Consider the following 61,413-nt stretch of genomic DNA (forward strand, 5'->3'; position numbering starts at 1 on the left):
TCAAAGCATCTCTGAGTAGGTCTTAACAACATAATGCTAATGTATGAGGCTGGGTCCTCTCCCACCCTGAGAGCCCTCTGCTATGTATTAGACTGGGCTTTAAAGGGCAGGCACTTGTTGCAGCTCTTACACTGCATGGGTTCATTATCCAGCACTTTCTCTGCGCATCAAGCGTTAGTGTTCAAGTCCACTCCACAGTTACAGCTCCGTTTCAGAACTTGCATCTGCAATGAGATTAGCTCCTGCTAATTAAGTTGGCTTCAAATGATTTCCTTTTTTATGTTTTGGGAGGAGAAGTGACAGGAAAATGGCCAGAAGGTTTAATTTTCCAGCTAACGGGTGCTATTCCCTCTTCTGGTTTTGTAAGAGGCTGACACATGGATGCTCACTGGTGTCTTGGACGTGTTTCCTCTCCATCTTCTCCAAGGAGAAGGTGCACCTGGCCAGCAGGATTGCTCTTTTGCTCCTAATAGAGTCCCTTCCCCTTTGGCAGCCATCACGCAGCTCTGGGGTCCAGTGAAGCTGACCTCTGCAGCCTTACAGGGTGTTTCACTGTGTCCTGTGAAGTTTGTTTTCAGCTCTGCAAAGTGCTGAAAGGCCAAACCTCGGGTGACCTGCAAGTCAGTAAGTGTGACAGAAAGACCCAGCGCCACACGCTGGCATCTAAAGCAGGTAATGGTGTCGACTACTGTGATCCTGGTGCCGTTGGTGTCACCCTGGTAAGCAGGGAGCATGCACAGCAGTGAGGCATTTGGCAAGCCCTTAATGTACTGCTGAGCAGCTCAGCCAGGGACAGCGTTTCCAATCGAAATGCTCAGATGTCAGATACCTTACTTTTGGTTCATAGGGACACTTGGGGCTTTCTGGCTTGTTTTGAAATGAGGGGTCATAAAAGTTAACTTCTTTTGCACATCCAGAGCAGAAGACATAAGAGACATGTGGTTACACTGCAGTGTAACTGTACAGCAGTGTTGTACTGCTAAAAGTAAAAAAAAAAAAAAAAAAAAAAAAAAAAAAAATTATAAAAATCAATCTTAATTCCTCTGCTGGTTTTGCAGCTCAATGACGGACTGTTAGTCCCCCCCCTCTTTTTTTTCACAGACTACTCCTAGCCAGGGGCCCAAGAGCATAAAGATTACAGTTTCTTTACTCTTAACACATCATTCTTCTTGCAGCAAGAGAATGAAGCTATTCTGTGTCATGCCCCAGCTGCTCAGGTACCGGCCTGGGGAACGGTCAGACAAGCTTTTGTAAAATCACCTCAATTACGGTGTAATTTACTTCAAGTAACTTCTGAAATCCTTAAACAGCTAATAAATAAAACCAGCTGGCTACCAGGTAGCTGTCCCTCCTATGCTACAGGAACTCTTCTTAGAGCAGAGGGAGAGTTAAAATGATGAGCAAGCAGCAGTTGTACTACTAGGTGGCACTGCAGAGACTCCTACTTGTCTCTTGTGCCTTAGCAGCATTTTCCAGGATCTTCTTTTTCCACTCTTCATAGTCTTGCTCTGTTTCAGTCTTTAGCCATTTATGTGGCATCTCATCATTGTCTTCAGGTCCTGTGAGAGAAGAAGGAAGCCCATGACCGTGGCCAGTGGAGAGGCTCCATGCTGGATGGAGCAGGTGGAGACATAGAGAAGATCCTATGACCAGTATTGGATCAAGCCCCTGCCAGCACTTGCAGCCCATGAAGAGAAGCAGAAACACAGAGATGAGCGAGAGAGAGATTTGCTGGGGGGAGGCTGGTGACCCCACAGAGGACTGGAGAGACATTGGGGTTTATGACTGCCCGCCACAGCAGTGACCCATGGCGGGGCAGCTGATGAACAGATAAAGCCCTGTGGGGAAGGACTCACATTGGAGTAGTTCATGGAGGACTGTCTGCTGTGGGTGAGACCCTACAGTGCAGCAGGGGGAGGGTGTGGAATGAATGTCGTCCCCCCCCCCGGCCGAGAAGGAAACCAACTTGCAAGGAACTGACCAAAGCCCCCATCTCCCAGTCCCTGCCCCTCCCCATGCTATGATGTGGGGGGGGGGAAGAAGGGAGTGAAATCATGACTAGGGTGAAGTCTGCTAAGAAGGGAAGGGTGGGAGGGGAGGTAGAGGTGTTATAAGATCTGGAAAAGGAAAACAGCTCATGAAGAAGTGACCGAGAACCCCATTTTCCCAGTCCCTGCACCCCTGTACCCCCACTGGGGCGAAGAAGGGAGCAAAATCATGGCTAAAGGGAAGTCTGCTTAGAATGGCGGGGAGGGGGAAGGTGCTACCGAGAACCCCATCTTCCCCAGTCCCTGCCCTCCCCGTGCCACAACGGGAGGGAAGAAGGGAGCATAATCCTGACTAAAGTCTGCTAGGAAGGGAGTGGTGGGGGGGAAAGTGTTTTAAGATCTGCTCACGTTGCTTTAAGATCTGGTCACTCCCCACTCCAGTTTCGCTGTTTCTGTAGCGTAATAAATTAGAGTTTTCTGTCCTTCACTCTGTGCTGAGTGTGATTTGCCCATGTTGTTGTTGACAGGATGAACTCTCTGTCCTTACACTGATTCCTAAACCTCTCAATAGACATTTTCTCCCCTGTCCAACTACAAAGGGGGGTCATAGACCAACTTTGGTGGGCGTCTGGCCTCCAGCCAGGCCTAAACCACCACAGACATTCAAACCTCGACGGGGAGTCAAACAGGGAGCCTGCAAGCTGGAAGAGGACAGGAACAATGGGTCTCCCAAGGGCTCTGCTCATGCCCGGAGCTGTGCAGCCATGAGTCTAAACTGAGAAAAAATGTTTTTTACGATCTTATGAGAGGAGACAGTGAGAGAAGAGCAAATGGACCTGAAGTGCCGATGGAGAAACTGAGAGGTCAGGAACCCAAACAGCTTTCTGAGGGGGATGTGGGGAAAGAGTGATAGGAACAGGCCACTGCTTAAAAATGCAGATGAAAAGAATAAAGCCAACGATTAAATGGAAAGACCTGGATGAGCTGTCAGAGGTACACTGTGAAACAGTGAGAGACGCCTTCACTTAAATGTAGGGACCAATGACAGACCGTGCTTAAAGTAGCACTGATACTCTTCCAGTGCAATCTCTCCCTTTTTATCTGCTTTCTAATCACCGTGATTACGAGCATCCTACCTCTTATTCAGGCCCATAATTCCAATGTTACTGATGACTAAGGTATGATTAACCTTCTAGCAATGTCTTCAACAAGTCTAGCAGTTTCCTGTTGGGTAATACCTTTAACATACACCTTTTCCATTCTCTCATGTAGCCAGATATTTTTTGGTGGTGCTCATTGTCTGAAATCTCACAAAGTCCTTTACTTTGATCTTGACAAATGCTTCCTTGGCCTGTTTGTACCCCTTCAAAAAGTGCGGCATTTACCCAGTTTATCATTTTGTCTGGCTCTTGGATTTCCTCAGGGTTCCCTCATCCGTCTCCAATGAAAGTTTCTTTTAATTTCTTTTAATCTCCAAAAACCTGCGCAATCTTCTGTTTCATTTAATTCTTAGAGATTGACCAAAGGTGTTAGCTTGCATTGTGTTATGTTTTCAAGAGAATAGCTTATCATACTTACAAATATGGTAGGTTTGCTGTTTCTTTGCATTCCCCGATCCGTTAGGATCTGTCTGATCCATCTGTATCTTGTAAACATTATTTGATGGGTCTAGGATTTTTCTTCCATTTTTATGCATAGTGTTTAGTACTGGGCAGTGCTCATCTGTGTCTGAAGTTCTTAATCAGCATGTTACTATAATTATAATATCCATACGGTAAAACAGAGTATCATACAGTACCACGGTATAACAACATTGAGCTCACCGGCGTAACACCAAAGCAGGAAAACGAAAGCAGGAAGGGGAAAATCTGCAGGAGGAGCTGTCAGTGGTCAGAGGCACTCTGGAGATGGAGATTAAAAGAAATCTGAGATGAGGGAAGGAATCGAATTGTGTATGTGGGCATCCTGGTTTAAGGTGGATAAATAGAAGATGTTGCCTTTAGAGGTTCCCCACATACCAAACACCCTTTAGCAATAAAGGGTGTCATCTGCAAGATTTCGTTTTCTACATCAGATTTTAAGAGCTGAGGTAGCAGAATATATGGTAGAAGCCAGAACCTACTTGAAGACAGATTGTTCTCAGAATGTGCTAGCTTTTCTATAGTGCTCTTTTAGTAACACTTCTCTAATTTTGGTGCTTTCTTTTTGGCCTATAAATAGCACTATCTTTATGCCTCTGAAGGAAGCATGATGTGGACCAGATTACCTAGATTCATTAGTAGTTTTACAGCGGTTTGCAAGCAGATATTCTGCACTTATGACTCTAGATACATTAGTCCTGATGGATCTGAATGCATCTGATACCAGATGATGTTTTGAATCATGCTGTTTTCATAGAAGTCTCATCCTAAAATGCCAGTCTTGAACAAGCTAAGGAGTTTGATGATAACGCTGAATGTCCCCGAGCTGCCCAGTACCTAAAACAGAGCACCTCTGAATTTGCTTATTCTTTTAAAATAAATTTTTCTACACAGTCATATAAGATCATCTTCCCAGCCAAGTTCAGATACTGGACCAAATGAAAAGCTGGGAGTAAAACACTGTTCCATGTGCATGGATATGGGGGAATCTACAATGTTGTGAGCATGGAACATCCACTTTTATATCTATGACCAGAAATATTGAAACACTTTATACATTAGACTTCTAGTATTTCTTGTGAGGTATTGGGATTCTCATTCTGAAGACAGAAAAATTAAGAGATTGGCATGCCGAATAAGTGCATGTCTTAAGTAGACACAAGTCTGGGAGGGGTTCACTCTCTCATATAGGCAAATACATTTTGAGCCAACCCCACAGACAGTGTTCATGGACCCATACCCAATGTATCTCTAAAAGTTAGGCTGAGTTCACAAATCTCAGGGAAACGTTTGCAAATTTTATTCTAAGAACAGCTGGAATCTAGTATCTCTCTACAGCACCCTACCCCAAGGTTAATTCTCTGGCTCTAACTTGAGAGCTGTTATCCCACATCAAAAGAGGACAAAATGAAAGAAATAACCCAAGAGGTCAAATGTCTCAGTGCTCTTGTTATTACTGGAATGTGTGCATCAAGCCACCAGTGTATGTTCCTTTCCCTGACCTCATTCTGCATCACAACTCTACACATCTTTTCAAAACCTGTGGGGTTTTTTTTCTGTTTGGAAAACAGAAAAACCTGTGTGAAGAGGAATGTGAGGCGCTGTCTTCAGACGAGGTTTAAATTCATAGTTGGCCTAATTTTAGCTTATAAAAATCCTTTGAGAAACTAAAATTTAATACAGGAAGGTGTGTACAAGGTAACTATTACAAAGAAATTCAGACATTACTTCGATATCCTAGAAGACAGGTTTTGAATTAAGTGGAATGCATGCAATAAAAATGTTACCAAAATGATTAGCATAAGTAACTGAAAAAATCTGATTATAAGAAAGCAAAGTAGTTTAACACATGACCACATTCCTAAGTATGAAATATTATAATTCTATTGTCTATTCTTTCTGTGAAGAGTTAGCTCCTTCAGGAATGTCTTAATGAATACTAAAACTGACTTGATTTTCCCACTGCAGTCAACTTTGCTGTCAGGCTATTAATGATTCATAATGACTGTATGCTTAATAGTTTTATGCCAGATAAAAGCTGTCCAACAGAAGCAAGTAGCCAGTGTCACTTCTGCAACTGCTCTCTTGATATTTTCAGTAGTATTGGTAAAAACAATCTAAAAACGCAGAACAGCTGAGTTACAATGGTAAAATGGCTTTAAATCACTCAATAACATCAGTGCTGAAGTCATATAAAATTCTTTATTATATTGCCTCTGCTGTAGAAGAAAACACAGAGGACTAGATTGCATGCTGTTCGTAAAAAATGGCATATTTTCCTATTCATATCATTTCATATTCTTGGATATTTTATTTTCATAATGCAGTGATTTGGATAACACAACTAGCCAATGCTTAAATGAGAATACAATGTGTACTCTGAGAATAGCTGAGCAGAATAACACTCAAATCAGTTCTGCACAAGATGATAAACACCCAGACTGCTCTGAAGCTGTAGGAATTTATCTACTGTATATGTAAATGTTTTTCTTTGCTTTGAGGAAAGCCTTTGCAAGAACAATGTCCTTTAACAAAGGTCTAAAAATGCATGTGAAAGCCAAACATAATAACATTGTTATTCTGCCACTTATTAACAGAACAATGGGTCTTACAACAATTAGATATGAATATTGCAAACTGAATTTAATATTAAGCTGTCTTTGAAATGCCACTTTGCAGCAGGTTTTCAAATGCTTAAAGCACAGCAGGAGACTAACTCCATCTTCAAATATTAAATCAAAACCTTTTTTTAACCTGATAAATCTTTCTGAAACCAAGTTCTTCAATTCAAGAGAGAATTATTAAACTATCAGGCAAGAAAACTAAACCTCACAGCCTATTCTTGGCACATAGTATGTACCCACAATGATTAAAAACAATAATGAAAAGGATTAATAACATTTTAGAATCATATCTGAGAACATTCTTAACCAAACACAGGGTATAAACTGCTAATAAGTTCAGTGAATTGGAAGCAGCACATACTCAAACATGGTCCCACTCTCTCAGCTAGAAATCTCACGTTAAATACAAGTCAGTTGGAAATGTTGCGTTCGCTGATCCCTACAGCCAGTTACATGCCATTCAAAAGATCGAAGATCTCTAGGAAATGGTAAATGCAAGGGCACCTCACTGTAGAACATCATAGAAGAATGAGAGAGACACATTCTGTGCTTGAATACCTGCTCCTAATAACAGCAGGAACTGTATGCTGTCTTGATATATTTGGCCCATATTAGTGACAGAAACCACTTATTAAGCTATATAAAACAATACATCTCACAGAATTCTGTCCAATCCACATTTTAACATCCCAAGAGAAAAAAGCTTCCCTTGGAAGATAGCCTAATAGAGACAATTGGCAGGAAATAAAACCGGTTGTTTTCCCTGCATTTATCTTTTTTTTTTCTCCCCCTCTCTCAGCCTTAGCTCAGTTGCACCAGGATTTGTATCAGCCAATTCTTTTCCAACTCTGGCAGTTCCAGGACATTTTTAATGTGTTATGTTCTTCCTTTAAACATTGCTACCTAAGTCTCCAAATTTAGCTTACTAATTGCCACCCCTGCCACCCTGTGTCAACAATTTCTTGTTTCCTAATTACTTTGGCTTTTCCCAAACTGTAATTCTGGTAATGAGATACCCAGGAAGGAATGCAGTACTGTGGTTGGGATCACACCAGACTCCTAGCCAAAAGGAGTACACTCTTCATACTCTGTAGTGAGGTGGTTCTTTCCAAAATGAATGGCATTTTTTGGCTATCGCATCATATCATGGTTTGATATCACATTTAATGCCCGTCTTCGACCCACATAACATCCTTTTGGTTTCTGTCCTCTGTATGGTGTTGGTATTTCAGATTATTCTGCTTTTGTTAATTCACACCAGCTCAGCATGTAACTGATTTTGCTGTTTTCTACCCTAATCTCTCTGGGATGCCTTTTATTACTCTTCTGTCCTTGTCATTAATCCTCTCACTGAATTTACCGTCTCTTCCAAATTATTAATGTAGAGGTTAGATAGAAGGCTGAACCTAAAACACACCAATATTCTACGATATTTCTCCATATCTGAAAAAAATGACATAAATTAATTGTCACATGCATAATTTTCATGCAGCTTGTAATTCACATGATAATGGCCCTGGCTGAAAAACTTTTCTATGCTGTTTTTTGTATATGAAACCAAAATTTGCGTATGTTTCATCTACTGTTCTCTTTTCTTTCCTTTGGACTATTTCCATAGCACCACAATATATCTCTGTGATCACTCCGCATGTGTAACCTCAAGCAACCTACTACTGTTGTTTCCAGATTAGGATACACGTAGGCACATGTCTCAGAGTAAGGCAGCAGGCTCTGGATCTGCCTCTCAGCTGGTAGCTCCTACCTCCCAGGTGAGAATGGCTCCAGCCAAGATGTTTTTGTTTTGTTCCAGAGAAGATTTTTGGGCAGGGAGGCACAGTCTCAGTTGCATGGCTGTGCTTTTGGTGGCCACATACTAGCCGAGCCTGCTGTGCAGTTATGTGAGGGCTCCACGTCTGCTCACCTGCCTGATTTTATGTTGAAGCAGAGATGTTTGAGCAGCCAGCAGTGATCTCATCTGGGGGAAGTGGAAATAACAGCAGCATGTTTTATAATCCTATTCATACTAAATAAATACCAATATACAATTCAGCTCATTTTCACATGATAGAGATCTTTTGAATGTGGGGACCCAAGAGCACTCAGGATCCTAGGAAAGGAAGATTATTCCCAGGATTTAGGACTGTCCTTGTTGCTCATATACACAAATACAGACTTATGCAGTACCAGTGGCCTAACAATCTTCAGAATCTATAAACTTCTAGTGTCAGTGCTAACAGGAACAGCTGTTTGTACAAATATTTAATGTCATTTGGTTACAGTATTTTATGCTCACAAATCGGTCAGGATGCTTTTTGGATATAAGTATCTTCCCCTCAGGTATCCCCCTACAATATCTATAGTGTCTCTCTTTGTAATGTACTTTATAAACCCTTTTTATTGCCTGTGAAATTCCCTGACTTGTATGAACATACTGTGTTTATTTGTTTTCACCTCTCCTTTTTATGTTCTTCTAAGTGTCATGGACTGTCTCAAAGAGCTAAGCTAGCAGTTTTAAGTTCTTTGTCTCCTCCTGTGTGGTAGTCTGCAGTGAATAATTATCATTATTGTATTTATCCATTATTTGCAAATAACTTTATGAAAAACCCCTTGCTGTCACAGCAGTCTTCCTGTCTAAAACTGTGGCACTGGCACTTTGTTTTGACATATGATGTTACTCTGCAATATCATAGAATCATAGTCATGGAATGGTCTGGGTTGGAAGGGACCCCAAGGATCATGGAGTTCCAACCCCCCTTCCACAGCCTCCAGGCCTGGATCTACACAAGGCTGCCCAGGGCCCCATCCAACCTGGCCTTGAACACCTCCAGGGATGAGGCATCCACCACCTCTCTGGGCAGCCTGTTCCAGCACCTTACCACTTTCTCTGTAAAGAACTTCTCCCTAATATCTAAGATAAAGCTTCCCTCCCTTAGCTTTAAACCATTCCCCCTTGTCCTGCCATTGCCTACCCTTTTAAAAATTTGATTCCCCTCCTGTCTGTATGCTCCCTTCAGGTACTGAAAGGCTGCAATGAGGTCCCCCCGCAGCCTTTCCTTGTTCTCCAGGCTGAACAAGCCCATCTCCCTCAGCTTCTCTTTGTAGGGGAGATGCTCCAGACCTCTAATCATCTTTGTGGCCTCCTCTGAACCCTCTCCAACAGTTCCACAACTTTCTTGTATGGTGGGTCCCAGATCTGGACACAGTACTCCAGATGGGGCCTCACGAGGGCAGAGAGGGACAATGACTTCCCCGTCCCTGCTGGCCACCCCTCTTCTGCTGGAGCCCAGGATACCATTGGCCTTCTGAGCTGCAAGAGCACACTGCTGGCTCATGTTAAGTTTCTCACCCACCAGAACATCCAGGTCCTTCTCAGCAGGGCTAGTCTCAAGGACCTCTTCTCCCAGTCTGTATCTATGTCTGGGCTTCCTCTGGCCCAAGTGCAACACCTCACACTTTGCAGTGTTGAACCTCATTAGGTTCACCTGGGCCCACCTTTCAAGCCTGTCAAGGTCCATCTGGATGGCATCTTCTTTTTTCACCTCTACACTTGAAAGGACACCTTGGATTTTTATTTCACTTACAAGATTCACTCCAGTCTGTTTCATCTGTGCCAACCATTTCAGAATTAATAAATGCACTTCATTTGTCTCATCTGTTTCTTACAGAATTTATAAACATTTTACATGTTTCTGTGTAATTTCATCTTCCTCCATACTTTCTTTTGTGAGTCTTCTACTGGATGCAATATGATTCCCTGCAAATGTCAGATCTGATTTTAGGACTACTGCCCCACTTTATTCCTATATATATTTTAACCACACAAAAACAAACCAAATGAAACCAAACCAAAGAACATTATTAGAAACCTCAAACTAGCACCAGTTTCTTTTCTTATCATTTGCTTAAGTTGAAGCCTAAATAAAGCAAACAGTTTCTTACTCATCCATAGATTTGTTGCCTACTTTGTTCCGCGCTCCTCTCCCCCTTTTCTTACCAGCTCCTAATACTGGAAGGCAAGCTTGCAATCATTACTATTGGTCTATTCTCAGAGCTCTCCTTAAGGTCTTGAACTTATTCAGGTTATACTCCACATGTGTGTCTGAGTTGTTCTGGAAAGCCCCTGATATTATTTAGGAAACCTCATATTTTTATTATACCATCTTTAGTTGGGTATGTAGAGGTAGATTGTGCTACCCTTTTCTGTATGAACTCCAAATCAATTTATTTTCTAAAGGGCCAACAAAAGGATTAGATGTCTCTGTTCTCTTTCTGCATTTGGCCTTAAATTATTCTTTGGACTTCTATTGTCTCACAAGATTATGTCAGTATAATTACATTTTCAGTGACAAAATGCTTATTGGAGTTACCAATTTTAAAATGTTCTATATGTGATACCTTAATTTTCCCTTTTTTACATCTCTTTATTTCTTGACTCACTACCTGTGCCTCTTGGTCATCATCATGACGTTTGCCTGGTTTGGCTTCCTTTGTCTTTCCTTCATACTTCAACTGTCTTACAGGTCTGAATCACTCTACTCTCAAAGGAAACTGAACAACAGATAGAGGTGAGGTTAATATCCATGCCATTTAACTTCATCTCAGGAAAAAGTTAGATATTTAGCCTAACTAAACTGTCTTACCTACCTCTGTCATTAACACAAAGAGAATGACACTTCCAGCTTGTAATATAATCTACACAAGTTTCTAACCTAGGTAGAATAAATCAGTTTCTGAGGAGATTTTCTCTGGAGATCTTCAGCTCTTTCCTTTATTCTTGTGAGAGAATGGATACTGACTTTAACTAGATGCCTCCCATACAGATATCTGAATTTAGAAGAGGCAACACTTATGCTTCCCATTTTCCCTAAAATCTGACACTCAACAAAACTCACCCTATATAACAAGACACAAATACGTTCTTTCATGCATTTGAAATCTACTGCCTGTTGTTTGACAAAGGTTTTTAAAAAAGGTAGATGTTTGTGATGCCATCTGCCAGCTGAACATCACCATTCATTAATTCACCTTTGGAGTTCTCATTCTTTTGCTCACTTCCAACCTCCCTCACCTGTCTCTTGAAAACAGGGTATCTGGCAACAGAGTGCAAACATGAAATCTTGAAGAAGTCATGAAATAACATAGTGGGTGAACCAAAGTATGGAACAGAAAGGTACATAATAATCATTCTGCTTTCTTTTGTTAGGGATAAATCACAGTTACTGAGTTTTGCATCATTTGTGGTTATGGTAATATTATGTAGACTTGAAAAAACAACGGCTTTAGACAGCATGTGGAGCCACAGTTCCTGGCAGTTTGGGGTTTGATTGCTCTTAGATGCTAGCTGTGATGGATTAGATATGGACAGCAATGGTGTAATTTACCTGAGTGGGAGAAATGAGTTTCAGCATCTTGGAACAGAGAGGTCTTAAAGCACTCTACATTCTGAACAACTGTTTTAACAGTCTGCTTATATGTGGGTAACAGTTTTTAAATGAAAATTGCAATTCAGTTGTCCATAGGTGCTTTTCAATGTCTATAACCATCTGGGAGTTAGACCCTACCAGCAACCATGAACCACATAAAGGAAAAAACTCACAGTGATCAAGCGTCACAGACATGGGAAAGAAAGTCCTCACTTGTCATGATCACAGGCCTTACAGAGGTTACAGAATGAACAGCGCCAGATATGGACACAAATTCTTCGCTCTTTCTCTTTTACAGTGGATCTCCTCTAGAGCACTAAACATGGTGCCACTGGTGGAGCAATGCAGGTGTTTAAGAAAGGACTGCACGGTAATGCAGACATCTGTTTGGTTGGGTCTCATGAAGATCCATATAAGCTGCTTGGAACGCACAGCCAAGCCTTGAGCAAACATTACCCTGATGCAGGCAAGTGACATCTAGAGATTCAGTACATTGGACTGAGAAATATCCTTACCTCAGCAGCATTTGTTTATAACTCAGGCATAATGTATGATGCAGTTTCTGAGCCGTGTGATTTATCCAAACATCTAAAAGAAAGACATAACTTTGCCAGAAGCTTATTCTGGGGTGTCAAAGCAGATTCTTTTTTTTTTCATCAATGGCTGACAATTCTGGCTCCTTTGCTGAAGAGGCTGTCAGTGCTTTTCAGAACATGTGCTTAAAAAAAAAAATAATCTCTGCACTAGGGGAAATATCTTAAAAGCAGTTGTGGAGAATTGTCTCAGAGTGTTGAAAATAACATATATTGTGAAACACTGTTCACAAGGGCATTGAAAATCAGTGCTGCTCTGTATAGTGTTTCTTGCAGAAAATCACACAATGTGATTACATACCTCTTGATAGGAGGTGTCAGATCCTGTGTTACGGCCAAATTCTAACCTGGATAATTACCTTGTGCTTATCTAAATTCCCCTCACAATTTCAACTGAATAAGAGCTATTGTTTTAGTTCACACCCTAAAATGCTGAAGTGCAGCATTACTGTACTTCTAACCAGAGAGGGCTGCATTTTGGTCATTACTTTTGTAAGAATTTTCACTTTCAGAGAGTGTTGGGCAAATTGTCATTGCATAGAAACTTGTCCTAGAATTTTTTTCTAACATCAGAAATGGGAAGACTTGTGGCTAAAGGAAGCCACTATTAGGTAGAAAGCCTAAAAGGTTTGATGTCACTCAAGAAAAAAGAATTACATGCACACACACATCTAAGTCATAATTAATGTAATATATATCAGCATATATTCCGTACACACTCAGAATTGATCTTATTAAAAAAATCTTCTTTTCTGAAGCAGAGTAAAAAGTATGAAAGAAATGTCCATGATTTCTCCCTCTCTCCATATTTACAGTTTATGTTTGAATAATTTGCAAAGCCTTCAGAGCCTTCTGCTGCTATACAATTGGCTAAATCAGAGCTGAACAGACAAAACAGGCAAGACCTATGCTTCATCAGCAGTCACGTCAATTAAAGCTTATATACTGTTGGGCTTAATCTAGAACTTCCTAAACTCAGCAGACATTTATGTTTATTAACTTGAATGCCAAGGCTACTGAGACACGTTTGTTTTCCTTCACCTTTATTTTTTAAAGAGAAAATATACTTCACAGAAGCTCCATTTGTGGTCACCACTTCAGTAAATGTAAGCATAAATCCTTCAGGCAAATGAGAAAGTTGATTTCTGAATGCAATTATTTTACTCTCATTAGGAAAAAAAAAAGGAAAAATGAGAAACAAAATCAGATAGTAAGCAACCTTATTTTTTCTAGTCACATCATGTACCCCGTGTTACGTCTTTTTCAGTCGGCCTGGTCTTCTGATATCTGGCAATAAATTCCCATTTATACATACTTCTGTGCTTTATCCCCTATCTTACAAATTCACAGTTAGTTTTCCTGTTCCAGTTCAGAAAGACCAGAGGTTAACAGATGAAAAAGATGTAGGGTAAAAAAGGCCATCAATCATGTAAATGAAAATCCTTATGGAAAAGGGCGGGCTTAAGGATGCAGAAGTAGCCTTTGCCTTGGCATTTCAGTGCTCTACTTTGGTTTTAGCCACTGCTTTCACATATTTTTGAACTATTGCTGTCTAGAGTCCTAGCTCTTAACCATTTTAATACAACCAGCTATTGAACTGATTTTAGTATCAAGCACAACATTTAAAGCATAAGAACAGGTGGGACATAGCACCAAGAATGTTCTAGAGAGTACAGTTTTCAGCTCAACAACTCATGTAAATGAAAAAGGGGGGAAAAAAGCATAAAACCACCACCTAGGCTTTCATTTAAGGCAAGTAGTCCAGATCTAGGCACCAAAAATTCCAGAAATTAAAGTCATGTTCTATCTGCTAGAAGGTACTAATTATAAAACAGATAACTTTAGTCATTTTAACACAATAGGAACAACTCCCAGAATTATGAGCTTAACCTGTAAAAGGACTGCTTCAGAGTTCAAAACACATGAACTTTCATCCTCACATAAGTTGTGGACACCACTGTTCTGGGACAGAATTTATGTTATGTGAACTTCATTTAGCTTAACTACATTACCCAAATCAAATTAAGTCAAGTCCCCAAAGACAAATTTAAAATTTTACACATATTCCTCACTTGACTTTGTTACACAGTTGAGTTTGTTAGTAATTAAATGCTGACAGGAACATCCAATTGAAATGCAAAGGACCAGAGTGTAAGTAACTACTGAATATGCAAAAAGAGGAAAACAAAGGGGGGAAAATACTATTTGGATAAATTTTTATACATCAATGTAGTAACAAATGAGCTAATCTATGAAGGCCATAGCCCTTTGACTCTTGCATAAATTAATAAACCTTTAATGATGTTTTGTGATCTCATATCACAAGCCCCCTTGTTTCTACCGAAAAAAGCCACCTGCGAGTGGTAGGTTTAGTTTCCAGGACACTTCTCCCTGAGATCATAGAATCGTAGAATTGTAGGGGTTGGAAGGGACCTTGAGAGATCACCGGGTCCAACCCCCCTGCCAAAGCAGGTTCCCTATCTCATATCACTCAGATAGGCATCCAGACGAGACTTGAATACCTCCAGAGCAGGAGACTCCACCACCTCCCTGGGCAGCCTGTCCCAGGGCTCTGTCACCCTCACTGTGAAAAAGTTTTTCCGCATGTTGGTGCAGAACTTCCTGTGCTCCAATTTGCAGCCATTGCCCCTTGTCCTATCTCCACAGATGACATGGCAATGCAGCCATGGAAAGGAACTTCTTGTCTATATGTAGTTTATTCTTAAAGGCTAATACAGAAGAGAGAAAGCAAAATGTCTTTCCAAAATACATGCCTACTGAGATTGTTCACAATCTGAATTGACCTATTTGTTTTTCCAGTACTAAAGGTCTTTTGTACATTTTCTGACCAAAGTGTAAATTTCTACAACGGAGTTTTGTTCCTCAAATCCTTTAAAAATAACAAAAATAACCCTCCCTGCTAGTCCCAATATTCCTATCTGGTCATTGGTTAGGTTCCAGACTCTGACTTTTCCTTCACACACCTGACTGTGTGTAAAGAGACAAAGTTAACGATATTGCTACTAGGCCAAGTCAGGCGAATAATTTTATCTACATTCAGCTCGCCAGCTGTAACATATTTCTTTACCTTACTGGGAATATTATAAGGATAAATTAATTCAAAATCTGGAGATGCTGAGAATGCACAGCAATGAGTTCCAAAGAGAAAACAATTAAATAAAGCAGCTGAGTGTGTAAACCACCGCTGACCAGTGTTTCTTACACCACTCCACTACTGCCCCCGGACAGAAAATACAACTGGACAACAGGCAAAGAATTATATGTGCTATATACCCTTTGCTGCGCTTTACATTAAAACTCTTAAGCAAGTGTTCTCATTCCCACAGTCTCCATACGGTCAAAATGGTTTTGCACAATTCTTAATAACAGTTTCCTAACCAATGCAACCTGCTTGTCTATCCCAGAATGATGGGTGGGTTGTGATTTAGTAGTTATGGGTTTCAGCAGCACCTAAGTAAAAGACTGTTGGTTGTTTATAGTTACTTTTCTGTTAAATGGAAAATTACACTCTCCAAAAAAAGACTAAGTTATTGGCATTATTCCAACATGGTACTGACTGACAAATGCCAATTTACTTGTCATCATATTCAGCATGCCAGTATTAACATTTTCCTAACTGATTTAGAGTTTTTCTCACATACCAAATTTTAATAGCACCTCCTTAGGGTTATGAACATGTATTTACTATGTGATAGGTTGAAAAAATAAAAGAAAAATCCACGTTTATTCATTATCGTATATATAATTTACGTTGGGTAAACTGGAAAATGCTTTCAAGAATCAACTAACATGAAAAGCATATTTGATAAACATGAATCTTTTTTATAATTTATATTCTCTTTTTCCAGGTTTCTGCAATATGTTCTGACTTATATCAGGGTACATTATGATTTAAATATAAAGATTTTTTTAAAAATTAATCATAAATACTACACAAAGTGAGATCTAAAAGATCCTAAAAAGACAAGAGGACAATTAAATATATAACTGGAAAATGTGCAGAATCGTAGCTGTAAGCACAGAGAATCGAAAGCAGATATACTCTATTTCTGAGTTTCAGCAGTGGAAAAAAGGATTGTATGTGCACTCATATATTAACCTTTCTAACCTGTCAAAATCACACACTCAGTACACCAGAGCCAGCAAGCAGTTACAGCCAAAACCTAACTGCCAATTTCTTTTGATTTAAGAATAGAAATTTAGAGGTCTCTTTTTAAATTTTATTTTTTCTTTAATGTGGAGAAATACACAACAGGTTTTAAAACTGAGGAAACCATAAAAGCAAAGGAAGAACAAAAGGACTTGCAGAAAGTGTATGCACTTGCATATTATCATTCTCTTGAGTGCTTCATAACTTGCAGTGGCTGAAATACTGATATTTGATTCATGCCTGGGAAGGGAATGAACACTTTCTTGTGTTTAGCTGGGTTTAGCAGTAATAACACACTGAGGTCTGTGGGCTTTACTTCAGCTTAGTGGAACACTTTGAATTAGCCACTGTCAAAACCACTTGATTGGCTGCTCAGTGTACCCTCGTACACAGCAGTGTGCAACCAGCCAATCACAATGCCGAATATTAACAAGGTCATGGTAGTGTAAGACACTCCTATAACTCAGAGATTACAAAAGACATTAAAATTCTGATACCCCATTCATAAGGAAAAGATTGTAATGAGAACAGAGAATGGCACAACATTAATTCATTGTGTGACAAAGAAAATAATGAGAATGGGAAATAGTACAAACATAACTCATTCTTGTTACAGCTTTAAGATTGTAATGTCATGGTTCATATCACATACTTAGGAAGAAAGGTATGGCAGGAGAAGAGTTGCAATATTAAGCATAGTTAATCTGAATGCACTACACATTATTATATATGCAATATAATAAAAATTTGAAACATTAGTTAGAAATGGTTTGTTAAAATTGTTATAATTTCTCCATAAATTTTTGTTAACATTTTATTAATGCTGTTGATATGAAGGGTTGCAGTGTATATGTATACTTATTAACAGAACTGTCCTCACAATGTTTTTACTCATGTATATCTTTAGAAATCAATTACAATTAAAAATAAACATATTGAGGACAGTATCTGTGCCTTTCCTGATACACATTACGAATCTGCCAAGACAGAGGCAGTGATGTTTAGTCATTTTTTCTGCCACAGTGAAATGAAATAAAATCATGAAAAAGTGATGCCTTAACCTCCCGAAATTATGGAATAATTTTAGTTATTGCTCATCTACTACTCAGCAATGTGCAATATCCTACCTAATGTAATTGAAGCATTTAACTGATAAGACATTAAAAATCTTTGACCACCTCAGAGTCTGCCAAAGCCCAAAACAACCTCTTTTATTCATCAGGCTCTATGCAAGATCACCAAATCAATGCATTTTATTTTTGTTTTAAAGGTAAGTCATTAACTTTGTGGTCATTTCTGTTAAATAAAACCAGAACCATTCTCAAAGACACTCCCAGTGTATTAAATTTCAATAAAGCAATAGTATCAGATGTTATCTGCTTACTTGCTTTGACACTGTTGTCTGGTTCTATGTATTGTCTCTGACCTTTGACTGGGCACATCCAAGACCAGCAGCGAGGACTTCAGCACAACTTTTGTAAAGTTTGTTTGATCTAAATTGAGCTCCAAATGTTTGTAGGGTTTCAAAAGATCACTTTCAAAGATCCATACCTAGTGCAGGGAATGAAGAACAACCTGTAACTGCTGTATACTTTTGCAATGCACAGGCTGTATTGAGTACATTCAAGATTAAATAACAACAATAATATTAACAACAATATTTCTTGGTTAGCCTTATATAAAGGTTTCTCAGAAGAAACTAAAAGAAATACCTTCTAGGTTATAGAGTAGATACTGCACTTGGAGCATCAGTGGGAAATCACTGCCATCTGAAGGATCTTGGTATCATAACCAAACACATAACCTTAAAAGCATAGCAGAATTCCAGAAACTTTATCCAAGAGCATGCTTCATAAGAGACCTGACAAATCTTTAATAATCTAAGATCTCTTAAATTTTCCAACTCCACCCCTGTGTACAAGTGTGTTGCTCTTGCTTTGGTTCTGTATTGTCATGGAATATGTAACTCCTTGCATGTTTGCAGAGATTGCATTTTACCAATTCTTATTTGTCAGCATTCATACTCCAAACATCTTAGTTCTACATTGAAATACGGTTTTGGCCCCTTGACTATCCAATGGAAACTTCCATTCCACTTATTTACATATGAACGTATAATGTCAAGGGAAAGGTAGATGATTATTTGGTTTTATCACATAAATCAACTGCCAACAGGCAACTGAAAAGCAGATTTGTAACTTAAAGATGATATTTACATCGAAGGTCAGACAGGCAGCATTTTTAAGTGGTTCTAGAGGTGCTCTAGAACAGCTTCACCCTTCTTCCTTAACAGAGAAACTCCATTTCCCCACTGCTTCTATACATCGCAGAACCAAAGACAAACAGATGTTGGAAGACGAATGTAGAGGAAATATCAAAAATAATTTAATCTTGAATTAGAAAAAAAATACAATGAAAAGAACAGGTCTTAAATTGAAAGAAAATCTACATGTTTTCTGCTAAAAAGATTTTGAAATTAATCAACATCTAAATAGGATTGTTCATTGTTCATTCAATATTCATAATATTTCAATTAGATTTATTGTGATGAAAATAAAAGCCGCTTTCTTTTTTTCTGTCCTTCAATGTGAAAGCTATGATATTAACAATATTGTAAAATTATGGATTAGACTTAGACCATTGATTTGCCCAGAAGACAATTGTTTCTCAAGAATCATAGTTCTATTTTCAGAATATTGGTTAAAATGTAAAGGAAATTGCTTTTGCGTGGTTACTGCTTTTTCTAGTCTAGGTGGATTAATTTGATCCTATATTTGTATGAATAAGTACGTTCCAAAAAGTGGAAAATATGTTTTTATAGTGTTAGTTACATTTTAGTATCCGCATTACATCCGGGTGCGTTGTCAAAACGAGACAGGTGTAAAGACCATGAGCAAAGGAAAAAATGTGATTGTCTGAAGGATGTTATGACAGTTCTGTATGCATAATACATGCATCCCAGGAGGCAATTCTGCATCTGTTACATATATTTATGTATTTTTACTTGTACTTTTGGAGATATTTAAGATTTATGTTGATGGATTCTTTCCCCTTAAAGACAATAAAGGAAAACATGTAACAAGGGTACAATTTTGTTAGGCAGTGAAGAGAGCAGGGTGTGAAAGTTGTACACGTGGTAGGCTCTGTGAAGGTTAAGAAATTTTTATTCTCAACATTTAGTAGCCTTTCTGTAGTGGCTTTCAAAATGCTTTCAAAACAAGCCTCTAATATATTTGATCTTTGTGCAGCTAAAGTATGTTTCTGTTCATTAGAATGACTGAGGGTAAGAAAACAATTGCTAGATGTTAAAGACTAACACAGAAATGATGAAGACATTTGTGAGTGAAAAGAAAAATCCTGAAGTCTCAGGGAATGAAGAAAGTGATGGTAAATGAAAGCAACAACACAAGGGTAAAGAGACAGAAAAGATAAAATGGCTAAGGAGACAGTTTTATACAACTAACTGTTTGAAGAAACAACACACTACACACTGTGTTGCACTGTAATGACATCTCCTGACCATTGAATTTTGTATGAAGAGATAGATGAGCCTTCTACTAGCTTCCATTACACAGCAGGTATTTTTTAGTCTCTGATACACAGGAGATTTGAAAAACAACCTTCTTCAGAAAATTCTTAGATAAATTCAGAGGACAAAGGATATCTCTGCTGTTAAATTTTGACTCTTTGAAAGTAAGTTCTGTACAGCCTTCTTTCAATGTTAGAAGAGCATCTGCAGAAAGAAACAAATAGAAAGGTGTGCCTCAAGGCATAAACCAGAAAGAAGCTCCAACTTTCAGTTGTATGCAATTCTACAATTGTGTCTTATATGTTTTTTTGAAGTTTCTTTTAAAACATCTTCTATCAGTCACTGATGGAGAAAGGCTTTTACACCAGATGAACTGCTAATCTGCTATGTCAGTTATTACATATAAAGTTAAAAAAACCCTAACATGTTAAAGACAGAAGTATGAAGCAATACTTGACAGTGAAAACATAAATTTAATGGATAATATATTCTACTTCCATCCATTTCAAAGCGATTCTCATTTAAGAAGAGCAGAAGAAATGGAGATCCTTTGAGGAATTTAAGACACCCCACAAAAGTTGGTAAAAAAGTTATTGCTACTAACTAGGTGATAAAAGTATATTTTCATATATTATTGATAAAAAACCCTCTAACAATTCGTATTTCCTTTAGCTGGAAAGAATAAGTCAGAAAGTTACCAAATTGTACCCCTGTTGACTAAATACAGTTCATAAAAGAGATCTACAGTATAGCATAAATCATAAATAATGTTATGCTGTCCCCATGAGACGAACCTTTGGGGAAGATGACTGACCTGGATAAAGAGGGAGCTTTTGATGGAACTCAGGAAAAGAAAAGGAAAGAGCTGGCAAAACAAGAAGAATACAGGGATCTTGTTAGGTCATGCAGATAGAAAATTAGAAAAGCAAAGCCCAGCTAGAAATCAGTCTGTCCACTGTTGTAAGAGATAACACAAAGTGTTTTTATAATTACATTAGCAACAAAAAGTGAGCTAAAGAGAATCTCCGTCCCTTACAGGATGTGAAGGGGACCATGGCCACCAAGAATGAGGAAAAGGCTAAGGTACTTAATACCTTCTTTGCCTCAGTCTTTATTAGCCAGACCAGTTGTCCACAGGGCATTCAGCCCCCTAAGCTGAAAGACAGGGATGGAGAGCAGAATGAAACTACCATAATCCAGGAGGAAGCAGTCTACAGCCTACTATGCCACCGGGATACTCACAAATCCATGGGGATGGATGGGATACACCCGAGTACTGAGGGAGCTGGCGGAGGAACTTGCCAAGCTCTATCATTTATCAACAGTCCTGGTTAACAGGTGAAATCCCAGACAACTGGAGGTTTGCCAATGAGATGCCCATCTACAAGATGCACCTATTTATCAAATTTCTTTGCCCTTAGTAAAATCAGTTCTACTAGGATGCTCAGGCATGTTTTAGCACAAGACCCAGAAGCCAGAAAGCTGGGTATTCTTACACAAAGTATTTTCAGCTAGTTTCCTTTTTCATTGGAATAAGAGTTTAGGTCACCTTAAGGTAACTGACCAATAGAAAAAAATAGAGCTTTGTAACATTAAAGCTTTTCTGAACAGGTGGTTGGGTTTTGCTTTGGACATTCTACAGAAGAATAGTATTCTCTGAAGGTCCAACATATTTCATTGCAGGTAGGGCAAAAGATTAATTTTACCCAATTAAGTAGCTCCATAAGCAAATGCAAGTTACTTTGTGAATTCTGAAACTTTGATTTTTCTAGCATTCTTGCTAAAAATCTCTGTTCATCAGTAGAAGATAAATTAATGGGTTGCAGATGAAGACATCTATTTAAGATGTTTAAACCACACAATTAATTGGCATGTGAAAAGTTAAAGAGTGAGTCAACTATAGAACATAAAAATGTATAAGCACATAAACTATAGCACGCTTTTCCATGGCTTAAGAGGCATCATGCCATCCACTTCATTAATCAAGGGTATGCCCCAGGTTTCAACACTTGATGATTTACAGTCATTCTCCATACATGCTCAACTATAAGAAGATGAAGTTCTCTCTACGTTGGAGCGATCATAAGACACAGATCTCAAATTTGAAACGCCAATTTTAATAAGCCACCTTGCTTTTTTTAGTGGTTTCATGGATTCTAATTATCCTAATCAAGAATAGGGCTGGTACTGCTGACACAGTTCAAGCTGCAGTTGAGAAAGATAATTCTAGTACTCAGAACTTTCTTATCTGTATTGTGGCCAATAGTGTTGATTATGATGGTTCTTTATGAAGGAAGGCACCTATTTAGAAAATAGATTGACACCACACCTGATTAGTAATCACTGCAATGTCCAGGAGACAGTGAACAGAAATAAATGACTCTGGCTTCCTGGTTTGAAATCTACTAGTGCCTCAGGGGTAAAAGGCTGTTTGCAGGAAAAGCTGAACATAAGTAGAGAATTCTAGCAAGAAGGAGAGAAAAAGAACAGCAGAGAAGGGAAGAAGAAGGAAAAAGGATATAAAATCTTGCTCAAAAAAAAATGTTATTTTTTAATTAATGGGCCATGTATCACTTCCAAACTCTCACATTCATGTTTGCACTGTAATGTGTTCAGAATACTTGAGGGGCAAAGTAAAGAAGTATTATCATCCTCAGTGTCCATGGCAGGATAAGAACTGTGGCATACTATAATCAGGAGTAAGAGACCATGACATTGTGATACGCCATGGGTAGTTTCAATTTTGTTGTGTATAAAGTCCTACTGTGGTCTAGCTAACTCAGAGGCATAACATAATTCATCCATGACCTAAGCATATGCTTTATTTATCAGCCTATACACAATCCTGATAGTACTCTTTGTCTTCCTACAGAATCTGTGCTGTTTTCTTTTCAATCCACTGTCAAGAGAGAGAACTGACCCAGAGGGATAGAGATCTCTCCTCTGGAGTTCCCCACTCATTGCGGCTACCGAACTAAATAAGTCTATTTCCTTATGACCTGAGGCCATGTTAATGAAAAGTAACTCTTGTAATTAGAGACTCTGTGGTGGTCCAAACCACCATCGCTAACCAGCAGAGAGTATGAGCTACTGACCTTCAGATCCAAGTGGAGAATGTAATGCTGGTTCAAGTAGTGGACCTCGTGGTGCCCAGTGAGTGGAGGAGACTTGGCTGGGGCTTGTGCAAGCTGTGGCTGGTGGTGGACTACTTGGTGTGCACTGCCTCTGTCTTCAACATCGTTCTTATCAGCTTCAACCAGCTCATCTCTGTCACCAAAGCGGTAAGGGCTGGGCGAGTGAGGGTGCTGCAGGGGCTCCACAGCTGCCCTTTCAGGGAGGATGGGCTGCTTGGGGCACCTGGCTCTCGCACATCAATCAAACACCACAGGAGACAGGGGGACTGAGGCAGCTCCCCTGTGCCCTGGAAATATTGCTGGGGTGATTGGCTTTGGCAGACAAGACAATTGAATCTCACTTGAATATGGGAAGAGGTACTCTGGTTTAGAAACAGGTACAGTTTGTCCATGCTGCTGTTGCAGCTAGAAGGGAACAAAGGTGCGCTTATTTCCTCACCAGCCACACTTGGATAAGCTTAAGTAGTACTACCCAGCTGAAGCAGATCATGTCCCTCAGAACATAGCAGCACACCTGCTGGAAACTGATAACCCAAGCCAGCCTGGCTGCATCCTAGCACAAAGGGATTTCCTTGCAATGGGTATCAACCCCTCAGGGAAAGTTAGATGTATACAGCTGTGATGGTTCCAGAGAGGCACTGCTGAAATCAAATGAGCTTCATTTTCACCTGGACCATCCTACCTCAGAGTATTTTGGATGGAGAAGAAAAAAAAAATAAACCTGGTAATAGATTTTACTCTTCTACACACATTTTTTTGCTTGTTCTTCAGCCTCCTGTTCCACCCACATTTCCTTAAAACATGAATTCACCTTCATGGCTCAATTCCACTTGGAGGAAATGATAACGTTTTTGGCAAAGCCATTTTAGTGGCACCGTCCCAAATCTGACCCCAACTTCATCCCAGATTTCTGCAGGAGAAATATTGTGACTGTTTGTGGAAGGATCACTTTTAAAAGGCCAAAGAAAAATTTGCTGTAACTCTCCACTATCCCTTTTCTTCCCATGTTCCTTCACAATCTTGTTGATCACATTCATCCCCACAGTTCTCAGCCGCTCACCTTCCTCCTGCGAGAGGCACTGGGGTGCCGGTAGCGCTTCCTGTCAGCGTTCTGCCCTGAGTTCAGCTGAGCCGCGGCACCGGATCGCAGCGAGTCGTGTCAGTGCCCCGCACTGGGCGCCACTGGTGGCGTATTGAAAGGCCCGGACTGCGATCGCGGTGGATCGAAGACACCTTTAGTAACAACTGAGCAAGCTTTTATCCCCTCTCATGGCTGAGGCAGCAGCCTCCAGTCAGGTTTCTGGACTTTTCATTACTACAAGAACCACAACATTCCTATACAAAAGGTTGTCCCAGGGGCGTCCTTCTGTCTGCACCTTCCTTACCGTGACGCACAAATCACATCTCTACACGACCCTCTTTTCTACTTTTTCTCTTGCTTTTGCAGCTTCTCTCCAACGATGGGCATGGCTGCTGCCCTGACTGTGGTCCAGCAGGACCCTCATGTCCATTACCATGGTCAGGGCCAGGCATGGAGCAGTCTGGCCCCAAGAGCATTGCAAGAGAGGATGCCACTCCCAATTAGGTGCTCTCCAGTTAACGCCTGCCAGGGATTTATTGCACCCAGCGTGTGCCCGCGGGCAGGCTGGGCTCTGCAAGGGGCTCCCGGCACCATTGCTGGCCCAGGGCAGCCCCTGCTTCGGAGAGGCGAAGGGTGGGACAGGGACGTGGGTGGCACCCGGGGGCCCCTCATGCCCGGGCACCGTCCCCCTCCCCGGCTTGACAAGGTCACCCTGGGCAATGCCTGCGCCAGGGCCGTGCCGGTGCCCTGACAACGGCCCCTTCCCCCGGTGCCCTGGGAATGCCCCGTTCCCCTGGACCCTCCGCTGAAGAAGCAGCAGATGTCGCTGGGGAGCCAGGTTGGACCCACAGTCTCTGGACCTCCCCCCCAGTCTCCAGAACCAGCTCCCGCCGCCCCAGCCCCGCCCGGGACCCACCCCCCACCCCGGCCCCGGTGCGTCTCCGATTCCCAGGCAGCCTCCCCCCGCCCCCCTCCCACCGCTCACTTCTCCCCTCTCGAGCGCTGCCGCCTTCCTCTTCTCATAGAGCTTGTCATTCTGCGCCCGCACCACGCCAGGCGTCAGTGGCGCGGAGGTCGCTGCTGTCACCACCACACCCCAGCGTCTAATGAAAACAACTTTAATGAACCCGGGTCATTAGCGCGCCGCTCCCCCGGTGTCACAGTTTTGTGTAGCTGGGTGCTGGGAGAGACATGGGGCTGTAGAAAATGGTTGTTGTGAGGAGCTGCTGGAATTCTCTGTGGCCCCAAAGTGTAAATATTGGGCCAAAGCGCCTCTGTGAATCACATATAGGAGAAAAAAAAAAACAACCTGCTGGCAGCTGCATTTTGCCACCAGAGAAGGGAGTGAGGAGATGTAACGAGCTGTGCAGACACGCAGGCTGGGGAGGGTCGGGGAGGAGGCGCCCCAGGTGTTGGAGAGAGAAAGATCCCCCTGCAGCCTGTGGAGAAACCCACGGTGGAGAGGGTGTTTTCCCCCTCCACAGTCCATGGAAAAGGCCAAGACCCCACCTGTGGCCAGTGGAGAGGCTCCACGCTGGATGGAACAGGTGGAGACACAGAGAAGAAGATGCTGTGACCCTACGTTGGAGCAAGCCTCTGCCAGCACTTGCAGCCCACAGAGATGAGCGAGAGAGAGATTTGCTGGGGGGGGGCTGGTGACCCCATGGAGGACTGGAGAGACATTGGGATTTATTACTGCCCCCCATAGCAGTGACCCACGGCGGGGCAGCTGATGAACAGATAAAGCCTTGTGGGAAAGGACTCACATTGGAGAACTTTGTGGAGGACTGTCTGCTGTGGGTGGGACCCCACGGCATTTATTCCACACCCTCCCCCTGCTGCACTGTGGGGGTCCCACTGTGGAAAATGCTAGGAAATGTTGCTTTTGCAAATTGAAAAGGGTTATTGTATTCTCTGTAGAAGAATTTAGGCTATATAGAAACTCACAGTTGATTGAACAAAACTGAACTTTATTGGTGTACACAACTATAACAACAATAGAAACCAGCCACAATAAGAAAAATAATCAAAATAATAATAAGTCCGGACAACAGATAACATTCAATTTTAAAGCGCCGCTCCCAAATGTGCACATCATTTTCAGCAGAAGCCTGGGTTGTCTGCCTGGAATTAAAACAATTAACAGAAAAAGAAAATCTTGATTCTTTCTAAATTATCTGAGCTTGAAGAGACCTTTTAGTCTCAGTAACACCCACCTGTCTGGTTGTTCCGGTGGGTAAAGCCGCACTCGTTCGGAAGGCGATGACAACCTGAAAGTCTAATGGCAAGGGAACAATATACCACTCCAGCCATAGCAAGGACATTGCCCCTACTGCCTGGCTATAGTGCTGTAGAAGGGAAAATTTACCACTCGTGGAGTTGTAGACGCATCCCGTGATTCAGGCGGGGGGTTTGAGGTCTCGTCTTCTCTAACGCCGGCCATTTTGTACGGCTCTCCTGCTCAACTGCGTGTTCACCTAACTGTGTGCTTTGGGAAACACACAGGCGCAGTTTTCCCTCACCACCTCCCCACAGAAAGTACTAGAAAAGGAAGCTCACGCATGTGTAAATCCAGTGAACCCAGTATTTCTGCCATGATGATGGCGCATGACAAAAAAGAAGACTCCAGCCGGTTTTGACTAGGCCTGGAGACCCATCTAAAGCTTGCTAAGTAATGGGTGATGGGGTGGGAAAGCTGTGGGCTTATGTCTCAACATTGCTGAAATATTGCATTAAGATGCTTGTAAAGGGTTAAGGAAGGCTTGCTAACAGGATAGCTTGAAGTGCCACAGCGGTGACCTCCCATAAGCGATGCCTGGCTTGAACGACTCTGCCTCACTGATAAAGAAGAAACACCAATTGGGACATAAGTTTGAGTCTAACACCGTATTTTAAGTAAAATATACACTCAAGGACTATGTGTTCTGTGGATATAAAATGACTTCTTTGACAAGTTCCAGTACCCCCTCCTCCTTATCTGTTCGATGAATTCCTTGCCTGTCTAATTGGTCACAAATGCAGGCAAAGCATTTCATTGTAACTAGTTCAAGCTCCCCCTTGTCCTTGAAGGTATACAAAACCTGCCGAAACCAAACCTGTAGTTTGGGTCAGAGTCAAGGGGTAACTGAGTCTGCGCAAGACAGAAGGTTACTTGCAGTGAGGAAGAGGAGCCATCCAACTTCATCCCCACAACCCTCAACGACCACCACCAAACAGCAGTGCGCAGGCACAGTGGGGAGGAGTTGATGGAAGTAACTTCTTGGAACTCATTTTAATATGAAGCGGGACAGGTTATGAGTATGTATAGGTGTGTGAGGTAACCTAATGATTTTTGAATAAGGATATGGTATAAAAGTGCTACAAACTCTGACCAAAGGTGTGCCTACTTTGTTAGGTCACCCGTTCTTGCAAGAATGTTTAATAAATTACTGTTTCACTAGAGTGTCTGCCTCAAGTCCTGTTTTTAGGACCTTTGTCATTTCTAACACCACCCACGGCTATTCATGTGCAGCAGGGGCTGGGGCCCTGGCACGCTGGCTCTGAGGAACCAGGATGGTTCCTGGCATCAGGTGGAACTGGGTATCCCATGGATTTAAATGGACTGACAGGGGTTTCAGCTCGCCCTGGGGGAGTGCAGGTCCTTATGTGTGAGCTCAGGGGCTGCTTCTCCTCCTCCTTCAGGGTTACACTGCCCAGACAGTCCTGGCACTGCCACCGCGGGCAAACATCCGCTCTGTATCGCTCCATCAGAGGGGCGAGGAGCTCCCGACCGCTCGCAATCAGGGGTGTCATCTCCACTCGGCCTTTGGCCAGCAACGGGAACACCCCAGGACTGGGAGCCAGAGCTCTCGTGTCCACAAGCCACCAGTTTCCAAGTCCCAGTGGCCACGTTCAAACCACCTTTGGGAACGCTCCACCATTGAAGCGGATTCCCAGTTTGCCCGGAACGAGCCGGCACCGCAGGGACCACGGGCGGTGAACCACGACGGGCGACAGCCCCGCTAAGCCCGGGAACGGGCCTGGGCTGGGGCTGCTTGCTGGTACCAGTGATTCAGTGACATGGAATAATGCTGAGGGGATGGATATAGATAGAGTTTAACAGACAATTAATTAATAGAATGTCAACTGTTTGTCGTAAAACTTGCTGTCTGGCGTAAATCTTGGTGTTTGCTGTGGTGTGATGAGTGAGTGATTGTGAAATCAAGTTACTGTAAACTAAGGAAAGGGCACCAATTTGTAGTCCCGAATCCCTGTGAAGAGATTGGTTGGAACTTGTGGTAGATATTAGATGAAGGTTGAGATCAAAAACTTCATACAGATCTGGAAGAGCAATAAAACTAAGAGAAAGGAATATGTGGGAAATTAAATATTTCCACCGTGTCTAATCTAATTGATCCAAGACGTGGCGAATCGCATGCAAACAGTTCCTGTGAACCATATCCCTTCTTTGTCTCCTATAAAGTTATGAGTCATGTGGTGTAGCAACTTTCTCCCCCTGATGTCCAATAGAGATATAGATAGAAACTCTTGATTAACTGAACAAAAACTAAACTTTATTACTATGCACAACTATAACAACAATAAAAACCAGTAACAATAAAAAAAAATAATCAAAATAATAATAAGTGCTGACAATACAAAACATTCCATTTTAAAGCGTCGCTCCCACATATCCGCATCAGCTGGAGCAGAAGCCTGGGTCCTCTGCCTAGAATTAAAACAACAGAAAAGGAAAATTTTGATTCTTTCTAAATTATCTGAGCTTGAAGAGACCTTTTAGTCTCAGTAACACCCACCTGTCTGGTTGTTCCGGTGGGTAAAGCTGCACTCGTTCGGAAGGCGATGACAACCTGAAAGTCTAAGGGCAAGGGAACAATGTACCACTACAGCCATAGCAAGGACGTTGTCCCTACTGCCTGGCTATAGTGCTGTAGAAGGGAAAATTTACCACTCCTGGAGTGGTGGGCGCATCCTGTGATTCAGGCAAGGGAACTGGGGTCTCACCCTCACCAGCGCCGGCCACTTTGTACTGCTCTGCTGCTTGACTGCGTGTTCACCTAACTGTGTTTTTGGACACGCGCAGGCGCAGTTTTCCCCCTACGTCCCCACAGAAAGTACTAGAAAGGGAAGGTTCAAACTGTAACCGTCGCAGTCTAAGCCTAAAATGATGGGTAACAATCAAAGTGGAGCCTCTAAGAAGAATCCCCTAGGGTGTGTGCTAGCCCATTGGAAGGAATTGGTGGGATCAGGAGGCACTGAAAAGAAGAAAACACTTATGAAATATTGTAATCAGTGGTGGCCTTGGTATAAATTAGAAGATGGGGCTAAATGGCCACTAAACGGAACATTAGATTACAACACCTTATTACAATGGATGTTATTTCTAAGAAGAGAAGGAAAATGGGATGAAGTTACATATCTGGATATGTTTTACACCCTCCAAAACCATCCAGAGTGGCAAAGGGAGTGTGGATTAGTCCCACCACAAGATCCTATGGTACTAGCACTCGAGAGGGAGAATAAAAAACACAAAGGTAAACTGAGGGGGTGTTGCTCGACGTGCAGTATAGGGCAGAGGTGTACCAGACCCGATAAAATTTACCAGGTACCAGAACAGGATCTGAACGACATTTTTAAGCCTCCCCCTCAGCTGCAGGAACAGGATGAGGACTCGGATGCAGCTTATACTTCTCAGCAAGTTATAGAGTCTATTTTCCACACGTCAATCTCACCTCTTTCCGGGGTGTAAACCTGACTCGCACCTTGTAGCGCTGTCCTGGAGTCAGGGTCCTGGCCAAGGGCAGCACCTGGAAGACACAGCGCTTGTTCTTCCACTGCCTCAGCAGCTTTTGTTTAAGGTACAGTGGCAAATACTTGTCCACCTGGGCACAGGAAGGAACCTTGTGAGGTCTCTTTGGTCTGTGAGGACAGACCCTCAAGTGCCCACAGTGCTCTGAGACACCGTCACGGCGCCAAGAGCACCCACATCCAGACCAGATGTGGCCACTGCAGCCTAGAACTGGAGGGAAAACCTGTGGGCAGGGCAGGCAGACGGGCAGGCACCGTCCTTGGAGGAGGACGAATGGGTGAAGGTGGCAGAGAAGTGAAACATCAGCTGCTCAACAAGTCCAGGTGAACCAGCCTTGCTGCATACCCTCCAGTCTCCCTCCCACGAGCCGTCCCCACGCGGTGAGGCACCCACAGCGGCAGAAAAGGCACGAGAGGCACAGAAAACCCAACCGAGAAGTTACGTGTCCCGCGTCGTCTCTTCCTCCCCTTCACAACAGGCTCATTCATGGTGATGGAACAGGGGACCTGGAGTTGGTTGTGGGGCTTGATGGTTTCTTCCTGACACTGTCCACACTGGACAGCAGCAAACTCCAGTCTGTCCCTGGAGACGCAGATGGATGGCTCAGCCACACTGGCACGGAGGCGGATGGGAAATGTGGGGCCTTCTTCTGCCTAGTGAGGGGCAGAGCATCCAGCTGAAGGTCCAGGCAACATCTGCTGCTGTCCCCAACCTGACAGCTGCCTCAAAAGGCCGTGCTGGCACAGGGAGGTGAGGAAGGATACAGTACCTTGATGGGCAGGACAACATTCACTTCTCCCACCGGCAGGTTGGCACTCTGCGGGTCAAAGCGCACTTCAAAGGTCTCTGTCTCACAGAAGGGCAGGTTCTTCACGCAGCCCAGATCCACACTGAAACCTTGAAAGGGTGAAAATAAAGCAGCTGAGATACACCAGCATCGTGAAATTGGTCACAAGTATGTTCAGACCGTATGGGTGTCCACAGGACTGTCAGGCAGAAGGACCCTTTGTGTCTCCAGAGAAGACAGCCACTCCTTCTCTCTTGTCACCGCTCAAAGGGAAAGGAATTTCACAGCCTGAATTCAAGACCCGCAGGGTAAAACGGAAACCCATCAGCTGAGGAGCACCAGCAATTCCTTCACCAGGCCCCCAGGAAGGATGCGCAGATCTCTCCAAAGAACTTCCAGGGAAGATTCCCCTGTGCTGTGGTGCTGCTTGGAAGACAATTTAGAGGAGACACCTGACCACCCTTCACATGCAGCAAGTCACCATCTGATGGTCCTCAAGGACCTGTTTTGAAAGCCTGTTTTGACCTCAGAGGCTGTTGTCTCAAGAGAGGCTAAAGCAGCACTGTGCCATTACGAACTCTAAACAAAGCACTTCCAAAGCACCAAGGGTCCCGTCTGCTCCCAACACAAGCTCATGGAGCGCACAAAGACACTCAGGAGATGCTCCTGGTAGCCAAGAGCAGAAGATGCTGAGAGGTGACCAAGGTGATCAGCCCACGGAGCCCCCGCAATGAAGCGTCAGGGCAGCCCAGGTGGCTGCACACTGCGGGCCAGGAGAGTTCTGGCTGCAGAGCACCGAGCAGGGGGAGGAAGGAAGAGAAAACGATGCAAAAGAGCACTCAAAACCCTTCCCCGTGGCCCCAGCTCATCTGTCAGAGACAGGTCCTTCAAGCCCGCGGGAAGTCTCTCCAGCATGGGTTACCGGTGCCACACAGAGCCCGTCCGTCGGCGCAGAAGGACGCGGGGAGCTGCCCGGGGTTGGTGATCTTCACGACGTGCGTGTGGATGTCACCAAGAACGACGTGGCCAAAGTCCAGGATGTACTCGGGCAGCTCCACTCTGGAAGGAGAAGCAAGGACAGTCCTTAAGGTGGAGGAGGATGCAAACAAAGCAGGTGCTTCTGTAGTCACTGCTGGAGAAACTCCAGCCCATGAAGCCCAAGGTCTGATCTTCTGCTAAGAAGACTTTGGTACGTCACGGGGCACCCAGGTCCAAGCTTTTATCAGCTACTAACAGGTTCTTAGAATAAAATGAGTTTAAACAGACACTGGGCACAACTCCTCTGCTGTGAAAAGCCACTGGAAAAAAGTCCTCAGGCTGCTCACTGGTAGCACGTCCAAACTGTCAGGATCAACCTCCTTCTCAAGTCCCCAGCTATTCCCAGAGACAAGGAGCTCCCAGGAGCAGGGGCGCACCACTGTGCGCTACCATCAGAGCACAGGGGCCCTACTAACTTGAGAAGCCTCCGACGAGCACACTGGTCAAAGGCAGCGTCCTCCAGGGAACCGGAGGAGAGAGCTTTCTGCTGCTCCAGGGCGTGCTGCTCTATCAGCATGTTCTCCATCTCCATCTGCACCCCAACGTCCAGCTGAGGAAAACAAAGACAGTGGCTGGTTAGCAAAGGGAAGTTAATCCCACCCTGCTCTTGGTAAGAAGCAGGAACAAGTCCTTCACTCTGAGGGTGGTGAGACCCTGGCACAGCTTGCCCAAGGAGGTGGTGGAGGCTTCATGCCTGAAGACATTCAAGGATGAAGCTTTGAGCAACCTCATTTACTTAAAGGTGTCCCTACTCGCTGCAGGGGGTAGATGGCCTCTGGATGTCCTGGCCAATACAGTCTATGATGGGGTCCTTCTGTCCAGCTGCTCAGAATCTGCCAGGACCATATCTGAAGGGAGATGAACTCCAGCACCTTCGCCTGCTCAGCCACCCTTATGCAAGCTGATCTGACCAAACAAGTCAAGGACCTGCCAGAGCTCCAAGTAGCTGCCTGTCCCCAGCCGCTGCCAGGGCAGCTCAGACAAAAGCTCTCTCCATGAGGGAACCACATCAGCGCTGACAGCTCTTGGAGACACATCTCAGTTGCTTGAGCACAGTCTTCAGGACCTCCCCCTCGGGCACTCAGGAAGCTCAGGCACCCACGGGAAGGACCACTACCAGAGGAGCCCCATGTTTGTGGCCAGCCCAGGGGAGCCAGCTGCAGCGTGCAAGGGGGACAAGTGACACAGAGAGAGGGTGGCCCCTGCCAAACAGGGCAGCAGCCGGTCTCACCACAGTGCCAGAGTCGTCCATGGGTGGCTTGCTGGCCGTGGCCTCCCCGACAACCACCGCGTCGTCTCTCTGGCTGTCTCCTCCAAGCTTTTCTATTGCCTCTTTGAGGATGTGCTCATAGTTCTCATTTCCTGAAGGAAGAAAACAGCCACAAATAGAAGTGTGGGCGCAGCGGCGTCCCCGTTAAAGCTGGGAAGCTCCACACCCCCAGCGTTGGCCCTTCCCACAAACACATTCCTCCAGCAACGCATGGAAAGAGGATGCTGCTTTTCTTCTATGTTCTCTCCCACCCATCTTCCTCCACACAAGGGAGCATCTCATCCCCCCCACCCCTGCCCAAATCCCTGCCAGCCCACATTACAGCTTTCCCCAACACTGCTTTCTAGCTGTCCCCTTTATCCAGGCCACCAACAGATGACACTGGCCAGGATGGCTCTCTGGAGCAAAGCCCATGTGCTTCTAGAAAGCAACCAGAAGAACAACAGCCCTGAAACCTCCAGGCTTGGTGGAGGTGGGTGTGAACTGCCCTATGAGCATGATGACACAGGGGGGCAGAAAAAGACCCCCAGGGGACCTCCCCGAGAAGCAGTCAGACAGTGCTCACCTTTGATTCTCCTAGGAAGGTCCAAATAAATCCTGGGAAAATTCCCCTCTCCTTTCAGCCTGATCTCTTCTGGCTCCAGGTGACCCACTTGGATCTGGAAGGTCCTGCAGAAGACTCCAGGCACTCCCGGCAGGTGATAGACAGTGAGCACTTGCTCTCTGCCAGGTCCAATGTAACCCTGGAGGTGTGGAAGAAGAGGAGGGGAATTCAACCAGAGGGCTTGGCAGAGGGGTGGCTCAGACCACCGGTAAGCTGAGATGAGAAGGCACGTTGCAGGTTCTCACACAACACATCGCCTTCCAGCTTCCCTGCATCCAAAAGCTCAAGTCTCCTACACCGGGCTGTGGTTTGTCCTCCTGCCAACACTGCCCACCCTCTGCCAGACCCAAGCAGCAAAGAAAAGCCCTTCTGCCAGCTGCTGTGGAGGAGGAGCGGCGTGCCCAAACTCTCAGCAGGGCCAGCAGCTCCTGTCACGGCACTGCAGTGGCTCCCAGGCTGGTGTCCAAGAGCCTGACCTCTTACTCATGAGCCCAACCAACAGCTCCTGCCTGGGTGGTTACACCGAGGGTGCATGGCACTATCTAGACTCACAGTGACCTGCAAACTTACACCCCTGGAAAAGCAGAGGCAGAGGCTCGGACGAGCTCCAGGGATGAAGGGGTTCCCCACAAATCCCCTCCTCACTGGGCTCCTAGAGAAGAGCTGTCTGAGCCTGGAGTTGGGCTCATGCCAAGCAGGTTGAGAGCCAATACAAACAGGTGGCAACACTGCTCAGGGGACAGGGCACAGCCACAGCTCTTCTCAGCTCACTGGGCTGGACCTTCAGCTCCCTGCTCCCCCCCACGCCGCAGGGAGAAGCTGCTGAGCAGGACACATCCTGCCTCTTGGTCCCCGGAGCCCCGGACTCCAGCTCCCAACACGGCATCTGCAAAAGCAAGTCCTGCCAAGCTGCTTGCACAGCAGCAACTGCCCAGGGCCAAGCAGAGCCGTGTCCTCTGGAGCAGTGTCACCCCTTGCAGGAGACTGGCACGAGGACATGTGAAAGCCATTTGGCCTCCTCTTCCCATTGCCAGGAGGGACACGGATAGGAATGCTGCTTCAGCTGAGGGATCCAGGCAGAACCCAGGCACTGGGACAGGGGATGCTACGAGCTGGAGGAGCGAGGGGCCGGCGCGAGTTCCGACACAGGAGCTGCGTGCCCAAGAGTGGGACTATTTACGTCCTTAGTGCTGACAGGAGGCAGGCAGGGACCTGGAGGAAGTCCTGTCCCACCACCCAACGCTGAGGGGAAGGAGACGCTCAGGAGACCTTGCACCATCCCGCTCCAGTGCCGCTACCAGCACAACTTCACCTGGTACAACTAGGACTCTGCTTGCCCAACCTTTTGTTCCTCCCCTATAACCCCCTCCTGGGCAGCCTGATGTGGAGCCAGCGTCAACCCCTCGTGCTACTCACGGTGCTGGGCAGGACCAGGGGCACGCCAGGCTGAGGACTGTCCGCGGTGGCCGTGCTGGGGCTCAGCACCACGTAGGTGAATCCCATCTTCCCGCTGTTCCGCAGGGTGACCTCTGATTTGGTGACTTCGGTAAACAGCTGGAGAGAAGACAGAGGGGCGGGAAACTGAGGACACACATCTGGATGTTGGCAATCTCCTCCTGCTGACACTGGGATGAGAGCCGATGGACACAACGCAGGAGAGAGGCAGAGGAAGAGGAGGGACGGGCACCTGACTCTCCCAGGCCAACCTGAGGAACCCACGCAGGGATTTATGGCAGCGCGCAGAGGTGCAGCAACCACCACAAAAAGCTCAGTAATAAACTGGGGGATGCCCCACTGCTGGAAACGTCTGGTCAGGCTGGATGAGGCTCTGAGCAACCTGACCTTGTGGAAGATGTCCCTGCTCAGTGAAGGTGGACAAGATGACCTCTAAGGTCCCTTCCAACCCAAACTGTTCTAGGATTTTAAGATACAAGTCCTCAGCACTTTAAGGCGTCATCTGACAGCCAGCTGAAACACAAAGGAGGACCATGGCTCCCACCAGGAAGCTTCTTCTGTTACCAGCCCCCTTGAGCTGTGGGTGCTCAGTGGTCTGGACAGCAACCCTTAACTAGTGCCAAGGACCTTCTTGGCCGAGCCCCTATTCAGTCTCTGATCCATCTCCAGTGAGCTTAGTTCCCTCGGACTTCCCCCACTTCTCAAATTGATGGAGCCCTGGATGGAGCCCTGGATGGAGCAGAGCCTCTGCAAAGGCTCCAAGGAAATTCAGGACAGATCAAGGCAACCGCCCCATCCAGCATGGCCAGCCCACCGTGCTCTCAGTCACCATCCCTTGACCCACTTGTAGGGCATCACTTGTCTTTACGAGGGAGCCATGTACGTGCTGGGATGCCTGGATTCTGCTGGCACTGACAGAGAGGCACTAAGGAGGCATTTCAGAAGGAAAGGGATTTGCAGAGCTTCCAGGGACAGCAAACCAAGGACACGGGGCAAGACGTACAGGGCCAACAGCTGGCAATGTTGGGGGGGCTGACTGAAAAGAGGTAAAATGGGGATTGTTCTGGGACATTCTCTCACACGGTGACTGAAGCCCATGGTAACGTTGTTCCTGCTTCCTTTTGTTGGTCTATGGAGAGCACTGAAAGAGACCATCTCCTTGGACCCCAGGATCTGGGAGCGGATCTGCAGATGGATGTCTCAGGGCACATCTCCCTGGAGATCACCACCTGCCCTGGGAGCCAGAGTTCATTGAAGAGGAGGGATTCCCAGCTTCAGGAAGGGCAATGGAGATGACCATTAAAACCAGCTTGGACACAGGACCTGTTACCCCAAAGCTGCACCTCCAAGCCAAACAACCAAAGAAGCCAGTGAGAGTCCTGGACCTCGGTGGGCAGCCACCTGCCAGGGATGGTCTCAAGGATTCCTGCCAAGAGAAGCGCCTGGTACCTGCAGCCCGCAGTCCATCTCCGTGCTGTCCAGGAGGTAGTGGATGAGCGAGGCCTCCCCACGCAGCGCAACCTCATAGGTCGGGCCTCCCTCCACGCGGCACAGCGCCGTGACGCGGGCAATGATGTCTGCATGGCCAGAGAAGGTGACCCTGACCCGCTCGCTCTCGCCCGGCTGCAGCACGCCGTACAGCGGCAGGATGTGGAAAACCTGGAGGAAGGGGAAGAGACACTGAGACATCAGCTGTGGAAATGGGTGCAGGAGAGGAGGGAGCCACTGCCTGGAGCAAAGGACAGACATGGCTGGAGGGCCTCTTCCTCAAACCCAGTCTCATCCTGCAGCCACCCTGCTTAAAAGTGGGAAGACCATGGGGAAAATCTTTTCCCATACTCAGTAATGAATGTGTTAATTAATACTCCACGTTAGAGTAATTTGGGAGGTCTCTTGGCAGCCAGAAGCTCTCTCTGCTGCAGAACGGGCCTCCCACTGCCTCCAGAGGAACATCAGCGCACGTCCTTAGGGCCACCAGTGTGACCACGGAAGAGAGACAGGTTCCCACTCACCTCGTCCACCTCCATAGTGGGGAGCTCCAGACCGACAGATGACCTCAGCTGCTTGATGGTCACAGAGCTCTGAGACTCCACAGTGCTGTCTGGCTCCGCAGCACCCTCTGGCTCTGCAGCACCCTCTTGCTCCGCAGCACCCTCTGGTAGAGGCTGGAAAACAAGTGCCATGGGCTGCAGTAAGCAGCTGGTGGGGCTGAGCCAGACCACTCCGCTCGTGGCTCGACCACCTCATCAAGCCAGGAAGCAGCTGAGATGGGACCTGGGCGCAAGCCAAGTACAGGTATGTCCCTGCCAATGCTTGAGCATGGGTCCAAGCCCACCCGCAGATGAGACACGGGCTCCAACTGTACATCCTACACGCCAGCTTGCAGGAGGAAGCGGGGTACACCAGGCGCTCAGGGCTGGCAGAGACCCCAAGGGTTCCATTGTGCAGCCTGGTGCCAGCCTGGGCCTGTTCGCTGCTGCCCGAGGAACATGCCAGAAGCCTGATGCCTGGGACAGGGCAGCTTCTCTGTGACAAACCAGGAGTACAGCTGCAAGCCAAACTCCACCAACAGGAAAATAAGGACTTGGGAAGCGCTCGGCGCAACTCTCCTGTTCTGGGTGGTGCTTTGTTTCCTCTCCTGCACTCATCAGCTGAGGAGCTCAGCTGGGGGACTCTTTTCCACAGGCACCTTCCTGAAGAAGGCAGCCGAGATGGGTTCCTATCTTCCAGCAGTGAGGAGCTGGTGTTTAACCTCAGAGAAGCCACTGTCCAAAAGGAACCTTGGCCCTGGGCTTCTAACCCCCTGCTTATAGATGAGGGCTTTGTGGTTGCTCTGGAAGTTTAAGAGGTGAAGACATGCTTTGTGCTATGGCCTTGGCCTCAGCAGAATCTACTACAAAGATTTATGGGGCATCTCCCCAGGAGATAAGGTACTGGGGAGGGCAGAGTCTTCTCATCTTTCCATGCTTTTTGTGGTCTCTATGTTTCCAAACCCAGCAAAGCTTCACCTAGCACGTGTTCCCAAAGATCCTGACAGCACTTTCCTAGGCCTGTGGTGTCCCACAGAGGTTACATGTGCGTGCGTTACTCTGAGGGTGGGGAGGCCCTGGCACAGGGTGCCCAAGGGGCTGTGGAAGTCCCATCCCTGGCAGGGTTCAAGGCCAGGTTGGATGGGGCTTTGGGCAACCTGGGCCAGCAAGGCTGTCCCTGCCCATGACAGAGGGTGGGATTTGATCTTTAGAGACCCTCCCAACCCAAAGGCTTCTGGGATTCCAACTTCTCCCTCCCCACAGGCCTGCATCCAGCCGCTGGCCCTGCTGCCAAGCCCACTCTCCGGGCAGCAGAAGGAAGGGTGGCATGAGCACGGGCCCTCTGCAGTAAGCTGGGGGAGGCAACGCTGGTGGGAGGTGTAGAAAATCACCTACCTCTGTTTCCAGGGTGTCATCTGCATCTGGTGGCTGTGGGACAGAATCCCCCACCCCTGCCAGGGCTTCAAGTGGTTCCTCCACACTCCCATTCCCGAGGATGCTCTCTGAAGGTGCTGGGCACTCCAGCTGAGCTCCCTCCTCCTTTGGTGGTTTGGCTTTTGTGAAAGAAGTTGGTGTTGGAGGAGTTAACCTGGAAAACAACAAAGCTTTGATGGTGGAGCTGCAGTGGGAAGGAGGGAGGGCAGCAGGAGCAGCTCCTTGGCAGGATCTGGCACCAAGCTGGGAGCTCAGCAGCTCCATAAGCCGGTCAGAGCAGGTCAGTGCTTGGGGATGATGCCAGTATAGCGGCGGTGCCGGCAGCCGGGTGCAAGGAGCAGCAGATGGGGACAGGGGTGAACACCTCACCGGGGTGGGGAGCGTGGCAGCAAAGGGAGACACACACGAACCCTGCAACAAGCCCAGACTGGAGGGCAAAGGGACAGAGCCAGGCAGCCATGGGCTGGTACAGACCCAGCAGCACCCTCCCAAAAGCACCTGCCACCCCAGACCCTGCCTTCCCCACCTGCAGAGCCACGGCAAGAAGTTCTGTGGCTCAGCCAGACATAGATGCAGAACATCTCCCCAAGAGTGACCCACAGCCGCGGGTCGGTACGAGCAAGCAGCGACGCTGGTGGCTTTTTGTACGTGTAACAAGGCAGGATGGAGCCAGAGCTGGAATGGAGCCGGGGCTGGGATGGGTTGGAGCCTCCAGCCTGCTGTGCCTCAACTGGACAGAGCCCAGCACTGCACGGGACACCCAGGTACCTCAGCTGCCTTCGGGCAGCCTGACTTCTTCTGGGTGAGAAGGGAGGTGCCTGTGCCAATGGGACACACGCACCGGGAGCGCCTGGAGACTCTCCAGCCACACACCAGTCTGGCCACCATTCTGTCCATCTCACCGTCACCAGCCCTGACGGTTGATTCCCTCCATGTCAGACCCCGTTAGTTTCATCTGATAATTTACAATACCAACAGTGCTTAACGTGGACCAGAAAAATAGATCTGACATGCTGCCCTTCTGCCGGGCTCTTAGTGAGCAATGTGAGGTGTTAATAGCTTGGAGACCGTCTTCATTTCCAGCTCTGCCACAAGGATCACATGGTGTCTCCTGAGGGACCCTGAGAGAGCACATTACCACTAAATTAACATGTGGAGCAGAAAAGGGAGCTGTCCTAAATGGCCGCAGCGCTAACGAGCCAGCAAAGGGGCAATGCCAAACCCTTTGGAGCAGAGGCTGCAATTAAAACTGCCCGGAGTCAACTTCTGACCTATGCAAGAGAGGCCACAGCGGGAAGAACCGCTCGAAAACGCCTTTAGAGATGCGCTACAGCTCAACTGAGAGATTGCTCTTGGGCTTGGAAAGCACAGGCCAGTACTGGGTGGCCCTGGTGCCCAGGGACGTGGGGACAAGTCCTCCTACTGACACCTACTGCTGCACCCAAAGCCGCAGCAGAACCCGCCGGAACACACAACACACAACGAGCGCCGGAACACACGCAACAGCCGCTGTGTGAATGCCATGGGCAGCAGAACACATGAGAACTCAGTTCAAGGTGGCACTTGCCTCAAGCCGTGGAAATCCCCACCTCAAGCTGTGGAGAAGCCCCACTCCCTGGGCACCTTCCCTGCCTGAAGCTGGGAGGTGCTTTTTCCACAAGGGAAAGTGAAAGGGATTTGTCGGATGCTACACAAACCATCTCAGGCTTTGCAAAGGACAAACGGGACAGCGGACGAAGAGCTTCAAGGAGAGGTGCACGTACCTCAGGTGGCTTGTGGAGTCGTCCATCAGGAACAGCCAGTGGTACTGGACGGGCAGCGGGCTGCAGTTGGTCATCTGGATGTGGCGCTCGTGTTCAGTGTCATTCAAGACGCAGCCAAAGTCCAAGGTTGTGGTCTGGATATGGAGATTTGGGAAGAAGACTTCTCCCCGAATGGTGACTTGCTCCTCGTGAGGGTGCTCAGGAAACTGTATCTTCAGAGTTTTCTCTGCTTCCCAACTATTCCAACCCTCTTCAAAAGCAGGGTTAAACCCGATGGAGAGATTAAGTTCCTTCCCGGTCCCCAGCTTTATGGGCTGCAAGAAGATGACGAGTATTAACCACTGGTGTGATGAAGTTCCGAGGTCTGGTGGCACAAAACGCCTCAGTGTTCAAAGTGCAACCCCAACGTGGGCTTCTTGCTTCAGCCTTCGTTTTCTTTACAACGTGCCCCTGACCGTGCAGCACAACTTTCTTCTCTGAGACTCTCAGGCTCACCCCCTTGTGCTCTGCACCCATAATGCAAGAGGGAAATAAATCCTGGCGTGCCCTGACTCTAGAGGAACCCCTTTGTCTTCACACTCAACATGAGCCCTAGGGCACTGTGCCCTCAGCCTGGAGAGGGCTCATCACCTGCATGGCAACGGTGGCCATGCTTCCAACATGTCTCTAGCAGAGCCCATGTCTGACACCTCCCACTGCCAGCAGCGCAGGTGACAAGCGCCTCGGCCTTCCCAAGGGCAGAGCTGCCCCCAAAGAGAGCAAGCAGCTCTTCAGGTCACCCAAGGAGGGCTTCCAAGAGACACCTTCACCTCACGGTTGGCCCACACCTAGGTTCCTGCTCCGAGTTGTCTTAGAGCCAGGAGGTATTTCCCCATTTGAGGTGGTCTTTTCTCTCCTTTTCAAACCTGATGCTGTTCATGCCAACTGACTGCCAATTCAAAGGAATAACCACCTCTCCTGGAGGGCTTCCCAACGGAAACGCACCCCCACCCCCCTCCCTCTTCAAACCCCACCAGCGGGAAGGTCTGGGGCTGCTCACCTGGTCTGGCAGGGGCTGCTGGGACGCACTGCAGACCCAGAAGGGTTGCTCTACCATCAGGACGATGCTGAGCGGTAGGGAGGAGGTGTTTTTTAAAGAGAGAGGCTTGTACTGAAGGCTCAGGACATCGCTGGGTTGCTAAAGACAAGGGGAAAAAACAGGGAGGGGGGTGAGTCACCGCCCTTCGGTGAAGTTAAGCAGTCCCACCTCTAAAAACACGGTCGCTTTGCTCACAGACCACCTCACGGGGGGTTTGGGGGGTGAGGAGGGCGTTTGGCATCCATCGGCCACAGCGACCTGCTCTCCCGCCCCAGTCCCAACACAGGAGCATGGCTGTGAGAGGCCCATGCTGTTCTTGTGGGTCCCACACACCTGGCCATGGGCTCAGCAGCTCGATTCTGCCTCCAGCTCAAGAAAGGCAAAATAGAGCTGGAGAGATGGTCCCCAACCCCACAGGGGAGAAATAATCATCTCAGTGTTGATGGCAATAGCTTGGTCCTGCTCAAACCAATGGCAAAGCCCTGAGGACTTGGAGAAGATGTTTAACTTCCTTCCCTGAAGGCCATCACACCCCTCCGTGGGCTTTCAGTCCTCAGCCATGCTACTAAACACCAGGACCCAACCCAGAGACCTACCTTCTCCACCCGGAAAGACATTGCTCTGGGCGACACTTGCAGGCTGGGAGCAATGAACTTGCACGTGACAGCCACTTGCATTATCTTTCTCTTCCCAAACTGGTTCCCCACGATGGCATGACACACCAGCCGCTCCTTCACTACCTGTGGGCAAGAGTCACGCGTCACCCACCAAGTGCCAGCAGCGAGCCCAGAAAACACCATGGAATTTGCAAGCCGTGGACACAGAAGGAATTTGATAGCCTGGATAAACCCATGCCATGGGATCTTGGCCATCAACCCTCCACAACTATTACACTGCCATAAAGCTACAGTCACTGGTCTCCTTGCTAGTCCTCTCTTCATGCTCCATCCTACTTATTCTGCTCTCCCAAAATCCTTAGTGCTACACCCCAACGTCCACAAAAGGCGCCCACAAAGTCAGGTGGAACTGGAATAATCCCCCCCCTCCCGCAAACGGTTATCGCCACGATGTGCCCTGCTGCTCAGCATGATCATCATGCTGAAAAACATCATCTAGGTCCAACCCCCTGCCATGGGCAGGGACACCCTCCCTAGACCAGGCAGGCCAAAGCCCCATCCAACCTGGCCTTGAACCCTGCCAGGGATCCAGGGGCTTACACAGCCTTGCTGGGTAACCCATTCCCTTGATTTCTCATGGTTCTACTTCCCCAGGTTCCTCCCCCTCCACTCTTCACAAGAATCACAAGAATCTCAAGGTTGGAAGAGACCTTTGAAGATCATCGAGTCCAACCATTCCCATCCTATGCTAAACCATATCCCTAAGTACCTCATCTACCCTTTTTTTGAACACATCCAGGGATGGTGACTCAACCACCTCCCTGGGCAGCCTGTTGCAGGCCCTGACAACTCTTTCAGTAAAAAATTTTTTTCTAATATCCAATCTAAACCTGCCCTGGCACAGCTTCATGTCATTTCCCCTTGTTCTATCTTCTGTCACCTGGCTGAAGAGACCATTGCACACCTCTCTACAACCTCCCTTCAGGTAGTTGTAGGTGGTGATAAGGTCTCCCCTCAGCCTCCTCTTCTCCAGGCTAAACATCCCCAGCTCCCTCAGCCGTTCCTCGTAGGATTTGCCCTCCAGCCCCTTCACCAGCCTGGTTGCCCTTCTCTGCACTCTTCCCCCTCTGGTACAGCTCCACAAGCCAACTCCTCCAGGGAGCCTACAGCCTTCACAACTCTTGCGTTGTACGTGCACCGCAGGGAGTTGGGCTTCTGACCAACCTCAAGAGTACCAACTTCTCAAGACCCAAAGCTACATCTGCTCCCCATGCTCTTGCCTCACAGGTGCCCTTCACAGGGCTTCCCAGTGCCCTTCTCAAGATTTCCAGGCAAGACACCCTCTCCAATGCCCTAAGCATTTTAGTTTCTTTCTTGGACCTTTTTCTCCACCTCAGCAAAACCTCGGGACTCACAACTGCACGGGGACAGTCCCACTGCAACCAACTGAGCCGGGAATCACATCTTGGAGCCTCCGCCGAGGCAACCCTTTCAAAACACCTTTCAAAACACAGCAGGAGCTTCATGCAGATTTATTCCACCTTCGCCTAAACATCTGTGCCCAGTGGGCCTGGAGCGAGGGAATGCGCCCCAGGCTTAGCTGGCAGCTCCTCTGCAGAGCTTCCCCTGGAAAGAAGGGGCCAGGAAGAAGATGATACAGCGATTCCGCTGAGCTACCCCCGCTCTGAGCTGCCATCCAAGGGCGCTGCCGGAACTGACCGCCCTTGGGACACGGGGCCGGCCAAGAGCCTGGGGTGAGCTGTTCTGGGAATACTGATACAAGTGTGAAACTGTCAATTCTAATGATCCCTGGGAGCAGCTTCCCCCATGGAGAACATCACTCCCACCATTCTGGCTGCTGCGCTGGGCTCGTTTTTCTCCTCCAGGACTGGGCTCTAAGCAAGCCCTCTGGCCATGTTTGTCTGCAGAGGGAAAATAACGCTGCTCCCAGACGCTCCCCTCCCTTCCCAGGGCCTTTGTTTTACTCCCTACTTCCCCCAGAGAAATTACCTCGCGGTTTCTCAATCCACTCCCTGCCTCTGCTCCTAGGCTAAGCCTAACTTATTTTCTCTGCCCTTCCTTCCCTGTAACCCACTGTTTGCCCCTGTTCCTTCAGCCCCTATTTTGGTATGGGCAAGTTGGCTTGATGGTAGCTATAGAAACACCCCAAAAAAAACCCTTGGGAACTGATGGTGGCCAGCAAGGAGCGCAACTGGTGCTGACATGGTCACTCGGGGCGTTGAGATATTTTCTTGAAAGCACTTGTTCATCTTCCCAGGGAGAAGTCAAGGGGATGCAGGAGAAGCCCCAGTGGAGGTGATGCGATGGGGAAAGCTCAGCACCCGGGGGGGAACCTCACCTGAGGAGTGCTGGAGGAGCCTTCCAGAGTCATCTCCACAGTCTGGCCTGGCATCAGCTCCACTGTCAGGGGTTGAATCTTAAACACAGAACTGGCAGGTCTGGAGGTCTTGGAGGAACCTTCGCCCTTGGTTTGGATGGCAGGGAGACAATCACGACGGGGAGATGGGGGGGAACCTTCCATTCTCCAATAGAGCCGATGGATGCGTCGTCCTGCGTTCGTTATCTTGAAGCGGTAACAACAGGGACGTAGGCTAGAAGAGAAGCAGAGATGGAAAATGGCTCAGGAACTGCCTCTTCCCAGCACCCACCTGGCTTCAGTGCCCCGCTGGCCTTATCTGACCACTCACCCAGCAACAAATCCACCTCCAAAACCACTGACCCAGCTCAAAGTTACACCAAGAGCCAGACCCTGGTTGCCCCTAAGTTCATCAGCATCCAGCAGCCGGTCTGTTTGCGCAGACCAACCCACCCAACCTCAGGAGACTTCTCCTCCATTCAGGGCCGGTCCTGCAGCCACCATGGCTGCTCCGTGCTGTGGCAGCTGGCGGAAGAGACAGAAAGGAAAACAGGCAGGAGAAGGGAGGAAAGAGTATCTACATCTGATAGAGAGCCGCCTGGCAGGGGAGAGGAGAGAGACAGCAAGCTCAGAGATGATACAGGGCAAAGACAAATTCTGCTGCTCCTCCCGGACTCCCTGGGGCAGAAGGGAAACCAAACAGCGCTGGTAACTTAGTCAAGGAGTTGCTAACAAGCTACTGCCAAGTTTCTCTGCCGCTGCCAGACGATACTCCACAGCCAGTGAAGAAGCCAGCAAGGCTACTGCAAAAAGTACTGTGTACTGTGTTTCTACTTGTAACGTCACGTTTCCCAGCTGGAGGCTTCCAGAACCTGCTGTTTTCTTCCAAATCTTTACTCCATCAAGCCAGAAAATACATGGATTCTGACCCAGGGCAAGTCGGGAACCATTTCCCAACTGGTGTCTGGCTCAGTGGCTTTCTGAGGGAATCTAACAACTTGAAAACCGCCCAGAAAACATTTCTAAAGGAGTTCCTGGGGCTTCAGTGGCAGCGAGCCAGGACTTGGAGTGCTGGAGGAGAACCGGCCCCAAGGATTTCAGCAGAACTCCTCCTTGCTGGGCCCACAGTAGAGCCCGGAGCAGACAGATAACTTACCTGAAGTGGGGGCCCAAGTTGAGCTCTGGAGCAAGTTTGTCCACGACGATGGTGGTGCCAATGCCGAAAGCCCGGATCAGGACATTGTAGCTGTGGCTGTTCTCTATGGACACGATCACCTTGTCCTTGAATTGTTCAATGTCATCCAAGTTTGCTATAACAGTCACAGCCACCTTGGTCTCGGGGGGGATCACTCCTTTACTGGGCTCAATCCTGCAGCGCGAGCGTTTGCCAGCCTGTAAGACACGGCAGACGCTAAGTGAGCACAGACACTACAGACCCTGCTCTCTTCTGGGGTGCAGGAGAAAGGACTAAAGACATGAGGGTAAATACATAAAGGCTTCGTTTCCCTAAATCCAAGCGTCTGGAAACAGCAACTATGCTGGAGCTTGTATTGCACCCTCCTTTAACAGACCCACTTCTTTAACCCTGTTTTGCCCAGCCCAAGGGATGCTCATCCTCGGGAAAAGCTTTATTCCCCTCCAGCCTCCCCTAGGGAGAGCACACCAAGGCAAGCTGCATCTCTCCTGGCTTCCCCACAGACGGGTTTGCACAAAGCCTCAAGGCCAGGACTGCTCAAACCCCACTGCAGCAGCCACGCAGCCGGGGGATACGGCCGAGAGCCTGAAGGATAAACTCTGCCAAACGGGTTGAGCAAAATCCTGATGCCCAAAGTCTTCTTTCCCCAAGAGTTGGGCAGTGCTTCCCAACAGCCCCCCAGGACTGAAGCACTCCGTTCCCACTGATCATCAGCCGCAGTGAGGTGTCCTGGCGCTCTCTGCTTCGGGAAATCCAGCTCTGAATGTTTACAGAGGGGCAGTGAAGAAACAAGCAGGAAGAAACCTGCCAGCTGTGCCCTGTGGGCACGGCCCCAGCTTCCTCTCTCTTCCTCTCGTTTTTTCCAGATTGCCCTTTACAGATGGGGCGAACAGGGCACTGGACCCCCCAGTCCTTCTAAAGCCACATTCACAGGGAGCAAGCTGGCAGCAGAGCAATGGTCTCCATCACCAGGAGGAGCTTGAAACAGACGCAGAGAGAGCAGGGAGATGATCGGGAAACCCGTGCTCCTTTCAGGAGAAAAAAGGCTACGGGCTTCTCTTCATCTCAGAGCTCCAAATACACAGCTCAGAGCAAAACACCTCCCACAATGTAAAGCCAGAACTTGTGAAAAGGACCTGGCATCAATTTCTGCTCAACCATCCAGGAAAACTCCCTGCCTCAGTGAGGGGTACCCCAGTGCTGGGCTTCTCGTGCTGCGCTGCGGTGGAATACCTTGCTGCTCTCTCAGATAGCAACATGGAAACATCACGTACAAAAATCAAGTCCCAGGCTGCTATGGAGCCATCATTTCTGTTGGGAAATATCCCCACAGATACTTACCACCTCTGCCCGGAAGGATGCAGGGATAACACTCTGGTTGCAGAGGTAGAGAGTGCGAGAAGCGTCTGCCAGAACTTGGATATCGCCAAAATCGATCTTGCTGGGATACACATGGACAACTGGTCCCTCTCCAACGGCCTTCAAGCTGATGGCCTGCTCCAGGTAGGGAAGATTAAAAAAACAAAGGCAAGGGAAAGTTTAAAGAAGAGATGGCTCTCAGGGCACCCCTAGACTGGAGGGTGATTACGGCTGTCGGTCGTTTGAGGTGTTGTAACACTGATGCAGAAGGCCTGGAGCAAGTGTGGGATCTACAGTGATCCCATCAGGAAGCCACAGGCCCCTGTTACTGGGGGATAAAGAAAACCAGCTCCCCACACTTGTATTTTCCCCCTTGCTCAGCTCTCCTTCCTCTACCCCATGCCTGCTCCTGCCCCTTTTCTTGCTCCCGCTCCTTTTCCCGCTGGATCTTGCCCCAAACTGTCCTCTAGGACTTCCAGACAGCCACACTTGGCCGGTAACTTCTTCCGCATCCCCCACAAAGCTGCCCCCTGAAAACCAGCGCGAGCCCCCAGCAAAGCAGGCTCTTGGCAGCAGAGATCACGTCCGTTGGCTGCCTCTCGGTGCTGCCTCTGGGCACTCCCAGTACTACAGGAACAAGAGATTCATTATTCATTCTGTCCCTCAAGCAGGATTGCTTTTCTCTCCAGAGCCTGAGACCCTCCAAGTTTTCTTCTTGTAAAGGCCATGGTAGGAGGAGGAACACGGGTTCCTGTGCTGAGCCACCTTCTCACAGCGCTAAAAACCAGGGAACTTCATCTGCTCTGGTTGGACTTCACCAGTTCCGAATCATAGAACGGTCTGGCTTGGAAGGGACCTCAAGGACCAGAGAGCTCCAACACCCTGCCACAGGCAGGGCCAACAACCTCCATGCCTGGAGCTACACAAGGTTGCCCAGGGCCCCATCCAACACTCCCTTGAACACTCCCAAGGATGGGGCACCCACCCCTTCTCTGGGCAGCTCCTTCCAGGCCCTCACCACTCTCTCTGGAAAGAACTTCCCCCGATATCTCATCTAACCCTTCCCTCATTCAGTTTCACTCCATCCCCGTTGTCCTGCCAGTGTCTGCCCTTTGGAACAGCTGATTCCCTCCTGTTCCTCTGCTCCCTTCAGGGACAGGAAGGCTGCAATGAGGTCCCCTCAAAGCCTTCTCTTCTCCAGGCTGAACAAGCCCAGCTCCTAAGAACACTTCAACCTTTCAACAGAACCCGAACACACAGAACTCCCAGCACTGACAATCTCTGTGCGATTCACCGGAGGACACGGAGTGGGATTTAACCTCAGGACAAACCAGCCTCTGTGATGGAAAACCTTTAACGATGGCCCACTCGAGGAAAAGGCACTGACAGCTGTCAGAATCACTAGTCCAGTTCAGGCAGAAGGAGCAGCGTCTGTAAACACTCATCTCTTGACAGCGCACTGTGCAAGAGCCAAAAAAACCCCAACAAGCCACGTACCAAGGCTGGTACCTCAAAAATAGGAAGCTAAAGCTGTGTGATGATAGATGTTTCATCGCTCCGGGAGGAGGGAGGTAGGGAGAGCTGAGGTCTTACTGATGCTTGCCCAGAGCTGCCAGGAAGAAGGAGCTGGAGGGAAGAGCTGTGTCTCACCAGCTGCCTTGGCTTCCCGGTAGCAGTGGGGTGGAAGCAGCAAAGGCAGGGCAGAGCCCTCTGGAGGTGGACACAATAACATCTGGAAGATGCTCAGGCTAGCTGGTTTTAACAAGGGAACGTGCACTAACACAATGAATCCTCACCAAGGAGAAGGCTTATTAAAAAGCCAACGAAACTCTTCATCTGCTGTCTTCTTAAAGGGGGAAAGAAAAACCCTGTTCAACAGCGTGACGGGCAATGTGACACCCGTGAAAGGCGACAGGAGTTTTGCTCTGGGTAATACTGCTGCACGTACAAACCCCAGTACCACTCTGGCTTTGCTTCTGGGTACCATAACGTCACGGTAGATCCTTTAGGAAAGAAGAGCATCTGTCCCTGGCAGACAGCCGTGGTCCAAGTGACCACCAGTAACCCCAGGTCTGGGTTTTACCAGCTCCTTCCCACAGAGGATGACAGAATACGCCACAGCAAAGCTGGCACGCAGCCACTGCGAGCCCAACACCAAGCGACAGACACCCAGAGGGACTCAACGCAATGCAAGGTGCGGCCGCAGACTCGGTATCCGCGCTGACGGGGTGACTTCAGAGCCAGCTCGCGCTCTGCTCCATCGTGACGCACTGCAGCCACTCCCCCGGGGTCAGGCTGACGTCACAGGATCCCTATGGGGAGGATTTGCCACCAGTGCAGCATGTGCAAGTTGATGCTCTGCTAGCCCAGAAAACTTCAGATGAATCCACTACTCTGCTTAGACTATAGGAAACAGGGAGAATGCCGCCCCACGGCCAGAAACTCCCATCCCTGCGCTCAGTACACCCAGGGAAGCCTCTACCGGCGCTCGCGGCAAGGGAGCATAAATGCTGCATGTTAAAGACCGACTGCACGGGCTTGTGGAGCCACTCAACGCCCTGCCAGGGAGAGCTGGGATCCTCCAGCTGAAGCACAAGGAAAATGAAGATGACATTCACTTCCAAAGGCAAATACTTTAGGCAAGGTGAAGCTTTGAACCCAGAAGCTGTTAGCTCAAGGAGAAAAGCTTTGCAAGGAACCTGCAGTTAAACAGCAGGCTGGTTCTAGAGGGCAGAAATCCCCCTTTTCCAGGGAAACACCACATCTACGCCCAAGCAACTGGTTTGTCCCACTTCAGGCTTGCCTGTCTCTCCTACCAGCACAGCCACAAAGGCCAGGCTTGAGATGTTCCCTGGCATCCAGGGATTGAGCAGCATTGTTTCCATCTGTTTTAATGACAGTTTCAATCCCCAGCCTGCTTTCAAAAGGCCAGCCTCCCTTTCGGGTACAGAAAGCTTAAGGTTCCTGTAGCATCCTACTTCATGCTCAGAGAGATGGCAAGACATCTTGAAACAGCCGCTTCCAAGGTTAATATCATTCTAAACTTAAATTTAATTAACTACATTTGTTCTAGATTTCAGCTAGATGAAGCCAGGACACTACACAAGGCATTCTCCTGCCTACATCTTGCTGTCACTGCTGCTGCTGTGCATGCCTGAACGCTAACAGCATCTTTCAGGAGGCTCCAGAAACATCGTCAGGAATGCTTCACCATTTCCAAGCCTGTGCTGGAAAAAGGAAGAGTCCCTGCCTTGCAGATGCCAGGGGTGTGGAGATGCACAGGGCTTTACGCAGAGATAAGACAGATACTTCTCGACGTGATGGGCCAAGCTCTCAGCGTGGTTTCTCACACAGGGTGTCCCAGTGCCCTCCTGAACAAAAGTTCCTGCTCTGAAGCAGCAGCTCCTGCTCACCTAATCACGCAGCAGAGTCTCAGCTCCAGGGACCATGCTGAGTTGCAGACTGCGCTCGTTATCCTGTCTCCCCTATCTATAATGATGTGCCACATCGGACTCTCAGACTGTCACCTGCCCAAGAAGTCCCACCAGCCTTCCTCTCCTCTAGACCTTGACTGTTGCTTGTACCACGAACCCCTTTCCTTGTCCACCCTGGCTGCGTACTGCAGCCCCGGGAAGGATCCCTGGAATTAGGAACCTCGAGGACTCACCAATGGGGATTTCTTGTTCCCAAGCACAGCGAGCACAGCAGAAGCAGACTGATGTCCCAACTTCTGGGCTTCCAGCACCAACGGGACCCTGACAGTGCTGTAAGGCTTGATGATCCCAGAGAACACGGGGCTGCAGTACAGCACAGCATCACCCTGCTTGTGCTTCTGTAAGAGACAGAATCAAACCCAAATTCAGAGCGACCTCCGAAGAAACCTGCACTCCTTAACATCTACCATTGGAACCCAGCTAGGAGAGCGGGATGGGCTTTGAATCCCAAGGGGGTCCAAAAGCTGCTGCACCCACAGGCATACACACCCTTGCCAGCAGCCTCCTCACAGCAGCTTTTCAACACCCTGCATAAAATCAACCTAAAGACTAGAATACAAACCTCTTCCCAAAGTCTATATGCGGGGGGGGGGGGGGGGGTGGGGGTGGTGCGGTTCTTCTACACCCAAAGGTCTGCTGAAAACAAGAACCCATCTGAATATAAACCAGCAAGGTCTTACCCCACCCCTTTGTTATTATTTTTCATCCCCTTAATAAACCCCTGGATAACTCTTGAGGGCAGATGCGATGCCAAACCTGAGGAAGGAGCCTGTAGCAGGCTGGAACGCGGCTCTTGTTCACCAGGGTCAGCGGCCGCTCGTACTGGAAGTTTAGGAAGCACCGGCCAAATGTCACAGTGGGGTCCCGCACTTCCAGCTCAGGAGCGATGCATCTAGGCAAAGAGATGTCCCAAAGGGAATTAGAGATACTGAGAGAACGTAGAATTTGTTTCCTCCTTGAATAGGGCACAGAGGAGCGGAACACATTTGTCACTGTCAGACAGACATGTATTACCCCGACAGCAATAAATCACCTTCAGCTTCCTGTATTCCCTTTGATTCCCACAGCAAGCCCTGAGCTCTGGAGGAACCTTCCCACCAAGGATTGGTGCAGTATGGCCCAGTATCTCAGCAGAAACTACTCCCTCCTCTCCAGAAAAGGGGCCTGAAGAGCCTCAACTGCTTGCTGTGGCGATGGAAGGTCCGAGCCAGCCCCTGCCTTACGCAGTGGGTGGTTGTTAAAAATAAAATCACAGCCCAGACACTGACCAGACGGCGGAAAAGCACCAGTGAGCTGCATCCTACTGGTAATGACACCGACACCCACAGCACAGCGGGATCCAGCCTGGCTGCAGCAGGGATGACTTCCAGCTTAAGTGTGAGAACATTCATGCTCAAAAGGACCAGAGGGAAGCAGCAAAACCTGAGCTCTCCTCAGCATCAAGGACTCTGTTTCTCCTTCGGAAGATCTTGCTGTTATTTTTCCTGCACCAGTCCTGCCCTAAGCCCCTTCCCCATTAGCACGTGCCTTTGTTAAGCCAGACAGACACCAGGCTGCTCCCCACATCCCAAAGGAACACTGTGCTTTGGTGGCAACACAGACACAGTTCCCCCACTGACTGCTTGCAGGAAGGAGGAGAGAGACAGCCCTTTGGAAGTCTGTTACACCTCACCCACCAAAGAAATAGGTCTATAATTAATCTAATTAATATAATTAGGAAAAGGCTGGGGGCTGTGCCTGTCTGGTGAGCACAGATGCTCCTCAACACTGGCTGCTTTCAAAGCCCTGCTTAACGAGCTCATTAAGTAATACTTCTCGTTTGGAGCTGGCCTTTGTGTGAGGGGAGGAGAGACGATGCACCAGGAGAGAGGACACGCCGCAAAGGAAAGCGCCGATACCTGGCTGTGAGGAGCAGCCCCAGCACCTCCTTGCCGACACCGTCCACATCCACCACCAGCGCCAGCTTGTACTTCTTCACGGTGTTGGAGCACAGGGTGACCTGGTGACAGAGAAGACCGTCAAAGACGTTCACCACCCCCAAAAACTATCGTTCCGTGTGTGGCGTCCCCTGATTCTCCTTCCATGGTAAGGAGAAGGATTTTCCCCTCATCCTTCTGCTGCTCCATGTGTAGAGCAGAGTCTGAGAGCAATAAAGGTCTCCTGACAGCATCTGCTTGGTTCAACACCCTGTGTGGTTAACAGGGTGTGTGTAAGCTGAATTAAAGCCTAATCAGACAACTGCTCTGCTCACCACTGTATTAAAATTAATCTCGGTTCTAATCTCAGCTACAACAGCGTAAATCCCGGGGCAATGCGCTGCCTCAAACCCAGCGAGTTCAGCTTTACAGCCAGGGCCAAATGCCAAGGGCCCCAGAAGTTGGGTGCAGGTCACACCTGGCAGAGCTGCTTCAGCCCCCCCTAGGGATGGTTGCAGTGAATGCAGCTCCTCTGCTCACTGGGAGAGGGAAAACAAGTCCGGGAAGAAAAGCAAACTGCTTTACACAAGGGCATCTCTCTAATGGCCACCCGCTGTCCTCATCCTTCCTCTGCCCACGGTTAAGCCAAAGCCACAGCTCCACGCAGCGCTCAAGCACACACGTGGCTTCCGCACCTGACCATAGGGCACAGGATGCTCAGCGGATGGTTCTGGAAACAAACCGATGCCCCTTCACAAACATCCCGGACCAACCCAGACAACAGAAGTGCATCTATCTGCCTCCCATCACTAAAGCCCCCCCGGACCCTCCCCACCAGTGAAGCTTCAGCTCCATCTGCTGAAGCACGGCCGGACGGATTCTCCCCACACCTTGATATTCCTGGATCCCAGGGCGCGGATGGTCCCGCTGCAAGGCTCGATGGTAAATTCAGCCGGCCTGATGGAACCTTCAACTCCCCATCTCCAGGGCTCAGGATCGTTGTTCAACAGCCAAGCAGCACTGGTAACGCTGGGCCCTCCCGAGCCGTCCCCGGGGATGCGAAGGTGGAAAGTCATGGGCACCAAGGAGGTGTTTTTGAGGCGACAGGACAAGGTGTGAGGGAAGCCTGGGGAAGAGACACACAGAGGGATTTATGCCCCCGTTATCCCACCATTCCTGGGCTGAACAGCCTCTCACGGTAAAACTGCGCCTGGACTTTGGCTCTCTTCAATCTCAACTGCAGCTAATTGAGAAGCCCAGCAAGGAATTAATTGCCATGGAAGCTCTGTGCCAGGCTGGTGATGGAGATCCCTCCTTGGCAGCTCTGACGCCCAAAGCCATGAGTTTTTCTCTCTCAGCTGCCCCGACACCAGCACCGGTTACGTCTCACGTAAGAGTGAGCAGCCAGACAGAGCATTTACTCCCAGAATCGGATCCGTAAAACTCCCCATGAACACCCCCTATGGTTTGCAATACGGAAGAGCAGGTTAGCACCAAGGAGAAGCTGCAGTAAAAGCAGGGATGGATGAAATGGGGAGCTACAGCCCGATGCAAAGCCCTCTGATGCAGTTTTGTTAGCTGGAGCCTTACGGCATCTCCTGTTTCAGGGTGACCAGATGGAGCACGGGAAGGTTTGCAGCCCACTTGGCAGGAGCTGAGCCTGACACTGGCTGAGAAATCAGCAGAAGCCGTGTCTCACCTTCCCTAACGAACGGCGACGTCTCATTACTGCTCAAAAAGCTCTGACACCAGCTTTCCCTGCCGCACCAGTGGCATAACCCCACTCAGTGGGGATGTTCTGCAGAGGCAGGAGACCAGCCCAGGAGAAGACATCTGGTTTGGCTGGCCCATCTCGATAATGGCCCTTCCATCAATCCACAACTGATTTCCCATTAAAAACTTCACCTCATCTCAGTAAAAAGCCTTTTGTGAGGCAGAGATGGAGAACCAGAACCTGCATTTCAATGGAGCTCTGGATGCTCAGCCACCAGCGCTGCTGGCACAGCAGAACTGGGCTTTCGGGGTGGGGGCACACAGGGAAGGAGCTCTGTGCAGAGCTATGGCTTGGGCATATTATGGGGTAGGTGATAACAAGGTGCCCTCCCAGCACTAATTAACATTTCACACTAAGGCTCAGGGGACTGAATGGCTCCTGTCCTCCCAACATTTATCCAGAGCAGCTCCAGGCTGGTTCACAGCTCCATCACCCTTCTCCCCCTCCAACATCTCCCTTTTCCCCCAACCCCAGCGTCGCCCTTCTCCCCCTCCCAGGCACCGCCCTTCTTCCCCCCGCCAGCATCACCCTTTTTTCCCCATCTCCCATTCCCGGGGCATTTCAGGGACTGATACCCTCGCAGCCATTCTGCTGCCAAGGGTATCAGTCCTGCTTTTAACACCCTGAAGGCTGCTGCTGCAGAGGAACACACATTCTGGGTGCTCTGAGGTTCCAAGCGCCCCGTTTCGGTAACGCATGGACCTCTCGGCCCACGGTCCAAGCCCAGGGCGCACTCACCGAAGGAGACGTCACCGAAGCAGAGGGCAGGCACATCGAAGTGGAGCGTTGGTCCAATGACGCAGCCACTGTGAGGACAGACAGACAAGGCACTGGCTGAGTTAGAGAACTGCAGAGCTTTCAGCTCTCCCTGCTGCTCGGGCGGGTAAGAGCCGGTGTCAGAACCACGGCGGGTTTCAAACCAGCCCCTCACACCCTTGCCCTCATTCAAGGGGACAGGAGGTGGCCAGCAGCTATCAGATGGGGCTTAGGGCACAGTGTCAGGCAGGATAGGGCAAAGCTATGCCCCCAAGTTGGCTCAATGAGGGGCCCCAAACAAGCGATGGCTCCGTGACTCAGTTTCCCCATCTCTAACGCATGGGTAGAGATGCCCACACAAAAGCGGACTCAATGGAGTAACCCTCCTCAGGCTCCCTTCTTCTCAGCTGGAGCCAGCGTTTCCATTGAGTGGCTGAGCGTCTTCTCAGGAGATCTGGATCCACACAATTATCAGAATCCTAGGGAGCGCACAGACACCCACCAACCACAACAAGATCAGCAACAATTCTACACAGGAATGTATCAGCTTCTCACTGCTGACACAGCCAAGAACAACACATCTTAAACCAAACACGGGGCCCTGAACCCACCACACCTCCTCTCCTGTCCCTAAAATCAGCTCCAAACTCTGAAACTCGCCATCACTGCCTGAAATCGGCCCTTGGAGCCACACACCATTCATGAATTCACCTCATGGCTGATGCCACCCGAGCCCAGCTCCACCTGGGGGGGAAACGCGGATGTTTTGGGAACGATCACATCTATGGCAGCATTAGTGGACTCGGGGGTTCTTGCTGAGTGGGAAGGATAACAAAGTACTGCTCAAACACTCATCCTCGTTCCCTTCTTCATAGCCCAGTGTCCCACCAGCCAGCTCACATCCAAATGGGAGTTGTTCTCCGCATGGGACTCAATCCAGCATTCAAAGCCTCCCGAGGAGCGGGGCGCTCAGCTCGAGCGGGTGGGTGGGTGTCTTGAAGCTCCAGTTGGTCACACCGACTCCCCGCTCTCTCTTCAAGCAATAAACTTCTTGTTCTGTTTTTACCGGTTTCTCTTGCCTCACCAGCAAAACCCACTGCAGATTCCTTTCATTTCTTGGCTACCTTGATCTAGCAGGAGGCTGCTGGCCGAGGAGGCACAGCCAGCCCCACATCTTGCCTGCCTACACCACACTATCCCAACAGCCCATGGTTATGACCCACTGGGACAAGTCACTTCCAGCCCCAGGATCATCACACTGGGGTGTCAAAGGGTCACGATAGGAACCTGTCACTGCCAAACTCCGTGCCAAGAGTGTCCTGGAAAGCTCCACCAAGAAGGCCAAGGTGCTTCCCACAGGCACCCAAGTCTTTCAGAGTTAAACAGGGTATATTGAGGGCGTAGGAAGGAAGGAAGGTCATCACCCCTGGGTTGCAAGGTTCAAACTGGAGCCAAGGTTAAAGGGTCTCAGCTCTTAACCTAGCATCCCCATGCCAAGACCTCCCACAACACCTTTTTCTCTCTGCTTCACCAGAAAATGAGGCAGGTGGGAGATCACTACCCAGAGATAACTCCAGAGGTGCCCACCAAGCTCCTGTAACCTCCCCACTCACCTGATAGACAAGGTCACGGGCTCAGGGGATCCATTCACATTGAACTTGAATTCTTCTGTGAACTTCCCCAGGATGGTGGAACTGAAGGAGATCTGGATGACCTGGAGATCGTCTGGCAAAATCTCCCCCTCGCTGGGGAGAAAGGTGAAGCAGGAGCCCAGAGCTGTAGCTGGAGGAACCAAGCTGAAGGCAGCTTGGATGAGTCCTTTGTTAAACAGCACCACCTGCAGCAGGAAGGCAAAATGCAAACGCAGAAGGACATTTCCTTTAGAGAAGACCCATTTGCTTTCTAATTCAACAATGAACACCTGCAAGGCAGAAGGCAAAGGAAATACAACGGGACAAGTTCTGCCTTTGGGTTTTTTCCAGGCAAAGCAGTGATAACTCCATAGAACCTCTGCCTTTGTCCAGCTGGCACAGAACTGCCCTGCTCACAACTCCTGAGCTGCCAGAAATCCCACAAGGAGCCACCAGGCTCCAGCCCAAGCCCTGCTAGCTCTCACAGCTCACCTCGTACTTGTGTGCTGCTCCCATGAAGACATCCCCGATGTCCAGACGCTCAAAGCTGGAGCGCAGCTGAGGCCCTATGCCTTCCCCTTGGATGCACAGGGGCAGCCTGGTCTCACGGCCTGGGGAGAGAATTCAATGTCAGAACAGCAATTCCCTCTGATCCCGCATTTTCCAGGCCCTAGCCTCCGACTTGGGGCTGGCAGAGATCAGCCCAGGAAGATCCAGGGAAAGGTACAGGACCCTTCCCTTGGCAGATATGCCTTTGGGCTGCTTTCTCCTTTCTGACCAAACCCTTGGGCTGCTTTCTAATTGAGCCATCACTTTGCACCCTGAAACAATCACACAATCATTAAGGCTGGAAAAGACCTCCAAGATCATCCAGCCCACCCATCCCCCCACCACCTCTATTACTCACTAAACCATGTCCCTAAGTACCTCATCCAACCTTTCCTGAGGGACGGTGACTCCACCACCTCCCTGGGCAGCCCCTTCCAATGCCCAACCGCTCTTTCCGAGAAGAAATTTCTCCTCCTTTCTAACCCGAACCTCCCCTGGCACAACTTGCAGCCATTCCCTCTCGTCCTCTCGCTACTTAGCTGTGAGAAGAGGCTGAGCCCCAGCTCCCCACAGCCTCCTTTCAGGGAGACAGAGAGAGCAATAACGTCTCCCCTCCGCCTCCTCTTCTCCAGGCTGAACGCCCCCAGCTCCCTCAGCCGCTCCTCAGAGGATTTGCCCTCCAGCCCCTTCCCCAGCCCCACTGCCCTTCTCTAGACACGCTCCAGGACCTCCATGTCCTTCTTGGAGTCAGGTGCCCAAACTGAACACAGGATTTGGGGTGATGCTGAGTTTCCAACGCCACCTCTGAATCTCTTCCCATGTGCTAAGATGAGCTTTGAAATCCACTCAAGGAAGGTGTAAAGCTCAGGAAAACACAACCCAAGACAAAAATCTGCTGTTTATACTCATGCAGCTCAGCACCACCTGCACCCAACATACAGCTCAGCTCCACACCTGGGTGCTCCAGGGCTCGCCACCTGCAGCAGCATCTAACCACCACAGGGCTTTAGGATGTCTAGGGAGAAGCAACTCCCCAAATTCCCACCATAATACCTCAGCCAGGCTCCTCCCCACCACGGGCAAGAGCAGGAGGGGACAGGAGCCGTACCTGAGATGTCGCAGTAGAACTTTTGTTGATACACTCTGGCTTCTTCAGGCTTAAAGGTCACACTAATTTCAGCTGAACAATTTGGCAAAATCTCTCCCTCCTAAAACAGAAGCAGACAGCAAACCATTTCTCTTCAAACGTCACATCCCTTCGTTCCAACCGTGGCCCCATGAGCCGATATTTAGAGCACCAGGGAAGAGGAAAGAGCCAGTAACACTGATCAACAATATTTATAAGGGAGTTTGGAAGCAGCTACGAAAAACTTTCCCAGTCCCTGACCTTTACTGGCACCTGGGAGAGGCATTTTCTTAAATTAGGGCTATAGCGGAGCAACCAGCCCAGATCACACTCCAGCGAGTCCAGCAGGATCGCTTCAGAGGTGCCGGCCAGTCACGGACTCACAGACCGTTAGGAGCTGAAAGGGACCTCCAAAGCTCATCCAGTCCCACCCCCTGCCAGAGCAGGGTCACACATGGTAAATCCTACAGGAATGCATCCAGGGGGGCTTCAATGTCTCCAGAGAAGGAGACTCCCCAGCCTCTCTGGGCAGCCTGTTCCAGGGCTCCATCACCCTCACAGTGACAAAGTTCCGGGGGCTGAATTTGCCCTCCTTCCCACAGAGGAGCGCTTCGCTCTTCAGGTCAGCATCTCAACTGACATGGTCCCACACCCTGCGTTAGCCCTGTGCAAGGTGTGCCTTTACATGTAAGGCTCCATCCCTCTGAACGTGGTCAGGACACTTGGGCAGCTCTTCATTTATAGCCCTGGGAGCAAAGCCCAGCTTTAGGCTCCCGGTGCCCATCACGAGTTGGGAAACGCTTTTTGCCACCAGCTCTCCCGGCCCCACCAGAAACCCAATGTTTCCTCCCAGCACATCAAGCAGGGATCTGCTGAGTGACCTCATTCAGGGAGGAAGAGGAGGAGGAAGAAGAGAAAGGGAGCTTTCAAAGCTCTCACTTACCGCTGGCTCAATGCTGAAGATCCCGTTGGAGGAAAGCAGGGATTCTCCTTGCACCTTGGCACTCTGGTCGGGGATGCTGCAGAAGAGGAGGCGGGAAAGGTGATCTTGCGTCCTGGGGTCTTACACAAGTGAGCAGCCCTCAGGAGAGCGACCTAGCTCAAAGCTGCTGCCACAACCAATGGGGAATCCACCTCCATCCTCAAACTGGCTTCTCCTACCCCCAGGATGCTCAGGGGAGGCAGAGGAGGATGAGGAGCACCAGGGCAGCGTATCACCAGGCAGGGCATCAGACCCCTGCTCTGGGCTGCAGGTTCCCAGCATCACTGTCTTCTCTTCCCTTTCAGACCCGCAGGTGTAAGGAACAACCACATCCCCTCTGCTCCCCACCCCGCCTCCACCAGAGTGTGTCTCTGCCACCTGAGAGAGGCCTTTCAAAGCTTCCCCAAAGACGTCCTTTGAAGATCCAGCCCCATCTCTCACCACCATGAAGACAGGGGGTTCTGAAGCCCAAATGCACTTCCAAGTCCCATGCTGCCCTACCTTCCTTCCCTGCAGACCCTTCCACCTACAAACTCTCCCCAGGCTTGAAGGAAAGGCAGAAACACCCCGTGCTGGAAACCTGGACAGCCCAAACCTATTCAGGAGATGGCCTCATCCTCCTGGGCCAATGAAGCTTCACAGACTCTCTGCAGCCCGGGAGCCACTGGCTCTCAGCAGTCTGCAGCTCCCACAAACACCAGAGCTCGCTCTCAGAGGAAATCCACTCACTGCAATCAAGCTTTCCTCCCCAAAACATCACCCTCAGCCAGAGGGTGGATGGAACTGGGATGGGAAGCACCCAGCTCCATTACCCTAAAGCCCAGGGACACCCACCCTGATGCTGTGGATGGCTGACTTGTCCTAAAAGCACCAACCCCCCTTGAGGCCATACGGTAGCGTTCCCCTTGGGCAGGGTACCTAACCAAAGGCATCTTTGAAACGGACCTTCTCTCCCGCTGATCCTCCTCCTCCTGCGTGCCACAAGCCTTCCACTGGAAGCGGGCGATGATGTCACTGCGGTTGTGGATGGCCACGCATCTGCGCTTCGACAGCGTGAGGTAGGTCTTCTCAATGCTCACAGGCTCCTCATCCAGACAGATGTTGACGTCTACAGCCACTCCATGAAGGTGTGTGTTCATGTCTTCACCTGGAAGAAAGCAAAGGGGACTCTTTACTCCTCTCACTTGCCGATGGAAGTACGAGGAACGCAGCGAGCCTCAGGTCACAGAAGAAAGGGCTACAGCTTTTATTACCCCTCATTCCCAGGGGAGTCCCACCTCAGCCACAGCTCACACGGCATCTCCTCCAGGCCCACCACAAGTGTCAAGTCTCTCCCAGTCTCTCACTGATCCCCCCCCAAAGATGCCTGCAGGGTGTGGGCCAGAAAAGAAGGTGGCAGAGGAAGGAGCAAAGCGACAGCCCATGGCAGGATGGGATGCAGACAAGAGCTTCCCTGTGTTGTAGAAGCAGTGCCCGTACTCCTGGATCACGACAGTCTGAAGAGCTGCCACTTCAATCCACCCAGTATCGGGCAGAGGGAGAACTGTGACTTCCTCTACATTTGCTCAAGCAGGGACAGGGACAGGCTTGTCCCAGTTGCAGCAAACATTAAGCATCACTGCAGAAACCCAACCCCATGTAAGCTGTGGAGGAACCAGCTGCTTCAGTGAGAACAAGACTCAGGTTTTCCAAGCAAGCCACGAAGATCCTGACAGAAGCTGTTTAACATCTCACGTTCTCCTTGAGTTTTCCCCCCCTCAACTTGTTCTTAAAGCCACTTATGAAGCTGATGGCACTTCGGTGGCACCTCGGACCCTCGTGAAGATTTCCTACCTGTCTCTTCCTGACAAATCCCAGGAACCCCACGTCCTGGCTGCTTTAGTCCTGATGTTGTCAAGAGTGGGATTTAGAGGGCGGCGTAGAAAAAGGGGCTGGAGCAAGACCACGGGGAAGCGGCATATGGGACAGAGGTGTGTAAGGGACAGTGGGCATGTGACAGCATCCCATAGAGACACACCCCCCACAGACACGTTACGCTTACAGGACCAAATCCAGCACTGGTTCGGAATGGAACATCACACGCGCGTACGCACGCGGTCACCCAGATTCGAGGTTCATCCTTCCTCCACCCAGCAGCTCCCAGGAAAACAGATTCCCAAAGCATTATCCTTCCTGTTGAGGGGGAT

General features: G+C 48.5%; 1 protein-coding gene across 1 annotated transcript; it reads right to left on the reverse strand.

The window, feature by feature from the left end:
• Positions 1–28,564: 28,564 nt before the first annotated feature.
• Positions 28,565–60,374, reverse strand: LOC311204282 (hydrocephalus-inducing protein homolog; the record flags this gene model as incomplete). The annotated part of the gene is made up of 20 exons (XM_084280729.1): positions 28,565–28,637; positions 28,980–29,041; positions 29,916–29,990; positions 30,424–30,645; positions 30,762–30,889; positions 31,702–31,838; positions 32,234–32,367; positions 33,049–33,179; positions 33,653–33,830; positions 35,108–35,245; positions 36,596–36,805; positions 40,334–40,687; positions 44,428–44,680; positions 45,602–45,837; positions 46,982–47,134; positions 54,836–54,989; positions 56,553–56,776; positions 57,063–57,181; positions 58,228–58,327; positions 60,214–60,374. Coding segments are annotated over 20 exons (3,242 nt in total), but the record flags the coding sequence as incomplete, so codon positions are not given.
• Between the last annotated feature and the right edge of the window lie 1,039 nt (positions 60,375–61,413).

The sequence above is a fragment of the Gallinula chloropus genome (assembly GCF_964237585.1).
Source record: "Gallinula chloropus genome assembly, contig: HAP1_SCAFFOLD_253, whole genome shotgun sequence".
Taxonomy (NCBI): domain Eukaryota; kingdom Metazoa; phylum Chordata; class Aves; order Gruiformes; family Rallidae; genus Gallinula; species Gallinula chloropus.